Source organism: Lagopus leucura, unplaced genomic scaffold (assembly GCF_019238085.1).
Source record: "Lagopus leucura isolate 7727_CA_CO unplaced genomic scaffold, USGS_WTPT01 Super-Scaffold_100157, whole genome shotgun sequence".
NCBI classification, from domain to species: domain Eukaryota; kingdom Metazoa; phylum Chordata; class Aves; order Galliformes; family Phasianidae; genus Lagopus; species Lagopus leucura.
The window spans coordinates 7,574,807-7,646,689 of NW_024962334.1; the positions used below are offsets into that span (position 1 = coordinate 7,574,807).

A 71,883-nucleotide genomic window follows, 5' to 3' on the forward strand; every position below is an offset into this window, starting at 1 on the left:
CGGTGTCAGCAACTCAGCCTGGCTGGCTCAGAGCTGAGTGCTGTGATTAACCCCAAGCAGGGGAAAACTGCATCCTTGAGTCTCCAGGGAGCATCTCACCACTTTTTTTGTTTGCTTTTAATCTTGTTCTATGCCTAGCACTCAGGGAATGGACAGCAGGATCCAGCAGCTTCTGCTCTACCGGATCTTCAAGCTGTAGCTGCTGGAGGTTGTGCCAATGACTCGGACAAGCTTTTGCCATGAGCAGTGCCTAGGCATATGGTTATTTCTGTGCCGTGGCTGAAAACTCCCAGATGAGGCTGCACAGCCGAGAAATCTGACTGAGGATCATTGCCTCACTTGTGATGCTGAACTCGGTGGTGTTGCTCAAGTAGTTGGTTCTGCCAGAGTTTGTTTGCCCCTGGAGAGAGAGCTGAGGGGATGAAGGGTTGTTTGCCTTTTGGGTTGAAACTATGGGGTGTAGATCACATGATGACCACGCCAGCTTTTCAGACGTGCTAACACAAGGGGCTTCTGGGGGCAGGCAAAACTCCGTGCATCACTTCCACCTGGCAGGGGTGATCACGATGAGCTGCTCAGCTGCAAAACCCGAGTCCTGAGCATTTCCGATAGCCCGGTAGATGGGGCTGTTAGTCCTGGTTTGTCCGACTGCCAACTGCCCCCAGGCCGGGCAGGGCTTGTCCAGCCAGTATTCTCCTGCCTCCCCTGGCTTTTTCGTTCCCTGCAGCAGGATGGTGCACTTTCCCTCATACTACACTTTTCACAACTGTGTGTAACTACTGGTTTTGTATATAAACCGAGTGTTAAACTTGCTGCCTCCCTGCTCAGCTGCAAACTGTGATTGTACTTTATAATTCTCTCTGAGGGAGCAGCTGTGGGATGCTGTTGGCTTCCAGCAGAGGAATGCAGTGCTCCTAATTTAAGATGCCTCAGAAACTTTCTAGCTCATCCATCTTTCTTGGCACATCACCTCCAGCACTTCTGAAGGGACTTGTCTCCTCCTCAAAGCAAAGTAGCAAAGTCAGGTTGTACAACTTTGTACCTATTGGCTTTGCTTAAATGAGGAGAGATGAGCAGCACATGTGGAGAGGAAAGCAGAGTGAGTACCACTTCCCTTTACTTGTGTCTCGCTCCAATTTATAGGAGGGAGATGAGGTTCTTTTAATATCTGTATACCCGGTGTGAGATTAAGAAACAGTATGGTGGTCTGACCAGTTTATTACAAAACCTAATCAGGGAGACGGGGAAGGGAAGGAGAGGGCGATAGAAAAGATGGGAAAGAAGCAAGAATTGTGTAAAGCGGGGATGGTCACCAGCAGGATCCAGCAGCGGTCCGTCGCACGGCGTTTGAAGGTCCGAGGCAGCGGGGGGCGGGGAGCAGCAGCGTGGCGGCCTTGGGCAGCGAGCAGGCAGCGGAGGCGGTTGCAGAGCCAAGCCTTGAGGAAGCAGCAGCGCTCAGGCAGCAGGCCAGGAGAGTTCGTCGGCATGGAAGGTGTCACCTCACGAGGAATCCGATCGTCAGGAATCCTTGATCTTCTTCATGAGGAATCTGTTGCCAGAAACCTCTCCTCATGGTTTTCCGTTCCTCTTTTTATCCTCGTTCTCCTGCCTACGTGACAAGGACGGGCCTCGAGCAACAGTCATTGAGTACCGCCGGAGATGGCCATCATCCTCAGATAAGGCCACACAAAGGAGCACTTCACAGCCATTTAGCTGCAGCTCAGCTCTCTTGTTGCCCCGGCCTTGTCCATCTTGTCCCCCACACAAAGGATCTCACAACCTTTGCCCAGGACTTGCCTGGCCTTGTTCATCTGTGTCCTTCAGACAAAGCATTTCACAGTCCTTGCTCGGGATTTGTCTGCACGTGAACAAGTCCATTTGTGTCCCCAGCAAGCTTTGAGACACAGACGTTCACAGAATAATCTCTTAGAACTTGTTATTTTGCTATTAGAGGCTCTAATAAACAAGATTACTGATAAACAAGACAAAAAAACACACATATAACCCTAATGCTCCCCTCTCAGTGCATGTTTTCTGCAGGTGTTAAGCCTGGTTTCTTCACCCAGCTGGGTATGGCTCCATAAGCCCCAGGTGCTAGAGCACTTCCTCTCCTCTCCCACAAGGATTGCTGTGAGGGGAACAGGTGAGTGCTTCTGATCTCCTCTTTCTTTTGTACAATGAGCGTGTTTTATTTGACTGGTGCAAACAGCCAGTGCCTGTCCATCACATAGCTGAGAAATGCAGTAACTGGTTTTGCTGACTTCAAGGGTTCAGCCCTTTGAAAAGTTGTGAGCTTAGCTTTAAATGTGCTTTTGTTTGCCTGAACATGGCTTGGATTTCTCCTGCTGGAGTTTGACTTCAAGGCTCTTCCTACACGTTGTTTTAAACTAAGAATTAAGATTTCTTGAACCACGCCTCAAATATGAAGCAAGGAACTCAGTGAAAATGTCAAACGTGAGACTTCTGATATAAAATGCTGCAAGTTTCCAGCACTGCCTGGTGCACAGGTGAGACCTGCTCTGGAGAACCATCCTCTTGTGGCTGCAAGTTGGTCTGCACTGGCTGAAAAGTAGAAATGCAGGAATCTCTGCTCCATTGGGAACCAGGAGGTGGAGGTTTGGGTAAGTAACAAAGTCTTTATGTTTGTTTGATTTGATTTTAAATCCTGACTGTCTGTCCTTCTAGAACTATACAAAGAGTGGATAGATTTGTTCTTGCGTCTAATGTTTGCTTTGTAGGTACCTGTGTTAGAACTGAGAGTCTCCTGGCTGGATGCAGTGTGGGAAAGGCTTGGTGTGTGTGTGTGCGTGTGTGTGCGTGCATGCAACACAGCATCTGCTCTGGTATGAGAAGGCTGCTGTTGCACTCTGCTGTGTGCTGAGACAGTGCTTTTGTGATTAGTGACTTCTGAGGCTCTTCTGCTAACAATAAATTGTAACACAAAATACAAAGCAGGGCAACAAACGTCTCCCATGGGAGTAATGCAAAGCAGAGGTGATGAGGATAGGGTTTTGGACCTTATTGGATTAGATGAGGTATGATGGAGACCACCATGGATGAGTCTCATGATATGGAGCCTCCTATGGTCATCTCTCATGGGTTAGGGTCAGAGTAAGTGGTTACTGCAGTATGTGAAGAGCTTGCTACTGAACTTGTGCTGATTCCTTGGAGCCACTTTGGAGACACTGTTTCTGGGAAGCCTCAGTCTTCTGCCTGGTGCCTTGATGGACCCCAAACCTCCTGGGGCTCCCTTCTCACCCACTGCCAGGTAGAACAATAGCAGGAAATGGAATGGGGAAAGGCAGCATTTCCCATTCCTGGCAGGACAAGGAGGATTAGAATATGGCTGTGAGGTCTTGCTGTACTTCTGGTTTGAGTTACAGTGAGGAGGTGTGAGCTTTGTCCAAGTCAAAAAGCTGTCCTTGCTATGTGCACCTCCCTGTATCTTTGGATGGATATTTGATTTTGTTCCTGAATTTCTTCCGTGTTACTGGCATTTATGAGGATGGAAGTGGCCTCAAAGAAACATCCCTGATATTTGGCTTTCCTATAGATGTTTTACATCAGAATTCCACTGCCTTTGTACAAGGTAACCAGCTTTGTCAGTGGCTCAATGCTGAGGGCAGTGCAAAGGTTTCCCCACTGCCAGCTTTCTGCTGCTGTGGAACAGCCTTATCCCAATGTGGGGGTGATGCACTTCCAACATGGCTGGAGCAACCCTGTGCAGCAAATTATTTTGGGATGCCTTTGCAGGGTTATCTCAGCAGATTAAGGGAACATCTGTTGGCAGCACTGTAGTGCATGATAGGGTTTTATCGATGAGGAAATAGATATCCAATACTAGTATTTTGCACCTCTGGGAATGACTGAAGTTCATGTCTTGCGGTGCTCACTTGGTGCCACATGTGCTGTTGTGGCAGTGAGCTGAAACATAGTGACCTGAAACACAGCAACATCTTTGCCAAGGGAGGGACAGTGGGGCAAGAGGTAGCATCTCTTGGGAATCTGATGCTGCTGGGTGTGATTCTGGTATCTGTCAAAGCAGTGTGTTAGTGACCATCCCAGATATGTGGTCCCCTCTTCCCCTCCCTACAGTGGTGGTTGTGCTGTAGCTGAGCATGAATCACTCAAAGTAGGAGAAAAGTTGATGGCAATGGGCCAGGATAGGGTGAAGGGACAGTTTCTCACCCATACACTTGCCATCAGCATAAAATACTTGGTGTGTGTATGTTCCCAACTGTTTATCTTATGCTCCCTGAATATTTATCATCTGTCCTTAAACTCTTCTATATTTGACATATTTGCTCAGATTCCTTCATTTCCTCTAAAATGAACTTGACTTTCGCTATCTTGCCTTTGCCTTTAGTGAATGGAACTGTTCATGCTCTATTTATCCCGTGACCAAAGGAGGGGCTCATGATGGCAACTGATGCACAGCACCTGCATAGCCTCAGCCAAGCCCAGAAAGATAATATATAAGCATGCACATACCCCCTCTGCATGGTTCCTCCTTGCCACCTCTTAGTCTTTTTCAGAAGTCTGCTATCAGCAGAGGGCAATGGTGCCCTGCTGAGCTGCGGCTGCTTGCGGTCTCCATTAGTTATTTATTTTTACATGTGCAGGGTGGAAATGCTTCTGCAGCTTTCCCCAGCAAAATGCTGGGCTTCCTAAAGTGCAGCAGCTCTCTTTGCTGGGGCACAAACTTGGTGCTGGGGTGCAAAGCAAGCCCCCTGGGCTGCCCACTTCAGCTGCTGCCCATGGAGCAGGGGGCAGCTGTGATGCACAAGCTGCTGTGCCCAAGTGCTCTATTTACTGAAGAAACAATGTGTTTTTGGGTGTTTTTTTTTTCCCTCTCTACCTGATTTTCGATGGTCTTCCTGACACCTAGTTTTAATTAACCTGATAGTAAACTTCGTATTTGGGAGATCATAAACAACTTAGGGCTTAGACACTGGATTATTCACTGTGTCTGCTATCTAGAAAAATCTAAATGATAATAATAAAGTGTTCCATATGTGTAAAATGCTTCCCATTGAGAGCAAGGTTTGGTTCTGCAGCCTTTTTGCAGAAGCCTTGGTTCCCCTAAACAACTTTGCGCGGTTGGTTGGAATGGAAGGAGAGAGGCTGGGATGACTGCAGCTGCTGTTCCCCAGTGATATGCTATGGGTTACTTACTTGGCTTTATTACTATTTCATCTATTACTCACCTTATCCATGCACTCAATCACTGTGATGGTTTGCCCAAATCCACACTGTCCAGGTAATGGTTCTATGTCACTATGGTGGATTTTATTTTATACGAAAGTTGCTACAGGAAAACAGGAGTGGAACCGGGAGTGGGGGAATCACTCAGATGGACTTTTCTGTGGAAGAAATGTTATGTGGATCTGTGTTTTCCCTTTTTCTTTACTACAAATATGGTTTCCAAATTCTAGTGATTGTTGCTGATTTCTTAGGGAAGTCATAGGTTCCTTCTGGAAGTGTGGTCACCCATGGAAGGACCCAATTATGAAGATAATTGCAATTGTGCCAAAGGCTCTGGGGGATAAAGCTGATTTTCAGATCCCACGGTGAAGACCTTGGTCTACATCTGAGCACATGGAGGAGATAAGTGTCCTTAAGTAATGCCATGTGATACATAGAAGATTTAGAGACAATATTCACCATCTTTTCAGCATGACTATAGATGGTTGAATTGAAGGGGAGCAGGGGAATTGGATTCTGTGATTGGAAATGAGTAATTGCAGCAAAGCCAGAGCTTCCAGCATTAGCTTGCTGCAGCATCACATTGGTGTGGTTCATTTCAACACACTGCTGAATTCAGATTCAGCAATTATGACTTTATTGTGCGAGGCATGGGCTGGGACCTAGAAATCCTCAGTTTGTGGAGCTGCCTTTTCCCTAGGAAAAAATAATGTTTGAGCATTTGTGAGTGATAAAGTCTTGGCCAAGGATGAAACCAGGCTGCCACCTGCACAGGCTGCTGCCTTGGGGCTTAGACAAATGGTAAGGAAAGTGCAGTGGAGAGGAAAAAAGTCCCTGCAGCTGTCAGGCTGAAGAGCTGATAACGATGCATGCAGCATGAATCAAAGCTGAATAATTGCTCTCTAAAGCCTGGCATCAGCCTTTTGGTGAGCTTCCTTCCCTTTCTTTCCCTGTGTGGGACATGGCCAATCTGAAGAGATGTGGTTTGGAGGTTTGGCGAGGCCAGACTTCACTAGTCCTTGTCTGCCCTGCCTTGGAGGCAGCGGAAGTGCTTGATTTATGGTTGCTTCTGTGGCAGAAACTGCGTCAGCATCACTAGCATCTTGTCTGTGGAGGTGTAAGCTCTTGTCCTTCTCTGTCAGGCGTATTCATTTCCTTATTCCACATCTCTCGATGATCCCTTTAGTAGTGTTTACTTTTTTTGGTTCACTGTAAATATAAGAACCATTTTGTCTTGCATCACTGTTGAGCACTTTATGACAAACAGCTTTTGACCCTAAGTATGAATGCTGATGTCCCTTCCAAGGTTCAAGCTTAGCCACGTGTTTTGCAAAACTGCTATTTAAAAAAATAATTTATTTCAATTCTTTTTATTTTTTTTTAATTATTTTTTAATGGATTCCCATTCCTCATTGAGATCGAACAGATGATCGATCTTTACCTGCTCTGTCTGCTCGCACAAACTAAGTGCTGATATCCCTGGGAGACACCCGATTGAAAATAAGGCTTCATCAAGAAGAATAAGAAAATAATTAAGTTTAGGTATCTCCTTATTTTCTACCGAAACCTTTTGGATACAGCATTAGAGCTAGAAGTAGCAAGACATATGTAAAATTTGCAATGCAGAGCACAGTTCTAGCAGTGTATGAAAGCAAGCTCTGTACTGTGCAAGATGTAGTGGGAACTTTCTAGTAACACACCACTGAGTTGTTTTTCTGCAGTTTCCCTTGAAGTGAGCCTGGAACACATGGGAGTTTTGGGATGAATGCCAGGGGAGGAGGTGAGAAAAATCAATGCTGAATTCTCAGAAAAATGCTTATTGCTGTTCCTTCCTACCAGTAGAAAAATAGGGATGAAACCTAATGCTACTGAGTGCTCCAATGAGTTTGTGAAGACTAACCTTATTATATGTGAGTAATTAGTAAATAGGCTCAAAACTTGGAGTCAAATAGTCGTGTCAGTCAATGGGGTGTCCAAGGGGTGGCATTTTCACACCCTTTTGAACTGCTGTAATTTAAAAGAGGTCCCTATTTTGTACTGGAGCCAAGGAGAAAGTTGTCACCAGCCTGCAGATATTGTTGTCTATCTGTTATTATTGCACTTGTCTCCTGAGGACGCTGAGCTTACACACAACATTGATCAATGGGTGAACCTAATGTATCATAATTAGAGACAAACTTTTAGCTAATGAGCATGCATGATCCAGAGACAATGAAGTGCTTTGTAATGCTCAGTGTTATTGCAAGACTCGGGGGCCTGATTTGGAGAACATCCAGATCCTAGAATAGTTACTCAATCTTGATCTAAGTCTACCTCAGTTTTCCAGGTTTTCAAAACCTGTCCGTAGTTCTCTTCTGCTCTGGCTTCTTCATAAATCTTCAGCATGGCTGAGCAAGGGCCTCCTGGTCAGACTGAGGGGAGGGGAAAGTGGTAAGGCAGTGGAAGCAGGGATGAATGACCTGGGAAGAATATAGGGATGCTGTTCAGATGTGCAGGAATGGCATCAGGAAAGCCAAAGCGTAGATGGAATTGGACTTGGTGAGGGATGTGAAAAACACCAATAAGGGATTCTTTAAATACATTGAGATGAAAGACAGGCAAAAGAGCACGTATCCCTCTAAAAATGAAAAAGATGGGCTGGTCTACTCAGACATGGAGAATGCTAGGTTCTCCATGTAATAATTTCTCCATGTAATAATTTCTTTGCCTTGGTCTTTATTGCCAGTCAGGCTTCACATGCCTCTTGTGTCCCTGGACTCCTGAGGGGTGTTGGGGGAGCAAAACTCTCCCAGCGTAAGAGCAGAGCAAGTTCTGAGACAACCTCATGAGGGTGAATGCATGCATGTATAAGGAGTGGGATGGTGTGTATCCCAGGATTCTGAAAGTGCTGGCTGATGCAGTCACCAAATCTCTCTTCATCGTATTTGAAAAATTGTGGCTGTCAGGCAAAGTCCCCTGTGAAAAGTTTCCCTGGAAAAAGGGAAACTTCACTCCAGTTTTCAAGGGAGGGAAAAAGGAAAAGCCAGGAAACTACAGGCTGATGAGCCTCCCATGTGTGCCTGGGAAGATCACGGAGTGGATCCTCCTGGAAGAGATACCAAGGCACGTGTGAGATGTCAAGGTCTGAGACTTTGTTTGTGAGACCCAGCTTAGAGAAACATCCCTCTAAAGCCAGGAATAAATCTGATGAGTGACATCCCATGATGAGGTTCTCTAGGGGACCAGGTAATGCTGACCATCATAAACCCTGGTAACAACCAAGCTGACTCTGAACCACAATGTGGTGGCAGCTATTCATATATATATATATATATATAATATATATATTTTATATATATACATACTGATTTGCCTTTTTGTATTTGGAAGAAAAATGCAATGATTCATTTTTTGAAGAAATTCTGAATCCTCCATCTATTTGATTCTCATTTGAATCTCCTGGAAGTACTTCCTTAGGGCTCTGTTCTCTTTCATAAGCCCAGGCATCAAGAAATGAGCTAGATCTCTCTCTACAAATGTGCACTGCACAATGTTTAAGTTGTTAATTTCTATGAAGAGTCAGATACCTAAATACCTTTGCTGATTTGGACCTGAAAAAGGGAACAATTTTCGCAATCTGCTTTCTGTCCAAATGAATTCCATCTCTTTACTCAGTTCCTTCAATGCAGACATTCCTGCACTGAATGTCAATTGCTTTCTCCTCTGTCAGACATAGAGGAGAAGTAAGTTGCTGAGTTTCCTGTACTCAACTCATCACACAAGAAGACTTATTGCATTTAGTGAGGATAAATTAAGGTGGGCACCTTTAACTCAAAATATGTTTGCTGTAGTGAAAATCTTCCTAGAAGTATGTATGGATTTCTTTTTACTGAAGAAAATGAGTTTATTTTTATAAATTTTGTGAAGAATACCAAGTACACGAACATCTTCCTCCAGACCCAGGCTGGCTGGGATGGGACTGTGGCAACTGGAACAAACTGAAGATGTAAAACAGGACAATTGGGCAAAGTCTTGCTGTTTTGCTCTAGAAAGTCTTAGTTTTTCTGGTTACAGTCAGAAACCAATTCAGAGTACTTCTTGTCTCTCGACTGTGCTGGCTGATCTTACTAAATCAGAACTCGTGGTGAGGGATTGAAATAATGGTTCAAGCTATTGTAAGCTGACTGAAAAGAGGAGCAGAGAGAGAAGGCAGAGAAACTGGAGGAAAGATGCACAGCAGGGCTCAAACGGATGAAAGAGGATCAAGAGGATGCAGACAGGAGGAAAGCTGTCAAGAAGGACGAAATATTGCTGACAATGTCCTTCTGTGCTGGCCTACTAAGTGTCCTCTATTCCCAATACTGGCTGCTGTGCAGCTGGAAAGGGTTGTTTTTTTGTTTTTTTTTTTCTAAGAATACTTAATTCCTCAGATGGGAACAGCAAAAGATCTTTGTTGGAATGTAAAATCGTTCTATTTTTATTAACTGAAAGAGACTTTAAGGGGTCTGATAGATGCTCACTCCACCAAGTGTACTTGCCACACAGCTATTGGTGGCCACAGGGCTGTTGTCTATGTAGTAGGCTAGCAATGCCATGACTGACTGTCAGCCCAACACCTCCCATCTCCTTTATGATCAAAATCAGGGCAGCCACAAGGGGCTGCAGTAATTCTAAACCTCTAAACAAAGCTTTTTAGATAGAATCAGCATTGGGTAGATACAGATAATCACGAGTGATTGACCAACAAACAACAGTCATTTCCTATGAAAACTACTATAGCTTATGTAACACCTCCAGGAGAAACGTTGCTGAGTTTATCAGACAGGGCGCACGTATCGTGGCTGTCCTCTCCCTCTTCCAGGGAATGGCCCCATTGGGTGTCCTCCTGGCCAGGGCTGTCTTGGCTGAGGGTACGGTGCCCAAGTGCCTGGTGTCAGCGGCCGTGTCACCAGTACGTGTGGTGGTGGGATGAACGCTGGTCTTCTCACAGCGGTTATGGGGCTGCTGTTCAGGGCTTCTGCTTTTTCTTGTTTCCCAACAGGGCTGGCTTGACTGGGAGAATCTGTTTTCTTGTCTAGAGTAAAGATTATTAATATTATTTTCCTGAAAGCAAACGCTGCCTTTCTTCCTCTCCCCCACTGGATGCTGTTTCTTCTAGACGCAACAACAGTCTCTGCTGTCCAAGTACTTCTTGCATGTTCTTACCAATACATTTAAAATACATAGCAGTCCTACAAACTACATTAGCTCACTTGCACCTTATCGTGGTTATGGATAATTACTGATCTCAGTCTTTATTTTCAGCGCACCCCCAATGTTGCAAACTATTTCCATTTAAGTGAACGCTCTATGTCTGCTCCCTGCTTGAACCTGTAACAGGTTGGCCAAAGTTTTCAGCTTGTTTTGGCCTCTCTGGAAAACAGCCACCCATCTAAGTGCAAGAGGGCTATGGTGGAACTAATTCGATTTTCTAATCTGCTTTGAGATAAAATCTTCTCCATTTGTTGCACTGCTTTTTACAAATGAGAGCAGAAGGTTTTGGCGTTCAAGAAAGGTATGGTTCAAACAGTCTGGAGGATCTGTCTGATGCCAATGCCATGCCCTGCACATGTCTACCTAGACAGGGATCCCCTACCAGAACCTAGAGCATGCACTTGTGTAGGTTACTCTCAAAGTAATGCCTCCTACTTGACATTATGGAGATTGCCTCAGATACAAAGAGCACAATAACACTATTTGATTGATCAAATTCCCATCTACAAAGCACTATTTCTCAACATAGACTCCACCACTGGCTGTGTATTTCCACCATCAAAGAACAAGAGCCTGCATGGTACACTTGTCAAAATCTGCACCAGCAGAGGTGACCCACTGTCACCGTTGCCACTGCTGAAATGCACCACCACTGCCTTACTGTGCTTACGTCCACTGTTTGAATTCCACAAATGCTTATCCAATGAATGTCAATGAGTTTCACTTTTTCCCATGGAGGAATTCAATGACACACCTTTGTTTCAGATGCACTTCTATATCAGATGCCATTTTGTCAGCTTCCCCTTTAATGCCATCTGTTGCACAGCAGCAAAATCTAATGGAATGTTGGTGGGAAGACTCAGCCTCTGCTACCATACCACCAGCACCCACCTCTAAGATCGTGGGCCAATGTAATAAAGTAGGAGGCATTACTTTTGGAGCAGCCATTTTCTATGCCCTAAGACCAAGGCAGTTTTGAAAAATGCCTCCGCCTCACTCATAACAAGTTTTCCAGTGAACATCTCAATTAAAAAAAAACATTTCTGGCTCAATTCATCAGTCTAGAAACAATGCCGTATCTTCAGCATTGTTTCTGAATTAATTGTTGGTTTCATGACTGGTATGACTGATAGCTGGGAATTGAATCATAATTTTGGATTCCAATTCCCATGCCTTGATAAGCACACGTTTGACATAACGTAGTCTAAAAGCCTTCCTGAGTGTCCAATGGATTTCCATAAGGGGACAAAATCTTCTACTCATCTGGTCCCACACAAATTTGTATTGTCTCAATATCTTAGTCCTTCCCAGTCATCACTGTAAGACAAAAGAGATTTTTTCCAGGGGAGCTGGGGGGGGCGTTGTTTAGTTTTTACCTTCTGCTTGTTTGGGAGAGCTTTCATTCTTTGTACTCGGTGCAAGTAAATCCTCCAGATCTTGCATCATGGAATTAGTGCTGGCTTTGTTGTTCCTCTTGTTTTTCTCTTCTTCACGTTGCTGCATTGATGAAAATCATGAGTTTAGTTTGAAACTGAGGATTTAATCTGTGAAATGGCGGCCTGGTGTCATGCTAAGTGTTTTGTGGTGATGAATGCAATCTTTTTGCCAAGATCAAAGTACTGCTGAACCTTGGTCTAGTGATCAAGATTTCAAACAATGTTATGGAGTGAAAGTACACCGTGGGCAGGATGGGGAGCCTTAGAAGAGATGGTTCTGCCTCTGTTAGGGCAAAGAATGTGCTGATAACATGATTTAGATCTGCCTGACTGTGTGTTTCTTCTGCTGCCTAGCTGCCCCCACCAGGGTTTTGGTTTGTTTTAAATTTATATCTTGGAGGGTCTATTGAAGGACTGGTGATGAATGCCAGAAGAAGGGGAGGAAGGGACAACGGCATGGCTGGGGAGCACTGTCAGGCTGCCTTCAGTTTTACTTGCGCGTATTTAGGTCTTGAAAAATTTCCATTTCTATGGCAGAGGGAAAGGAACATCAGGGAGATGTTTCAGATCAGGACAAGCATGCTGTGTGGGGAAGGGAGAGCTTCCTCTCTTACACAAAGAGAAAGCCCAGACACATGCCACTCTGGCTTCTTCCCTCCTCCAAAAAGGGCAGTTCCTCGAGAGAGGAGCCTGAATGCTGGAGCTGGGTAGGCAAAGGGCACTTGTGGTCTTGCTAGAGCTGAGAGATTCCAACCTGCAGAGAGGCTTCTGTTCTGCTGGGCAAACCTTGCAGGCTTTTGTGCAATGGCAGCAGATCACAGTGAGCTCAGTGGGTTGTCACACTGAGCCTCTTTCAGTCTCCCACAGCTGAGAGAGAAACCAATACTATCAGGTCAGCACAGCCATGGCAGTGGGACAGCTTTGTTGTTTCTCTGACACTCTCTGAGCAGAGCTGCACTTCTGTGGGTGTTATGCTTCTAAACTTAATCCACATTACTTTTGGGGTCTCTGCACTGTGGTCCTCTGCATGGTGCAACCTCCCTCAGTTCTAGATGCCACAAGGTCCAATCCGACCCTATAAATTCAGGTCATTACCTCTGTCTGTATCTTGCTCTTCTCATCTGTATAGCAGAGACAGAAACATCAGTCTCCTTTCTAAAGGGCTTTGAGAATTACTGTATGTTACTGCCACATTGTTATTTATGGATCTCTGTTCTTCAGCCTCTACAAAATCAGGCTGCTGTGTTGCTAGGCTTATCGTTGTTCCCGGGAAAACTCAGGCTCCAAAACATTACTTGAACTCTGAGGTATTTTATTTTTGTAGGTGGAAAGTGCAGTTTATGGGAAAACTTATTGTAGTTCTGATGTCTGAAATAGAAGCCTATTATGGGATGGGACCGCTCTGCAGTTAGTCATTAAATGCCATCAGAGAGGAATGAGCTAGCTTTAAATGCATCTTCCTCTTGTGTCACTAACATGGTCTGGAATGAACAGCAATTTAAAAGCATATGTTGCACATCAAATTTGAAGTGCATGGTATTTCAAAGATGGCTTTGCTGGACAAATACTTACCAGTTGCATTTTCTTCTTCAACTCTGCATTGGCGCGCTGGTATGCTTCAGACACAGCATTTAGATAATAGATAGCGAGGCTACAAAAATAAACGTATTGCTGCAGTATTCCCAAAGTAATTCCCAAAGCTGCTGCCTTACTGAGAGCACAAAGGCCTAAAAATCCCACTTGGTTTCCTGTAGGACCTGTTGCCCCCCATACAGTGAGCCTGTGCACAAGCATCCTGTGTAGGATTACATATAGGGCTTAATTAAACTTGATTGCTGAGCCTGGACTACACGGTTACTTAAAGACTCATAGAATAGTTTGGCTTGGAAGAGAACTTGAAGATCATCCTGTTCCACCCCCAAGAACACAGTCATCTTTCTGAGCTGCAAGTGCACACTGTTGGCTCACATGAAGCTTTTCATCTACCAACACCCCCAAGACCTTCTCCTCAGGGTTGCTTTCAATCCACTCTCCTCCCAACCTGTATTTGTGCTTAGGATTGCCCTGACCAAGGTGCAGGACCTTGCACTTGGTCTTGTTGAAATTCATGAGGTTTACACAGGCCTGCCTTTCAAGCCCATGAGGGTCCCTGTGGATGACATTTCTTCCCTCCTGTGTTTTGACCATACTGCACGGTTTGGTGTAACCCCCAAACTTCCTGAGATTGTACTCAGTCTCACTGTCTGTATCACCAACAAAGATGTTCCAGTTCCAATACAACCTTTGAGAGACATCACTTGTCACTGTTCTCCACCTGCACATCAAGCCACTGACCATAATCCTTTGATGTGACTGCCCAGCCAATTCCTTATCCACAGAGTTGTCCATCTGTGAAATACGTTTCTCTCCAATTTGGAAACAAGGATGTTGTGTGGTACAGTGTCAAATGCACTGAGTGGGAAGAAGAAGGGCTTGAGTCTACTGTTAAAGTTTTAACAACCTCCCCTTATGCAGCTTTCCTGACAGCTGTCTGCAGACTGCCTTTAGATGCTCAAGGCTTAGGAAAAACTCAAGCTGCCTCAGGGCGCAGACAGATTAAGTGCCCTGAGCCAGTCCAACAGCTCAGCTCTGCTCAAATAAAAGAAAAACAATCCTTCTGCCTCTGCCTTGTCTGGCTTGCTCTAGCTTAGCCTTGGTTTTTGGAACATTAACTGATGGTGAGACCATTCAGTGCCATTCATTCTCTGGGTGAAAAGCAATGAAGCAGATAAAACACACAGGTCTTTGCTGTGGCTTGCAGGAAACCGAACACGAGACAGAACAGGTTACTCAGGGAGGTTAGAAAAACATAAGAAACTAGGAAAAACAAGGCAGAGGAAGGCCTTGAACCCACTCCTATAAAGCAAGCTGTTCAAGGCACGGTCCGCCTGCTGTAAGTGAGCAGAGATTAGAACTAAAGGCAAGCAGAAGCCAGGCTGGCACAGAGACACTGGCTTTTGTTTAGATTCCTTCTGCAAAAAAGGCATGCCAAAGCAGGGAAAGGAACCAGCTATGCTGGAAGAAACTGAAAAGTGACTAGGATCAGAGAGGGCATGCTGGCTGCCAGTCTTTGGCACTTGATGAGGTGCGTGCTTCCAAATGTGCCCAAATGTCTGAGGCTGTCTCACCCAGTAATATTGTGGTTGTCAAAACTGTCTCCTCCAGCTTTTGTAGAGAGCTTTTGTTCTTCTTAATTATAAACATCATTTGCTCAGTGACTTCGAGCCATTCCTGGGAAAACCACCACCCATTCAGTTCACTGCTATTGTGTGTGTATGTGTATGTGTGGCTTTTTTTAATAAGCAGAAAATTCAGGTTAGACAAAAAAAGTAAGTGGATTTTTTAAAATAAGGGTTTCCTTTTCCAGTTTTCCAGTCAGTTTCCTGAATGCACGGCTATGATGCAGGTTCAGCATCCTCAGACTGGGCTGGAGGGTTTTAGTAGTGTAAGTTCAGCCATTTTGGTTTCCAGGAAGAAGATTGGAAGGGAATACTTTGGGTGGCCTTTCTGGAACCTTTCAGCTTGGTTCTGTCTGAAGGAAACACATTTACTTATTTTTACCTAGAATTAAATCTACAGTCAGTCTTGGTGAGGTAGGTGCTCTGTCTCTGAAAAAACATTTTGGATTCTTATTTTTGTTCTTCTGAAGGATTTCTTTTACGTATTATCAGACTGATTGCTTGGGAAATATAAAAAGAATTTGTAATCCACGGTTTTGAGGCTGCCTGCACCACGGCAGAAAGAACAGCAGAAGGAAGCAAAGCCAGGGATTACTTATATGACTTATAGTTACCTACTTTCTGAATAAAATGGTGAAAGACACAGAAACCTAAGCTTCTGACCAGTGGTAGCAATCAGTTACAGGACTGCAAGCAAAAAGGAACATTATCTTGCTCTTCTGGCAAGATCTAAATTGAGATAATTTTATCTCTCTGTATATTTAGGTCATTTCCAGGTATATCGTGAGAGGCTGCTGTGGATTGTTAAATAGGGCCATGCTTCTAGATAGAGGCATGTGACTTTTGTATGTGAAGATTGTGTATTAAATGGGATTTCTTCAACTGAAAAGTTTCCAGGATGAGAGAGATGAAAAAAAGCCTTAGAAAAAGTCCTTCTATGGTAACTACCCTCTTCCAGGATAACTGGAAGTCCAGTATCTGATACCTTTCAAAGCCGCACAGGCCATGTATCTGGGTGGGAAGCAAGGATGTTTTAGGCAGTATCTCTGTTGGAGCTGGAATCAGGACAGAGACCAAATAATGTATGTAGGAGAGATGGGCCCATGGGAAGGCTGCAATATGTAGATGAGGAATAGCCCAGATGGGGAAGGGCTGATGAAAGGAGCATCTTCAGCAGGTAGATAAGAGTTCTGCCATGTCCTGACCCAGCTGTCTGTGGAGCAAAGGGTTGGAGATTGTCGCTGACCAAAATATTACTTTCAAAGATCTGTCACATTTATTTATTTATTTATTTATTGTTTTTGGAGGGATTGCGTTGAAGGCCCAAAAACCTGACATATAGCCCTTTTGCAAAGGTTATCCATTTGGGTTGGGTTAGTTCTGCAGTCTTCATACAAGCTGTAGCATCTGATAGTGCTACTGTGAGGCCTGTGGAGCTAGAGCTCATAGCTCAGTAATGTGTTTGGCCATATTGGAGTTGTGACATTAGACTTCTTGTCTTCTGTGTGATTCATATCAGATTCTTCCAAGTTTGGGATGTTTTGCATGTATTACAGTATCTAATAATCCTTACTTAGGTTAAAATGAGCATGGAGTTTGAGACAGGGTGAGTGACAATTAGTGATTTTCAGTTTAATTTGGATTTTTATCAGGCTGTTCCTGTTAGAAACTCTGTAACACGTGAACTTACATTTGATTTAATTTAATGGCATTAACTTCTGTGTAACCTACTCACAGTGAATGACCACAGTGCCCAAGAGAGATCAGACCTGAAGCCAACATGATCACGTGCCAAAGGAAGCGTAAGAGAGGCAAGCCTGTAAAATATGCTTTCCAACCCTTCACTATCTTCAGCTGTTTAGTCTGGTGTGTTCGAAGCTGCCAGTAAAATTTGGCCGCAGCACTCCCACTCATTTTGATAGCTCTGGAAACCTCAAGAGTAATGCCAAAAGTCTCTTAATGTATATGTGTAAATAAATAAAATGAGAACTGCCCTGGTTCTGATGCTGCTGGAGGCATCAAGGATCAAGTACGGCTTCTGACGTAGCTTCAAAGCTGAAATGATCTGACAGCAATGAAACAAATTTCAGATATATTATTCGTAAGAATAGAAGAAAAGATACTCTTCATATTTTTGGAACGTGTAATTTTTGAATGCCCTGGCTTGGCAGTGCTGTGAATGCCACCAGCTGTGACAGAAATTGCTTCTCCACAAGGCACCAGGCTGACACTGCCCATTTAGTTCCTACTGGCTACTGAAAGTTTTTCAAATGGAAGCTGTGACAACCATGAGGCCTTTGTCAGCAATATGTTTAACCTACAAGGTTGTGTTTAATTGGGTTGGGAAATTAAATGTTGGGAAACTGGGTCAGGCAAGGATTTGGGGAGCAGGACGTGTGTCTGTCTTCATCTAGGCTGTTATCTCAGCAGATGTATGTAGACGTTGCTAAAATCCCAGCCATTTTTAGAACTTCTTCCTCACCTCCCACCATATTGTGATTGTAATATTGCAAGGAAAACTTACACCATGAGCAGAATTGCAGGAATGATTAGTCCTGGATTTGCCACATAGCCGAAGATCTTGGCAACAAAAAGTGGAAAATCAAGCTCAATGGTCTCTTGAATGACATCATACATCCTTTTCTTTCCACTGGAAAGACAAATGGTCAGTTAAGAAGTGTGGAGAAAACACAGAGGGACACAGTAATTCCCAATTTAATGATGCTAAGTAGCATGTTTCCTCTCTGTCAGTGAACGTCATCTTGCTGTTGATCACTAAGGATTTGGAAGTAAAAATTCTACTGAAATGACTTCATTCCAAATTATCTTTTTGTCCATTTCCCCTTGACCAGCCCCACCACTGATTATAGGAATGATCTCTGCTAAGCCACCTTGATCCCAAAGGTTGTACATTTATTTCAGTAGGCAGGTCCTTTAAGAATTCTATCCATTTACCATTCTGGAATGTATAAAAATCTGCAGATTGCAATAATTGTACATTTCTGATCAATATCTTGTTAGATGTGGCCTTCTCACATTAGAGATGACTTTCCTTATGCAAATTCTGCCTTTCTGAAATGATGAACCAACTTGAAGAGCTGTTAAGCAATGACAGAAATAGCAAGCTGTGATTATCACTTAATAGGAAACTCAGCAAAAGAGTAATTTCAAATTGGATTGATAAAGCAGATGAGGGTATTCTATGGGAAAGTAGAACAAAACTGTAAAAGCTGAGAATTTGGCTGGATTGTGTAATTGACCTTCTCCCCCAGCACCTGTGAATTCAGCCCATAAGTGCTATTCCTCATTTTTAGGCCTTCTTCCTCCTTGCAGTCCCTTTGGATTCTGCTTGAAAAGCATTGGACTCTGTCCTTATGATGAGAGACAAGATTAGCTAGATGGGGTTCCAGCTTCCTCGGCTGCCTTAAGCCTAGGAGAGTTAAGCTTTCAGTCAAGTTATGGGTGGAAAGTTGTGCTGAGGGGGTGAAATAGGCTGAGTGGATTTTGAAGAAGAGACAGAGAATTAAAATAGCTTTCTCTCTTTTCAGGTTAGTCATCTCCAAATGATAGCATGCAGGCAACTAGCTTCCTGTCAAATCTTCTGACATTGCTGCTAGACACCTGTCCTTGTTACAGAACAGAGGAAATTTTGGTTTCTTGCCTTTCTCCCTGAATCTTTTGTTATCATTCTCTATCAGTGGATAGATAACCCACAGGAACAATTTGTTCCAATCTGGCTCCGTACTGAGTCAGACTCAGTAGGACCAGGAAATGGTGTTACTCGATCAAATTAGACTTTATTGGCATGTTAATCCAGTCCACTGAATGCTCTGAGCAGTGCTAATCTAGGAGAGGAAAAAAAAAATAGGCTTTTCTTTTTAAAAGCAGCAACTCTTCAGACTCAGACCTATTCATTTCCTTCAATTTCCCATCAGAATTAAGCACAGCTCATAGCGTGGGATTTCTTGGTTATGTGGAAGATCTTGGAGAGTTTAGAATCCCATTCTGCTACCACGATGTTGCTGGGAGACTTAAGGCAGAAGTGAGCAAGGCTTATGGCCTTACGATGGAAATTGGAGGTATTAAACCATCTCTGCTGGAGACCAGGCCTTCAAACTTTGTGGAAATAATCCTTTGCACCAGAGCAACAAACAGGTATATTTGATATTTTGCTACTACCTGAATGGTCCGCAGTCAAAGGAAGGAGGCAGGGACATGATGGTGTAGGCCACGGGCAGGAGGCTGAGGAACAGGATCAACAGCAGCAGTCCCATGTAAAAGTTGTTAGACTTGGATGCTTTGAATACTCGTGCATGAGGAACATTGCTACTCATGACAGCCCAGCACTGAAAATACATGGAGGTTAATAAGCGCAGCACGTTTATACCCACGAGCCCTGGTGCATAAAAGGATCCCATCCTGAAAAGGAAACAAGAGGAAAAGGTACCAATTTTTGGCAGACTGGAAGGTTTTTTATTTTCAAAGGAAGAAAAAATGTTGTTAGTGTGGTGGAAGTTTGCCCACAGCTAAAGCCTGAGGGGGCTGGTTTGTGACATCCTTGTACTGTTTGAGAAGTGTCTGTGCTCATTTTATAGTGACCACCAGACGGGCCTCCAAACTCAGTGGCTGCAAAGGATTTGCAGTTTGTGGCAAAATTGCGTGGGGATAGCTTGGAAAATGTTAAGTGGATGTACTCAGCAGGGAGGCATCCTTCAGTCTGCAGAGACGTTGAAGTAGAGGAACGTTAAACTCTGGCAAATGAAATCTTGTTCCCAGAGGAAGTGAAGGTCTTTGTGTGGTTGCCTTGTACTGTCACAAGAGCAGCTCTAGTTTGCCCTCCTTTGGGGCAGTTTTGGGCTGTGCCTCTTTTGCCTGACGTGCTCAGCTGGCTCCATGGCCACCCTTGTGCTGACAAGGTGAGCTTGCAGCTTTCCCAGAACCCTTCCTAATCTCTTCCTCCAGCTCTTAAGTCATTTTGAAAGGATAAGGAAATTACATTTTTACCAAAAAATGACCTTAGAAAGTGAGACTAGGGCAGAGTTTCCAAAACTGTTCCCTGTTTCAACAGACAGCTGTTCTTTGGCAACTAAACCGACAGTTTTAAATTTCTGCTTTTGTAGCCAAGCAAAACAATGAGAAACATTGAAACCCAAACATTCTAACTCCACGGGATAGCTTTTTTTCAGTAATTCAAAAACCAAACGTGAAATTATCTTACCAAATCATTCCTTGGTTGAAGACCAAACCCAAAACATTGCCACTGATGTCAAACTCTGCATAGGAAGGCTGTGTGGGAAGAGAAGAGAATGCAAAAAGAAGTGAATGTGTTGTTGCCAGAGGTACCTGCTTATTGCTTGCTATTGCTCTGGGTGTAAGGACACTTATTCAGACACGCAGGAAGGGATTTCAGGGAAGGCTCCCACTGTGTGCATGTTGCTTGAGAACAAGAGCTGTGAAAGCAGAATTGGAGCTATTGTGTTGCGGGCTGCTTCTCTTCTTCTGGTGTGCTTAAAATCACATGGATGTGTGGAAGTACTTAAGTTGCTCCATGGTTGTATCTCCTCCCTACTATTCTATTCCAAGCAAAGGCTATTCCAAGCAAAGGAATCATGGCACGGGACTGGATTTTATACCAGCTGTTGTATCTGGCTGCAGACCTATAGTTTCACCACAGTAAGATACTGAATATTTAACCAGCCATAATGATGAGCTGGCAAGTAAATGATACACCAGATATGTATATGCGTGTCCTTAGATCCTGGGGTAGCAGGCTGCTGTAGAGGAGAAACACAGAGCATGAGAAGGGAAAACTGGAGGAATAGTTAACCTGGTCAGTATCAGGCGTTGCACTATGTCAGTCAGTAGTTAAAATACTACCTTCTGTGAAGCAACCTGTTTGATATGAGTGCTAAACTCAGAACAGGCAGCTCTAATCTATTGATAGTACTTGTCATTTTGTAAGTTATTATTGTGCCAGGTTTGCTGTCATATAGCTGCTGTTCTTCATGGATATGCTTTAATACATACAAAACCTAGGTCAATTCTGGCAGTTTATAGGTAAAGTTCTGTTTTCATGAGTGACATTTATTTTTCTATTACAAAACAGAACATAATTCTAAAAAAATGATGGGTAATGACCTCATGTGTTTGAAAAGTCCAGTGTAGCATGTCTGCTTTTGACCCACTTTGCATGTACTTCATACTGTTATGTTTTATAAAGTTGAGTTTTAACAAGTGTGACTTTTATGTTGAAAACTCAAAAGAAGCTTAGTCAGAGCCGTGCTGGGTTGAATGCTCACAGCTTTGGGAAGAAATGGGTACAAAAATAACATTTTTTTCTCTCTTTTGATTCTGGCCCACTTCGACTTGAAACCTTAAGTTAGATATTGATAATTGCTTGTTTTTTTGACATGAAAGTAACAGAAGTTTTCAATGTCTCTTGTCTTCTGCTTTGAGGGAAGCAAAGTCTCTATAGGAAGGCCAGATTAAGCAAAAGCCTCATTCACTTCATGCATTAGAAAACACAAGTATGATTGTGCAGTATCCCATAGGTTGGTTTAGATGGCTGCTGCCAAAAAACATCCAGTGTCATTCCTGAGCTGGGGGGTGAAAAGCATAACCCTACTTGAGCTCTGTTGGAGTTACACATGTAGCACCAGGAGTAATCCTCCAAAGATGTAGGAGAAAAAGAACAGTAAAATCACAGTAAGATTACAGTAATTCCGTATTTCTGTAACTACAATGGGAGCTGCATGGCATGAAAGGAGAGTTTGTCTTTCGCCAGATTGTACTGCAAACCCTCTAGCAGTGCTCCATGTTAAGGGCTGCAACATTATTCTGCTGCTCAGTCCTAGTAAGTAAGGGCCTTGCCCTGCTCCTTCTGAGCTTGAGTGGATTAGATGGCTCATTTGCAAAAGGCAATCTGATGGAGCATGTTAGTTGGCTCATCTCCTGGTAGATGCTGGATGGGTCTCGTATCTGAGTGCAGCATCACCTCACAGCTTGCTTGGGCTGAAAGCCAGGGAGAAGGAGAGGGGGAAGTTCTGAAACAGATCTTTTCCATTTCACTGAGAGGTAGAAAATGGATAGCTATGTTTGTTATTGTTATTTTATTTTCTATATAAATCAAGGAATGCCTGCAGTACAGAAGAGGCTTCCAGCTATTTGTAAAATGGAAATCTTCTTAAGAATGAAGAAAAAAACCCTAAAACCCTTTGTGGTATTTCCAAAGGTTGTTTTGAGGAAAGCATCAAAATAAAATTTTTTTTTTTTTTAAAAAAAAAGGTGTTTAACAAAGAGAGGCAAAGGGATAGCCTGGAGGAGGAAAACAGAAGCTTACATGAGAACATGATCTGTGAGCACGTGCAGAGGGAGCTGTCAGGAGGCTCAGAATTCCATTGTCCACCAGGGAAAATGTTTTCTGCCTCCTCCAGAATAAATTCAAAGAGCCCCACGGGCAGCAAAGCGCCCACTCCCAGCTCTCCTTGTCTTACCAAGGCCCAGTAGGCACTTGCAAATCTCACCTCATTGCTCTTCTCTAGACCTCTCCAGGAAACCCTTCCAGTAAGATGGGTAGCCAGCTGGTGCTCTTATATAATTGCATTATTTCCAGGTGTTTGCTTCTCTATCTTAATCCATCTGTTGTTTGTTTGTTTGTTTGTTTGTTAATAATGTGAAACAATGGACCTCCCCTCCTTCTCCCCTCCTTCTCCCCTCCTTCTCCTCCTTGTCTCTTTATTTTTCATTGTTTTTCTTTGTATCTGTGCAGCTCTAGTGCTGGCAGTTTTGGTAATAGAGCCTTTATGAGTATCAAAGGGTTCAGCACTCTTGTGTGTTATGCATGGGGAGAACAGAAGGAAGAGTTCCTTATTCTGCTGCAGCAGAAATAAGGCCAACCTCCAGCACAGATTAGAAAACTGTGTTGTGAATAAAGCATCCTACTTCTTACAGAGTACAGGAAGATATGAGGCATTGAGAATTGGAACTTAATATAGATGGACTCAAAGTTTTGGGGTTATAATGACGGTATGAATATTATGTTAATATTTTTTCAATTCATCTTCATGTTTTCAAGTCCTGCTATGGGAGAAAGAACCCTATTTTTGTAGGGTATTTTCTGGGATCAAACCGATTGATCCAGAGAAGTGATGCAAAGACTTCATTCACTACATCAATTAAATTAACAAGTAAGACCAGATAAAGGCTGGAATCATTCAAAATCAACCTATTTGCCATATTTGAACATATGGCCCTAAATTACTTCTGGCTCCTCAACTATAAGACCCAACAGGACATTGACTTACAAATCCGGCCTCTAGGTCCCAGCACCAACAGTAATTCATGAATCTCACGAAGCAAGCTCGGACGAAATCTCCCACCAGGATAGTTACAAAGGTCACCAGGATATCAGACACGGTGAGCCTTACAATCTCCTGCAATTTAAAGCAAGGAAAAAAACCATTTAGCTCTTCTAATTTCAGCAGCGCATTCAGGACTTCATCTTTTATTAAGACATTTCAGTTTTTATGACAATAACCTTCAGAAAGGCATGCTTTGTGCAGATGCCCTACTTGTTTTCAGGCACTCAGCTGTGCCTAAACTTCACCTCTGTGGTTGGGAACAATGAGCTGTGTTATGGCTGTTCGCCCCAGTAGTTGATGTTAATGTTATTGACTGCACTCTGTGTTGTGGCAGCACGTAAAATGAAAGCACAAAGCCAGTGCTGCAGTAATGCTGGTGTAAAACATACATACGTGGAGAATAATTTTAATTGTGCTGTCAAAAAAATCTCTGTATTACTATGGTTTGATGTCTGTGATTGATGTCTATTCTTGCTGGAGTTTCTATTCTGAAGAACTGCAGAACTTCTTGGTGCCCAAAGCAGGAGAGTTGAAGGGTGATTTCTTTGTGGAAAGTGCTACAGATCTGTGTGTGTTGGAGGTTTCATGGCCATAGCTTGAGAACTGTGGCCAAGGATTTTTGTTAGCTTGGTGCTACTATGTGAGAGTTGGGAAGGACAATGCCATTTGGAAGGAAAACATTGCTCCTGGAAACATCAAAAACATCAACCAAAAAAACACGTCCTGAAAAATCCCAGAGATTTTCTACTTAACAAATTGCTTACAATGCCGACGGTCGTCTCCCAGCAGGGTCCCCTGGGAACATCTGCAGGGTCGAGGGGAGGAGGAGTAGCTGTGCTGTTCTCCATGGATGAATTATAGTGGCCAAACAGTGTCCAGCGTGTGATGTTCTTCACAACGTCCTCTTCAGCCAGCTGCAATGGAGGCACACCTCAGCCAAAAACATAAGTACATGGGGTCTCCAAAGGATGCTAACGGGTTCCCCTCTCTTCTCTACTAGTTACTACCCCTAATACAAGAAACTACTTACAATAGAGTTGCACCAGAATATAAACTAACAGCCCTTCAGACCAAAAGCAGCAAGTTTTGGGGAGCCAGCAACTTGTTCCTTGCACATGGAAGAGCCATGAGCCATGGTGTGGGGCCACAGCAAAAAAGAGACCAGGACTGTCAATAGGTATGTGGAGGGACCTCTGTGCAGTCCTCCTTCCTTGCTTTGTTCATTGTTCTTCAGGGCTGAGCAAACCTCCTCAATTCCTCTTATTCTTCTCCGCTTAAAATGGAGTCATTTTTTTTCTGTGGATCAGTTAGACATTTATCCTTTCCACCAGTTATCTGCCTGCAACACTCTACCAGGATCATGCTAAGGAGGGGAGGGCAGGGGAAGAGGATTATAAATCATATCCTTAGGGTCTGCATTAACAGAAACTGCAAATGGTGTCAGAGAAAAAAGTCAAATTACCTTATTAGTCTGTGATTACAGAAGACTATAGCACCTGTTTTTTTCGTGTCCATAAAAAGAAGTTGGAGGCTGGTTGGAGACAGGCCTACGAATGTGTCCTTGAGTCCCCGACCTTAACCTGGTATTCCCAAAACAACTCAGCCCCTCTCTGGGACAACTTAATGCTTGAGAACAATAGGGAAGAGAGAAGGAGTTGCTGCAAAGGATGAAGAGATGGGCTGCGATCACCCTTGGCTCCAGAAAATGCTAGGAAACTTGGCTGCTCATCTCAGCCCTTACTTTTTCGTTGACATCATCCATCAAGGCCAGAAGGAATGTGTAGAGGTTTCCCAGGAAAAGGGCAAAGATGCGCCCCAGCTGCCACTTCAAACCGATGCGTGGATGGTAGTTTTCAAGTGTGGCAATAGTTTCAAACAGGGGAGGGCAAAACATACCCAGCAAGGACATCACAATTTCAACCTGTCAGATGAGAAGGTTACTGCTAACAGCAACAAGAACGACTACGTTAGTGTAAGCTGTTATCAAAATTAGGTGTGCTAGCTCTTCCTACAGCAAGGCCACTGCTTCCACCAGGGAGAAAGCTGACAAACATCTCTACCATCAGCAAATGACTTTCTATTAGAGCAGTGCAGCAAAAGTGGCATTGGCGTGTAATGGGGAGAAAGTTGCGTTATGTGATAGCGTGCCGCCAAATGAGTTTCTGCTCTTTCCTATTAACAGCAACCAATTACAGTAATAAGGTTTAGACCGAGGAACACATGGAGCTGCCAGCAAATTGTCAGCAACTGTCTGGGGCTTCTTGAAGGTTTTATGAAGGAGAGGGAGTCAGAATGAGCTCAACTCCCAGCTTGGCTTAGTGTGTCAGCTGCACAGCTCCTGCGGGAGCACTTTTGCCCTTATCTCAAAGGGATGAGCTCTGAGGAGTTTGTTCCTGGTCGGTCCAAGCTCATGCATATTTAGTTTCCTCGCATCCTTCATGCTATTGCCTGCATCAGCTCCTAGTTGCTTATTTTAGTTTCAGAGGAAGCATGAGGCTTGGCTTGTATTTGTGCATAGAAATAATTAGTTGATGCTAATGCTTATTTGCTGCATTCAGCACCTGCGCTTTTTTGATAGGCAGTTATGAATGTGAATGCAAGTGCATCAAGGACTCAGTGCTGCAGTCCAAGAAAATATGTCCTAGTCTCATTTTTGTTTGTCTGTGAGTTGCAAAGCATTGGGTCACTGTGGTCAGTGAAGTCACTGACACGTCAGCGTTAGCTCAGGCGTGACTTGCAGGCTCTGTCTTTTTTAAGCCATCCAGTGCCCATTGGCCCACAGAGGACCACAATAGCAGGTTCTATCTCAGTCACTTGTTTTTTTTTAATTTTTCTTCCCTGGGTGGGGGACAGTACCCAGCATTGTGTATGTGCAGATTTTAAGTCATCAACAGAAAAGTTGCAGTTCCTAGTAATTTTCTTTTTCTTTTGAAAATGTTGACTCAAATAAATCAAAGCATTTTGTGAGCTGTCTCGGAGTTTTCTGAGGGAATTAGGAGAAAACATTATTTTGAATTTGATTTGACTTTGATATATAGATACATGGTAAGAAATTGTGCATTGAAAGTAAGCCTTTCAGTAGGTAGAAACAACTTTTGTATTTCATTCCAAAATCAGACACAGAAAGATTTTTGACAACTGATTTTTTTTTCTGCAGGTTGTAAAACCTTATTCTTGTTATTCAATAGAAATGAAGATTTGAATTTAACTTATGTCTGATTATGGATGTTTTCAACACCCAGAGAGCCTTCTAGTACAATGGGGTTTGTGAGTAGTAATATGCAACTGGAGGTTGAAGCATTTGTATTCGTAATGTGATTGCTGAAGTTGCACTGACTTTTATTGCTATTTATTGTGAGAGCAGTTTCCCTGCCTGCAGGAGTTGTAGATTTGTCCCAGAAACTCTCAACGAGAGCAGTCTTCTTCCTGGCTAACACAAGTATGAAGCTACAGAGGGACTTCAGGGCTGTGGCAGGGAATCTCTCTGCTTTGGATGCCATCTTCAGGCTGGTGCAACAATTATGCTAGTGTTCAAGGAATGCCTTCATAGCAGTAAACTGGCATTACATTTTCCATACCTCATTTCTTTCATACCATCCAGCATTCTGCATTTTTGAAAACGTCTGGGAGCGTTTCACCACAAAATAAATGAGGTAGCCACTGCCACACAAGCAGCATATGATGAGGACATTGGCCAGGACCCGCAGGAACCTCCTCAGATGGATGTTTTCGTCCTTGTTGCTTTCTTGCTCATCCACAATAGATTCCTGGAAAACCAGAGATGCTCACAGAAATGGAGTGTGTGTGTCATAACACTGAGCCTAAAACAACATCAGGTGGTTTCCTACCCTACAAAGTGTAAATTAGAATTATGATGGCTATATTGAAGATGGTACTTTAAGAGCAATTTCCGTAGCTAATGTCTACTCAGGATCCTAAGCCTTAGCTGTGTTACACTCCCAAAATTTGTTCATGCATGTTAGCAAAAATCCTTCTGGTTTTATCTGTGTGCAAGGGTGCCATCAAGTCCTTGTTCTCTGGGGCTTTACATGGAGCATTAGCTCTGAATGAGGTTAAACTGGATGAAGTTACTTTCCAGATCAAGTAGCTGGATGCTGACTGACGGCTCTTTTATTTATTGCTTTCTCCTTACGTGAGCTGGTATGAATGTGTAAAGGAAAGCATGGAGCTCGTGGTTGTTGGACCAGCTATTCATGCTTTCAAGAGATGCTGGGAGCATTTCCAGAAGTGAGCTGAGAAATGCTGGTTAGGGATTACCTTGAAGCTGGTGGTGATGGATGCAAACTTGTTGTCTGCTGTCTCTGGGTTGCCAATGAGGTAGTCCCAGCTCGTGAACATTTTCCAGCTGAAAACAAAGTTGTCATCGTCCCCATCTGCTGTGCTTTCATTGGCATTGCGTGCCATCCTGTGAACATTTAGGACAAACTGAACTGTCTGTTGGGGTTGTTGGAGGTATACAGGCCTTATATTAAAATCTGTATTGTGTACAAAAGCTACAATGGATGATGAAAGCACGCTAGGGATTGCTTCCACCACCTAGTGTATGAAGAAAGTCTATTACAGCACCTCTGGGCCCTGGGGTGGGGTTAATGATAATGACTTTAGCTAGTTAAATTTAGTCAAAAACCACTGCTGTTGTCTAGTGTGCTGACTGCAACACAGCATTTTAGTGAGATTTTGGTAGCTGCATGCTGTTGAGTCAAGATTGCTTGCAGCAAATCATGCAAGGAGAGGCAAAGGATTATTCTTACTAATCAGCATAGGAACTGATTATGGCTTCTGTTGTTTCCTCTCTGTTGTTTGATCTTTGAAATCCTTGTGTAACTCCTGCTAGAGCTCCTAGCACCAACCCCTCAAGAAAGATGAGACAACAGATGCTGCCATTTCGTGGCAAATATACAGCAAATCCCCATGCCCTGCTCCAGCCAAAGGCTCATGTGGCTCTTTCTGCAGTATAGCAATAGGGCTTGTTTTGTTAGCAATACAAATCTATTGGCTTCTCCTTTCTTGCAAGGGAAGAATAACCTTTCCACAGTGCAGCCTCCATACAGACAGAGGGGTTTATTTTTGGCAGAGGCAGGCTCAGCAGCAGTTTCAGCTGCATCCCTGCTGCCCTGGCACCTTCATGTACAACTTCTGTTGGCAAGGCAGCCCCGCAGTAATGTTAGAGGAAGGGATGAAGCAGACTAAAGAGGAACCCAGCAGGCATGAAGCTGCTTTCTGTGCTCTACCTGTAGAAGCTGGACCTGGCTGAGTGCTGTACTGTTGCAGGAGCCCCGCCAGGAAATACTGCCAGTGGGCTGTGCAGGGGGGCAACTCTGCCATACTTACGATCTGATAACAACCATCAGGCTGTAGCCAAACACGCTGATCCCAACCATGAAATATGCCATTGGCAGCCTGTATTTTAACCAGCCAATTGTCCGCTGGTTGTTGTAGTAGCCATAAAAGAGCGCTGAGTATTTGATGTACCCCTAGAGGAAAAGCAAACACAAACCTTTGTGAAAGCCATGTGGCTGTTGCTCTGTAGGAAAGAGGTTTCTGATGAAAATGGAAAACTTAAAACAAGGCAGCTTGGCAGGTTTTTTTTTTTTTTTTTTTTGGTGTATCATTCAAAGTTGTTTGCTGCCCATCATCTCTGAGAACCATTGATGTGCCCTGCTTACCTTCCTCCAAGAGAGGAAAAGAGAGAGGTTGCGTCAGAAGATACTGGATCAAAACTAGCATCCATTTTTTGTCTATTGCTGTTTCATCCTTACCAGAAAAACCTCCTTATTGCTCTTTGTGTCTTAGCCCACCTGCTTCTCTAAGTCGGTATCAAACACTCAAATCTTGTAGAAATGCTGTAGTAAAGGGGCTCCCCACCATGAGATGGAACTTTTCTTGTCAGCTGGGAGGCAGCAGATGCTTGGTACCCTGCAGATTTAATTCCTTTTACTGGCCACCACCTGCTGGGCAAATTCAACTAAAGACTAAAATCAAAGTATTTCTTTTCTGCGCAAAGCAGAGCTCAGACACGATAACAACCACCTTGTCCCAACTAGACCTATTTTTTTCTGCACAAACTGTGGGACATTCAAAGAGTATGCAGTTCTCCTAACCTGATCTCTCCCCGTTTTTCTGTCGTGTCTCGTCCAAGTTGGTATGTATCACTGCACATTGTGCCTTCCAGCTTGTAAGTTAAGTGTACATGATTAATCTGCCCATGATAGTTGAGCAGGCTCTCTTCCAATCAACGTTTTGGAAAACGCAAAATTGAGCCATCGCTTGAAAAGTGTATTGGAGGCTGTGCACTGGATCTAGTTTAGAGGTGTCTCCGGTATCCCTGGGTGCAACATGAGCTGCACATTTGTCCTGCACCAAGTGCAATGTCACAGGAACAGGATAAGTTTGCATGTTTTTCTTCTGGTGCTGCTGCTGACTGCAGCTGCAGGAAATAGAGCATGCCTGTGACTGACAGACCCTCAGTACGTCTCCTTGGGATTTGGAGCATGTTATGTATAGTGTATGCTAGGGAGCTGTAGTGAAAAAATCTCCATGAAACACAAAGATGATCTTTCTGGAAGGCACTGATGAAGGTTTTTCTCAGCTTGGAAATCCTAACCTTTATCTTCTTGGTTCATCAAATTGTGGGGACTAAAAAATGAATCTACACGTCATCCACCATGTTCTTTAAGCTCCATTTGTGAAGCATGGTATCAAGGGAGATTTATTCCTTTTCCCTCTGGAAACCCGTGATATGATCTCTTCCAGCCAAAGCATGCTTTTTCCTGGCTCCTCTCAAAATGTGTATTTCAGTTTCACTGTATTGGCTCATCATTTTACACCTGCTCTGAAATATGTTTCCCCATTGCACCTCTTCTATGGAGCACGCTGGACTAAGCATCCATTTATTTTTAAAGGGCAAGCATCTGTTCTGTTCAAGGGCATAATTTGACATCTTCAGACTGCAGAGGGTTCAGCTGTGCACTGATGATCCGTAGTTGAAGGCTGCCTCTCAAGCTTGCCAGGTGTGGCTGTACAGCAGATGTTGGCAGGACCAAGACCTCAGTGTCAGCATGGCCATGCAGGTGGGTGTACCCAGCCGCAGGCATGAGGTGGGCAGGTCTTGGTAGCTACTCCTTAATGTGATGGTACAGCCTCATCCAAGATAACTTTTTTTTACTGATTGTATATTTCATGGACTCTCAGTTAAAATCAGCAACATCCCTTCACCCTGGCACATAGGAATGGCAATGAAGAGGGGATATTCCTCTTCTAAAGGCTGTGAGCAAGCTCTCACGTAGAAGGAAGAATTCAAACCTATACGTATGTGTCTGCATTCTGGAGATCTGTACTGCCTGTCATTCATAGCAGCTGGCATCTCTTCATCTTCTAAAAGAAACAGTTGTATTAGTGATTTAACTTGGGACAAATTCATTTCTGTAGCTCCTCTTGCTTCAGAAGGGTTTTACTATGTACTCAACTGGTCTCTTATGATTAACACTCTTGTACTTACCTCAAAGTCCCAAAGAACAGAAAAATCCATAGCTGTTGCTTGTTCAGCCCGAGGTACAGTTTTTCTTGGCATGCTCCCGTACGGCATTCCCATCAGGACCTGGTAAGCATTAATAACAGCGATGCATGTTCAGTAAGACGCTGTACAGATATTTTTTTTTCAGTATTTTTTTCATTAACAAATCCCCATTGATTTTATTTTGATTGGTTTTAGTATGTATTTTATTTCTTAGTACCTGAAGAGCAGTTTAAAATATTCATAATTAATTACTAGAGGTATTCCCTTTCCTTGGTCACATCCATTGCGCAGGAAATATTTTGCCAATGAATTACATCCCTCCATGAACACTTCCAGCTTAAATGTCCTTAGTTTAGCACAAGGCTTCTTTGCTTGAATTTCATGGGTCTAATGCAATAAAGGGATTACTTTTATCTATTTATGCAGGACTCTTCCTTAGAGAGAAGTCGAGAGCATTGGGTCAAGCTTGCGGTAGATTCTCTATTATACAGTCTGGAATTGAAAACATGGTCTTGAGGTGAAGTGAAGGGCAGTTAGGTTTGGGGAAGGAGTGTATGACAGAATGACACAAAGAACAGTTTTCATGACACAGCTCTCCTGATGGCACCATGCACATCAGGCCTTGCAGCAACTTCAGCAGCTAAGTCCACAAAGAGAGTATCAAGGGCTGTGGAGAGTTAGTAATGTATTTACTAGCGGACTCTGACTGGTGCCCATGCCAAAGTATCTCAGCATTCTTAGCCCAGAAAGATCCTAGCATATCGTCTATCACTTAGTTTTTAAGGCTATCTAGTTAATTTAAATCATTTATGATTAAATGTTTATTGCCCAGCTTCTCTCTGTATTGTAACAGCTCTGTAGGCAGTGAGTAACAGTATGCATTCTTTAAAGACAAATTACAAAAAGCTACTTAGTGTTCAACCATATGCATATTTCTCCAGAAAATACGTTTGTATTTTTCAGTGCTAATAGCTATGTCTCTCCATTCTGTGAGGAAACAGAGCTTTAGCTTTTGTTAGTGGTGAACAACCACATCAAGGAGAACAAAAGCATGGTACTCAGGAAGGACTCTGTGCTGAATTTTACTCCCTAAAATTCTGCATTGAATGGAACAGATGCCACTGTTTGTGAATTGCACAGCCTTTGAGGACTGTACCAAATAATTTAACCAGCACTATAATAGCTGTATTAAAAATTTCATCAAGAAATGATCATATACATTTGGCTACGAAATCCTTTTCCTTCTCCAAGTACAGGGAGACATGCAAGAATCTAAAAATGAAACATCCTTGTGAATCATCAGAGTTAGAAATATAGAAAAGAGATAGTTCCCAAACAAAGTACTTGGCAAACTACTTGGGACATCAGTTGTTCCTCCTTTTTCAGTGGCTCCTTTTTCAGGACATTGTTGTGGTCATCGTCTTGGGGTTGTGCCCCTCAGAGAGCCGAAAGGGGCTCCTGCAAGGACTTTGCCATTGGCTCTTTCCATCAGAGACCTGGGCAGTTTTCCACAATAATCCTATGCTAGAGCCTGTGAACGCTTGTGCCAAGGCACATTTGTCAAAACTGGATTCAACACATCTAGTGCGGACTGCATTGCATGCATGTGATGGCTCTGATCTTTCATAATTGCATAGGAATAACTGATCTTACGTTGTTATTCTACCACAGTTTGTACAATGCAAAGAGGTGGAGGAAATATTTGGAAGATTCCATGCTGTCACTGGGATTTTCTTAATCTGTTGAAGACCACAGTTGATTTCTTCGGGCGCTTGCAGATCTGAGCTTGCGCCTAGGAGGATTCCTTGGTCGTGCTTCTCACTTTAGTCAAAATGCAGAAGTAGCCTCATGCTAGGTCTGTGAGTTCCTGTGTTAGCTGCTGGATGGGCCAAATCTTGAGTAGCATTTTAGAGCTACTGATTTCAGTGCAACTTTTGTTCTGTCTCCGTAGCCTCCTTGGAAGTTTTTCTTTGCAAATAATCATCCTCATTTTGTTGTTCTAAAGCTTTGTCTGTTACAAACCCTTATTTAAGCCATCAATCTAATGTTCATATTAAGCAATGGGCAAGATATTAGAGACAGAATTAAGCACTTACCTCTGGAATTATAACCAGTCCAAATATTAATCCAAAAAGGACAAGATTTACACCGTACATCCATCGCAGAAATATGAAATAGGAAGCAACAGAGGAACCAAAGTGACCTTAAACAGAAGATACTTTATGGTTAGGAGTTTAGGAGGGTTAAACTGTCTTCAGCAAGACTTAGAGCTATCTACCCACAGCTCTTCCTCCATGAATTGCAAAAACCCTCCAAATGGTGAAGAGAAGAAATGAAGGAGGAGGCTGGCGCTGGTCGTGTGCTCTTTTTGTGGCACCAGTGCCCATGGTGAGTGGGGACCTATGGACCAGAGTGCGGTCTGAGTGAAAGAAAAGCTGCCTTACAAAATGCCTCATTGCCATCTCGCTGCATGAAGTGACTTCTACTTACTCTCCACTTCTTTTATCTTCATCTCCCAGGGTATGCACTGGGTTTTAAAGTTGTCAAAGTCTCTCTTAAATTTCACCCATTTCTGAAAGAAGACGAGATGGCTGTGAGCAGAGAGGTACGAAGAGGGAGGCTGCTTGGTCTGGAGGGTGTTTATAATGCCAGAACTTGCAAGCACTGCTAGAAGTGTGTATTTAAAGTCGTGAAGTTGAAAGCAAAATCTGTTCTGAGTCTGATCTTTTGGATTACTTCAGAAACTGCTTTTAAGCCCAATGTCCCCTAAATTTTCATGTTCATTATCTGGATTTTTCCCCTTCCCAGCCTTTTAGAAAATTATGGTTGCCCTGTGATTTTGCCATAGGAGTGGAAAATTTAGATCAAGCTCTGGGCAGAAAGTATTAATGCAGAACCAACCCGGTTTAAAACAAATTTTGGTTTGATAAAAGATTGAGCTTGGATCCTTCCTTATCAAACCAACAACAAAACTCCCATCAGCTCAAGCCTGGCTTCCTTTTGCCCTTCTCAATATAATCTCCATGACAACATGCAACTTGGTTACCAATACAGTCTTAAAATACTGTCTGCATTAACCAGGGGGATGACATTTTACAGGAGTCCATGGGGTAGTGCCGGGCTTTTGCATGGCCCCTCTTGTCTTTAGGGGTCTCTCAGTTTAACATTTTTGGAGAAGGCAAGCAGAGGGCTGTGCTTTTTGCTTCTCCTCCAATCCCTCCCTCACTTCAGGGAAGGTGGCAATGAGATTAAGGCAGGGGAGATTTCCCCCTGTTCTTTCTATAATCACCACAGATTTGAAGCTGGCTAGTATTTTTCTGAATGTGGACAGGAAGATTTATCCATACATCTTTGTGTTTCTTTTGCATCATTTCAGTGCTTACCTTTGCCATCATCATCTTATATGCATACAACTTCTTGCCTTTCCCTTTTCCCAGGGCTCCCTCAAACTTTTCAACGAAAGCTTGTGCCTCCCTAGTTGGAAAATAAAAAAATGCAGATTATTGAAAGAGCAAAGGAGGTCTTCAGCTTTTCACCTCTACCTCTCCAATCCCAGCATCTCTGTGACAGTTCTCTAGCCTAGTGCTTTTGTCAAGAAGAAATTAATTTCTAGTGAAACAACCCAAAGAGAACACAGAATTTCCCTCTGTTAACACCTCCACAGACATCTGGAAATGGCCCAACAGTGCCAGAGAAATGAGTGCATGCTGGTCTGGAGTAAAATCAGACTGGAAATTTATATCAGTTTTAGAAGAGGTTTCCAAGGAAAACAGAGAGAAACAAACAGCGTAGATGGTATTGGGGTATGATGAGTTTGTGAATAAAATTATGCTGTATATTGGTGCATTGAAAACAACAACAACAACAAGAAATTAAATTCAAGGACTTGGGAGATCCTTTTCAATCCTAGGCTTGTGAAAAAGACAGGCTTCTACCTGGTAGAAACTATCAGCAAATTCAGTTCACAACCTTTGAAAAACCACTTGTGACTTTAATTGCAAACCTAACGTCAGATTTGGAAGTGTTGAACACGTTGTTTCACTCTCTCTATGCACTGCATTCCTTATCAGCACAATGAGGTTAATCCTTTTTTGTCTGTGGATGAGTTTATGCAACCAAAATGACTATGGATATGCAGCCCTCAGAGAGCTCCCTGTACGGGCAGTGCAACAATTTTGGTTAGGTTCGTTGGAGGGAGGCAATGATTACCAATATCCAGGGATAAGATGGAGGTACAGTGCCAAACATGATCCTTGGCAGAATTTTAGATAGGGTCTTACCCCAAAGGTAGAATATGCCAGAATTAATACTCCTGTTTTTATTTGTTTGCTTTCTTTTCTTGCAAAACTTTAGACTCTGAGGTGTACAGAGCTTTACACAGATTTTTAGAAATAATTGCTGGTGTTCACAGCTCGTGATGCTAAGGGAAGATGGAACAGCTCTTGGCCTTGGGCGTGTTAAAGAGAAGCAGAGGCACATGGGGATTGCCCTCCTTTGCAGCCCATCACAGCAGCTCTGGGCAGCCTCTTGTCAAGCCCCAGTCCCTGTGGGGCTGCATGTACCTTACATCGTCATTTTGGAAGCTGAAATTATCTGCTGGAGGAAAGGTGATTTCAGATCAGAAGATCTGGGATTTGCCTTTACTGAAGCTGAAATTATCTGCTGGAGGAAAGGGGATTTCAGATCAGAAGATCTGGGATTTGCCTTTACGCAAGAACCATTCACGATGAGCCCTTTCCTGTTGAACTGTGGGCAGCAGTTATCTTTGTTTTACAAACATCTGCAAATAATACATTATTATTATTTTTTTTTCCAAGCAGCACCATCTCAAACTCTGAAGTAACATGTCACCCTGCCGCTTTGATTTCTGTCTAACAATGGGCATGAATAAGCAAAGCAGGGCACAGTTTGCTTTAACAAGCAGACTGACAGCAGTGAGTCATTTGGTTTTAAATACAAGGGTAGAATGACCTGGCAGTGGATATCAGTTGAACAGATTTGCACCTCGTCCATTCTCTGGTTACAGGGACTGAAAATCAAATTCCACATTTTAACTCTGATCCTTTAATCCCAGATAAGGTGACCAGGTTCAGCTGGTCACTTTTCCAAGTCTGGAGTGTTATGGTAACATCGGCAAAAATGCCATGTCTGGAAGAGGCAAAGTGCAGCTGACAGCAGCTGAGGATGGGTTCCCAGTACCTGAGCACAGAGAGCTTCTTCATCATTCGCCAGGGCTTGTTTCTCATGGTGGAGATGAGTTTTTTCTTTTGCTCCACCTCCTCCATCAGCATTGCAAGCTCTTCCTCTGACAGCGATTCCTCATCGGAAGAGTTGGAAGAGTTGGAAGAGGCACTGGGAGAGACATAAAATTAAGGACACAAATGGAAAAACTCACAGGAGTTAGAATCTCGCAGATCCCAGTACAATGTGCAGGGCCAGTGGCTGATGTGCAAGAGTGAGATTTTGCCCCCTTGGGGACTGCTCTCCCTACCCAACAACCATAACTCACCTGACACTGAGCTTTGGACCTCACCGCAGTTGTGGAAGCATTGCCTAATGCTAGAGCTGGCTCTGGAGAAATGTTTTTCATGCTTTGGATAAGCCAGATGTGGTTTGGAATAGCATTGAAAATGTGAGAGATGCCTTTTAACCTTACTGTTTCCATAGAGAAACAAAAAATGTACCTGATGTGAGACATTTAAGCTGTCTTGTTTAAGAGTGCTTTACTTGTAGTGTGAGTCTGACCCTGGCTGAGAAAGAATAATAAGAGAAGAACTTGGAAAGGGTTTTGCCACATGGCATTTCACACTGATGTTTTCCCCCCTTTTGAGATGCAGTAACATGTTTGCAGCTTATTGGTTTTGCTGTTACGACCCATATGCCTTGGGCTCATGGTGTGCCCGTAGAACTGCACATCTGTCACCCAGCACTACTCAGGGATTGATGAATTACCTGTTTTTCCTGCCTTTCTTCTGTTTGTTCTCCTCCTCCTTTCCTTTCGTGTTTATTTTCTTTTCCTTATTTTCTGACTCCTTTTCATCTTTGGAAGAAGCCTTTTTGTCTCTCTCTCTTCCCTCGCCTTCCTTTTTCCCATCACTTCTTTTCATTCGGTGATTTTTCCTCCTAGAAGCTCTGCTTTGTGGAGGACAGTCATCTTCCTCTTCGCTCTCATTTTCTTCTTCATTTTTCTGTGACTTTTTCCTTTCAAGTCTGTTTGCTCTGACTATTTCCCTGCGGGTCTGTTTCTTGGATCTCTTGTCCTTTACTTCATCTTCTGCAAGGGATAAAAAGAAAAAGAAACCCAAACCTATGAAACAACAAGCACTTTGGGAAACAGCTTTCTGTGCTGACGCCAAGAGGATTCACCAGAGAAGTGCCATCAGGATGCCTGGTGCAAACCCCAGAGAAGTCAGTGTGCAGGTTCCCATTTACTTCGGTGAACTTTGCGTTATGCCCTGCCCAAGGCCACATCCAGCTGCCTTTTAAGACAGTAAGGCTCATTTTTAGCATGTGTGACCATTAGAAAATTGGAAATTAGTTACAAAAGCAAAAGGCAATCCATCAGAGAGCATGAGCACAAATATATCTTCTTGTCTGTAAGCAAACCTGGGCAGTGGAAACAGAAACTGCAGTCAAACAACGTGCTGCTGCTTGGTGAGAGCTCCTTCAGAGATGTTTATTTTAAATTAGAGAAAAGGTACAGCTTAGGCAGAATCACCTTTTGGTTCTGAGTTTTTCCTTCTGTAGGAAGTCTGTATCCAGAGAAGAAAAAAAAGAAGATACATTTTTTGTTCTCTCTGGCATTGCAAGCTAAGAATCTAATTTGTACAAAGTCTGAAGCGCTTCCATTTTGAAGGGTTGAAGTGGAATGTGATTCAATTGCAGAATATAATGGAAAGGGGAAAAATAACTATCAAAAAACTCCATCCCTTTTGCCACCAAGGACATTAAGATCAGTAGTAAGGTTTTCAGATTCTTTTGGTTTCTAGTTTTCCAAAACTTAACTAACAAAAATAGAATGTTCACATCAAAAATAGAAGTTATAGTTTCAGCGTGGATTTTTTTCTTCACAGTTGGAGAAATGGACAGAAGAGGAAGATTGGGTTAGGGTGGGATTCGGAGTAAAAGATGAGCAGCCTGAAAGGAGAAGAAAATGGAAGGAGAGGATTTACATTTTTTCTTTTGATGATTTTACAATAAATTTTAATTTATTTATAATTTTAATTTATTTATAAAATTTAATTTACAATAGCTTGCATTTTTCTTTTAGTTAACAGAAATTAATAACAAGCAAATTATTTTTGCTTGATAGTCGTAAAAAGATAGTAGGAAATGGTGGTCATACTTGTCATTGGGCATGAGAAGGATCTTTCAACTCATTTCTTAAGATCCAGTAGATTTCACGTACTATGTGGTAGTAAGTCTTAGCTAATCTAGATCAAAAGACCAACTGCCCTCTTTGAAAAACTGTTCATTTTGTGCAGTCAGCTATCACTGTTTTCATTTGCAGCCTATCAAATACTTGGGTAAATGTGGAACATTCATTTGTTGCTTCTATCTTATTTTCCGGTTTGACTGTATGGCAAAGGTGAATATGATTTATTAAAAAAAAAAACACAACACTGTCATTTTTCTAATTAATTCCTCATGCTTAGTGGATAGTGCAGACTGCACAGACATGACTGTGGACCATTTTTGCAGTTGTCCATCCATTCATATCATCTGTGTTACGATCTTACCTCTCAGCTGTCTCTCTTTATCTAGTGTTATAATCCTACCCCTTAGCTATTTCTCTTTGTTAGCCTCTCCCCGATACATTCTCATTTTTATCTTCTTGTGGTCAGGACTAATCAAGACACCCATGTATTACAGTGGTGTGCATTGCAGGCAGGATCTCGGTGTGGTGCAATGCAGTTGCAGGGCAATGCGACAACTGTTCTGTTAGGGTAATGACCAAGAGACATGGGCTATAAGAACAAGGATGAGGGGGGTAGGCTGTTTAAGAGTATTGCTTTATATATCACTATTGTAAGTCAAACCTCAAGAGAAAAGTCTGGGTGCTTACAAACAGCTCACAAAATGGTTACTGCTGTAGATTGTGCCACAACACAGAGAGAAAAATGAAAGATATCACCTCTTGTATTTCAAGCAAGGCAACGTTTTTAAATCTGTAGGTTACCTTCACTCTCTGAGTCACTCTCGACTTGTCCGTCGATCTCCATTCCAACTGCAAGACACAGAACAAAGAATAATTTCACTTGTTGCTGGGATTTGCACATGCATTGCTTTATGCAGGGTTCCTAAGCACGAGAGAAGCTTGGCAGAGCATTCCTTATTGATTACACGTTGTATTTTTTTCTAAAGCAATGTTCGTAATATCTCCTTTCATTTGGAAAATTGACAACATTTCCCTTCGTGAGCAAACTGAAATTGCACTATCTTTGAGAGGTGCAAAATGACACCGTTGGAAAGTCCCAAGCTGAAATCATTTCTCCATGATACCAACCATGTTCCATGATGTCCCGCAGTTTGCATTTCTTCCTCTTCCCCATGATGGCCTCTGCCTTCTGCACAGACGCAGCAGCCGCTATGCACCCCAATCATAGGCGGGTCACTCCCTGTTCCAGTTCCATGTGCTCCCCTCCTGGGCATGGCAAGTAGATGGGCACGTCTCGCCAAAGCTGAGCTGCAGCATGACAGCTGTGCAGGCACACAGAGCAGAGTGCAGCTCTGCCTCAGCCCACCCAAACACTTTCCCTTCTTCTCCCCTCTCCCTCTGAAAGGCAGCTGTCAGCATTACATTGCATTCCATGATTTAAACATGAAGGAAAGCCCCGGGGTGGATGCTTGGCAGTATCGTATGAAACACAGACACAAGTCACGTCTAGTTCTGGCATAAGCCCGGGGCTGAGGGCTTTGAAGGTATCAGCTATCTTCATGCCATATTCTTTACTGCCCTGCCTCAATCTGTGTAGCCCTGTTGGTTTTTCTTCTGCACCTCGTTAAACACTTCAGTGCAGTGCCTCTCTTTGGTCCTACCGTCCTCCGCCTGTGGCCTCTGTAGGGGTCTCAGGAGTGAACAGGCAGAGAAGAGCTGGCAGCCAATTCACGGGCTCTCTCTTTCCTTCCGTCCTTCTGCTCCGTGTGACCTTTGCAGACTCATTGTTCTTGCTGGTAAAATGGGATAGCTTTTCCTTCTAGGTGCTCCGATGCTTAATTAATTAATGCGAGACCCTCATTCGGAAGGTCTTTTTGTGCCACAAAGTATTGTGTTGCACCCTGCAGCTTGAGTCTTTTGATGGGCTCCATCGGTGATAGGTTTGTCTGAGTTACCTCTGCATTAAAACTCAGTGTCTGCCCCAGCAACAGCCTCAGGAGGGGAATTCAGCAGCGGGTTTAGCTTTCACTTGAGTCAATGTTTCCTCAGCAGTTTCTGGGAGAAGACCTTTTGTTGCTGAATTTTGGTCCACAAACACCATTAAGTATTTTAAGCCTGATCTGATCTCATGGATAGTTTGATTTACCTCTGACTTCAGCGTAGCTCGCCTGAGCTAAATACATAATGTATGGTATGTGCCCATATATTATTAACTGGTCTGGCCCTACAGGTTCATTACACAGGGCATTTCCAGCATGCATCCCCACACATTGTGTGGATCTGACTGGACTTGACATCTTTGAAGGTCTTCCCCATGGAGAAGTTTCACCCATGATTCTACCTGTTAATGCAGTGGGCTAGAAAATTATTGAAGATATGATTACTAGGCCATTGAGTTAATACAACTCTGGGCAAGATGGAGCAACCTGCTGATAGCTGGAGGCTACTGGAGCAAGTTTTCTGCAGGCCACTTCAGGTGCCTCAAACCTCAGTCCGAAATGTCCTCTGCCCAAAGGGAATGTCATTTCCCTTGTCAGCTGTAAAACAGGTTTCTGGAGAACCAGCACTGCTCCCATTGTTGGCACAGCTTTTGCCAAGTGGCACCCTCCTCCTTCAGCATGGAATATCTAGCACCGTTTGCATGCTCAGGGCATGCTCAAGTAAGCATCTCATTGCTGGAGGTATTCAAAAGGCTTTAGGAAGGAGCAAGCTGCGTTATCTGGTTTTCTGCCCCACTGTGTGAGCAATCATTTATCCATCGTCTTGGAAGAAAGCCACAAGCTCTAGGACAGCTTGTGTGACTTGGCATCCCCACAGATCCTTGTTATGTGATTTTGGAAGGTGATAGGGAATGAAGATTCATTTTGTTGTGGATTCCTGTGTGTTGAAGGTCTGTGAACTCCATTCCTGAGAAGCAGTGCTCAGCGTCCAGTGCCACCTGCTCACGGGGTGCCAATGCAACTGAATGCGTGGCCAAAGTAATTCTGTGCTCAGTTGAAACGCCTGCCCTCCGATGTTACAATCTGCACTCCTGTTTGCAGAGGTGGTGGCAAAGTTATGATGTTTTTATGGCAGCCATAGGTCTTCTGGGCACTTGGAGGAAATCTGCAGCACTCGTGTCACACCTCTTGCTGCACAGGACTGAGATCCCATCATACTGTAGGAGAGGATGTTAATGGGGAGTCCCAGCATACAGGAAAGAGCATGAATGTTATCTGTATTTCATGTAAGGTAATGCATGGACATGGCTGTTTAGTTGCTCAGCATACTTGCAACAAGCTTTGTTCAGATGCTGCTTTCCCTCCGCTGCACCAACACTGCCAAATGTAGCAAAGCTGACCATGACCAAACAAGCACCCTTTCAGGCTGGGGAGCAGCATTTTCCCTTTTTACAGGTGAGAATCATTGTCTTTCACACTGCCAGCTTCACTGGAGTCACTCACATGAAGAGTGGGAGGTGCCTAATCGCTAGCAACTTGAAGAGGAGAGAGTTATTAAAATAGCTGACCAACACCTGAACCATAAGGTGAAATCCCAACATTGTTTTTCAGATGTGACATATTATACATCAGTCCCTTTGCACAAGAACTACTTCTCTTTTTTCTTCTCCCTTTGCCTGAGAACCTCAACCTAAACAAAAAAATTGCACCCCAACTGATGCTGCCTTCATTCTCCAGAAGCAGCAGTCCACCTAAGGCAGTTTTGCAGTCACATGAGAAAGACAAAAACAACTCATGGTCTTTGCCTTTTCTGACACACTTTCTTGCAGGGAGAGGCTGAGGGGGAGCAGGCAGTGCCAGGTAATAGGATTCAAGAGACAGGCTGAGACGGTGAGCCTGGGAAACCTCCAAGGAGCAAGGTTTAATGCAGTGATGTGGTGACATACAATATGACACCCAAGAAAAGTCTAGTATGGTTAGGCTAACCAACAGATACACCTGCCTTGTTTTCCCCATTTTCATTATATTTGTATGTGCTTGAAGATCTGTAATTACGCTCCAGAATTAGGCTGGTGGAAATATCCCTTTACCTCTGTGCTATTTTTGCCCATGTGATATGGTATCTGTAGTGCATTTCAGAGAGGCTGGAAGCCAATGAGCATTGGTTAAAAAAAAAAAAAAGAGTGAAGAGAAGAAAATTTTACTGCTTACATGCAAAGCTGGATTATTCACAAAGAAAAAAACAACTAAGCTGCAATATTCTACAGAACACTGTATTTGAAGTAGAAAAAATGTGCTTCATTTCACGTCCTTTTGACACACATCTTTCTGTGATGCTAGAAGAAACTTCACTGAAGGAAATGTACACAAAAACACTGCAACAAACACCAGCATGGCAGGCCTGAGGGATCACCGAGAGAGACATCCCGTGTGCTCTGAGAGAGGATGCGCAGGAGGACCTTCCACACTGGTATGCATGCATCAAACTGGTGGCAGATCCCAAAACAGCTCTGTGTAGGACTGACGTTAGCTTACATGTCTCTACAGCAGGGAAACGCTGCTGGTCTCAAGCACCAAATATGCTATCGTCCTCAGCTTATGAGTTTGACTTTCCTAAGAGGATAAAGTGTCTTGCATGGTTTATGATTTCTTAGGATTACAGACTGGGAGGGATTAATGCATTAGTCTGTTACCTCAGAGTTACTCCACGCAAGGTATGAATAAGTAATGCACAATCATGAATCCAGCTATTACTTATGTAAATGTCAGGCTTTTATGCAGAATGTGATCAATTTATGGAGTTCTGGAGCTAACTTTTTGGTCCTACACCATTTAGTTTGTTTCTCCTCACGGTGATGACTAGTGCTACACAATTTGACAGTCTCCAGCTTTAACATATAAGGACATTAGTCTTCTCACACACCTCCAAGTGTTAAATAAAAAGCAGTTGTGTTATGGAGAGAGGGTAACTGAATCCTGGAGGCACATACAACATGCTCCTAAATGCTTAATGAGATAGTGTTTCTTTCTTGCTTGCTTTCTGATTAACATAGGGCTTTAGCTAATTAATCCATGGATTACATTTGTTCAATATTCATCTCATCTATAAGTAATCTTTACTTGAGAAAATCTTTCAGTAATAACAATAATACCGGTGCTGCATGTGGATATTTTGATGAGAGCCAAAAAATTGCCAAGTATAGATGCCGATTCTAATGACATATCTGAGGCAGACATTTAAAGTCAGAGATCTCTTCCCAGCACTGACAGTTCTGCTGGACTGTCTGTTAAAGACAGCTACATGTTTTGAGTAAGGACATAATCATGTTTTCAAGGGTCTTTCAGACATGCTTGATAAAATTGCTTCCAGCTCAGCTGTGATTCAATCTGTCTGTTGACCAAAGTCTGCATTTTATTTTACAAAACAAATACTGACTAAGCAATGGATCTGCAGTCTGGGATACACATTAAACCTGAGCATATATGCATGCAAAGGCCATCCTCACCCCCATGAAATCCCTGCCATGCTGCAGTGCTGCTCTGTACCTTGGTACTTGGAGTGATCTCAGGTAAAGCAGCAGGAAAATGCTCAGGACGCAAGGATTCATCAGCAGTGCTCACTGTAAATACATGGGTAGGCAGTCTTGTTAGTTTAACATCATCTGGCAAGAAAATTTCTCAGCTTTTTGAAGTCTCTGAAGATAATCTCATGCAGAACAGTGGGCCTAGACTATGTCAAACATAGATCCTGTGCTGTTGGTGCACTATGGGCATTTGTTACTTTCAGGGACCACTGAAAGAATGTGTGTGAGACTAATCCCAAAGTGTTTGAGATGCTCAGCTTAATGCCTTGCCATCTTGTGCTCTGCCAATGGAAATAACCCACATCTGAATAATTGCAAGCCAGGGTAGTGAGCACAAGGTTCTCAGAGGCAAGCCATTACTTTTCTTTCATTTCTTTCTTGCTGTTATTTTAGTGTTCTCCTTTTGGCTTTCACTTACCTGATGCCTGAAGGCACAGCTGGAAGTTTCCTGGGAAGGAGTGCAACAAGCTCTGGACATGCTGTTAGTCTGTATTTCTGCTGAAGAACACTTACTGCTGGAGGGCTGCTAATTCAGGTGGCCTGTCAGGAGGAATTAAAGGAATTAAAGAAGAGGGAGGAAGTACACTGGCAGGTCCTGGAGCTGTGCCAGGAAGGAGAGATATCATTGAGCATCAGATCAATCACAGAGCACAGCCCTCAGACTTCCACTTCTTACGGTGTAGAAGCTAGTAATAAATGTTTCTTTTGTTTTTTGTTTTAAATGTTTGTTTGTAATGATACTCCCAGTTGTGTGAAGAGACCACTCCTTTAGCAGCAGCCTCATGGGGGAAGCTGCAATTATTGAGACCCTAACCTAGGACACAGGATGGTGTCTGCCTGCTTGCAGCTGTCTTCGCTGACCCCATGTCTCACATTAAGAATGTATTTAGAATTATCTTTTTCTTGGGCTTTCCAGTTCAGTTTTTAGAGGGAATAAAATGCAGCATAAAAGCAGCATCAAGATTGTGCACAAACCTCACACAGCATGAGACAAGCTAAGACAGAAGAAAATCAATTTGTTCGGGGAAGAGAAATACAATCTTTAGGCATCTTAAATTACTCCCAAATGCATTTATATCATTACATAGTCTCAGTTACTCTCTGAGTAATGCACAGGTACCACTGATAAGACTGCTCCTAAGAAAGAATTGCTTGCATGCAGTGTGCTCCTAGTATAGTCTTAGCTAGGTCAGATCTGGCCCAAGTCTATGCTGATATACATCACAGTGTCTTCTAGCTGTAGTCTAGTGGCTGGTCCCCAGGAGTGATTCACTCATCTCATTCTGGTTTATGATGGAAGGACAAAGAGTGCTGGATGATCTTCAGGGCCAAAACCAGCAGAGATGACCTCTATTGGCCTTCCCTGTTGATCTTGAAGCACAAAGGTGGCCCAAGGTTTTCCTGGCCCTTGAACAGCTCCTCTTCAAGGAAGAGATGTGATGAGGTGACATGGGACAGGACAGTGCCTCATGGGGTAGGTGTGCTTCCCGTGCAAGATGAGCCCCAGCAAAAGGAAGATAATAGTATAGCTATCAGGCTTTCATGGCAGAGGAGTAAGATGGCTTGGTGATCTGCAATCCCAAGCTGTGCCAGGGAAGGCTTCAACTGGATATGAGGAAGAGTTTCTTCATGGAGAAGGATGGTCAGGCATTGGAATGGTCTGCCTCACCAGAGGTGGTGAATTCCCCATCCTAGGTGTTGAAGAAATGTGTGGACGTGTGCTTAGGGGCATGGTTTAGTGGTGGGACTCAGTAGGTCAGGTTGGACTGTATGATTTTGAACACCTTTCTCAGCCTCAGTGATCCCACCTTTCCACGCTCAGTGTAGCTGAGGTGGGTGAGCCCAGTTCAGTGCAATGGTGCCTCCCTCTCGTGGCAGCTACTTTGCATTGCAAATTGCTCCATTTTAGCAGATTTGCCCTCTCTTCTGGCTGAGGTGGCACGCTTGTGTATTTATTTTTTTCCTTCACGCTGTGTCTGCTTTCTGTCTCATTACTGAGTCAGCAGAGGTTTCATTAGCATCTGATTCAGAAAGAAATCTGGTGCGGTAGACCAGGCGTGGTACTGAGTTGAAATATCACAATTAAAAAAAGTCCTTTTTATGCTTGCCATAATCTCCATGGGTGTTTCTAGAGAGAAATATCTGTGTTTGTAAAGCATCGTCGCATTTCGCACCCCCGTGCCTCCAGTGGTGTTGTATGTGTTTTATTAAGAGAATATGCTCCAAGTGAGCACTTCTGGGCTGATGCATCCTGTGGGACTGGAGCTACAACCAGGACTGTGATGTATGGCTCTTTAACGTGGCTGCCAAGCTGAGAAACTGAGTGGAAAAAAGCTGCTTTGCTTAAACACAATCTGCATTTCAAAACCGAGGGTTTTCTCAGTTTATTGAAACATCAAAATAAAGGAATTTAAAAAAAAAAACAAACAACGCTCCAGAACTTTAGGGCAAGGTTTTCCTTACTTTTTGTATGAAACAGCACTCCATTAAAATGATGCTGTGTTGGGTGCTTGCAGTAGAATGACCAAGACTGCAGAAGTGTAGGTGGAAAGGAGGTACGTCTCTGCCCTCCTCTCCAGACAGTTCCCTGGGCCAGCTGCTTGTTTCCTTTATGAGAGCCAAATACAGACATCATTTTGTATTCTGCCTGCATGTTTTTGAGACTTTAATTCTCATATTCAACACCACATGTCTCTGTGCAGGGGTGCCCATGTCAGTAACTTCTCTTCAAATACTTTGACTTCTGTCTGAAGTGAAAGTGCTGAACAGCATACTGAGTAGCTGTTGGGAAACGTGGGGAAAATTTTGGGTGAGGACTGCAGTGAATGTATATTTTAAAAGTACAGTTTTTATTAAAGCCCTCAAAGTCTTCATCTTCTTATCTCTCAGGCAGAACTGTAATTGTGATTCTGGCCATTCTGTGATTCTGTAATTCCCAATTAAGTCTCAGCCTTGAAAAACAGAAGACAAGCAAAGAAAGCACAATGGGCTTGAACATTCATCACAGCCTAAATTACACGAGTACATAAAAATGAGATCTTTTATAACATACTGTATTAGGTCCTAACTAGAATACTTTTCATACTTTTCTATTTTCCTCTCATTCATATATTTTAAAGGAATAATTGCTAAACTTCTTACTATTCAAGGATATGGTTTTTTTTTTTCCTTTCAATTAATCTGTGATTAACAGAATGCAGGTGGGCTTGGGATTCTTGCTCAGTAAGAAAACCAAGCTGGAAAATATCCTATGATAAGGAATAACTTACAGTCACTTAGTATAAATATCTTGAGGGAAAGCCCCGAATAATAGGGGTGGGACTAGAAGGAAATATAGAGGTTGTGTTCTAGCAGGTTAAGGTAGTGATGAAGTATGACCCACAGCTGAACAGGGTAAACCAGGCAATCTGTGGAGGGAGGCTGAGCTCATGGCCTGAGGTGAGTAATATAGCACAGAAACATATATAGATGTGGAATTAGATATAATGTGGATATTGGAGATAAGAGTAGGGGTTTGTTTTCAAATAGTGGAATAATCCAGCTCACTTTAGCCATGTTATTTGAGGTGTAATTTTACAAACTGTGAGACTGAGGCACTTATGGAACCCAGGGCAAGAAGTGTTGCTCTGGTGCTTTCTGGTGTATACCTAGTGATGCTAGAAAAACTTGTTTAGTGGTATCTGTACATCTTGCTGGGGTAAGGAAAAACTTCTGGGCTGTCTGCCTCAATTTTTTGAGGTTTGTTTTTGTGATACTTTTTTTCTCTCTTTCACTGTACTACTATTGTAGTACATTATCAAAAGTCCAGGCTAGTTACACGTCCTGAACAAATCCTATTAGACGCTCATTCACAGCAAAACATTTCCCAAATTAGATGGAAGACTTTGTTGTTGCTTTGTCTTATGTGTAAATCAAATACCTACCCAGCTGTAAAGGAAGAAAATCTCTGACAGGTCACACGTTTTTGAACTTCTAGATATTTTCATGCATATCATTATAAAGTTTGTGTATTATTAAATACCCGCTGTGAAAACATGCTAGACAAGGGCTAGCCTTTACCAGCCCAGGCTGTGTTGCTGCTATCACTGGCTTATGAAAAGTTGCTGCTCTTGTTTGCACTTATTTAAAGTCATGGTATGTCTTCATTCCTTCTGTTGAACGACTTGTGAGGAAGATCCTTCTCTTTAGAGATGCAAGAAGAGTTAAATCTGTACTTATTATAGATGCTTTTGCATATAAATATGCCTGTATGTGACTGCCTGTGCAGGTATGTGTATCTGCTTTTGTTCAGACTACTGTAGTGGTGGTGTCAATAAGCTTTGCTGTGCTTCTGGGATGACAGTTAACCTTAAGCTATAGCTCTCAGAATATGTGAAGATATTATACTCCAGTTACCAAAAAGCACCTGGAGAGTCTGATTTCCACTGATTAAAAAGACAATCAGTACTTAAAGTTCCATGTTTTAATGTGCTAGCACAGGAGAGCAGTTAAATGTGTAGGAAATTGTGCCTAATACATTGTGGACCTCCATGGAAATAACCTACTTGGAGCTCATATACCGTTTCAGAGCAAAAGACAGACTTTCCCTGAATAGCACACAAAGCAGAGTCAGTTCTTTTCGCACAGTCACCATCTTGTACAGTTTTTCATCCTTGCATTTGTGTGTGTAGAAAAACAACTGGGATGCTGTTGCTGTCAATTAGGTAAAAATCACAGGAATCTCAGGGCATTCATCGCTGAAGATTTTAGCAGTCCCAACCTGGTTGTGTTACACAGTAAGTTCTGTCTTAGGACCAGATGCTCGAAACTTCACGTCCAGCATTAAGTGTACAGTGTAAAACATACCTGCGTGCCTGTTCTACTGTATGGCTGGGAAAATAGCATGTCAACATTCTTCCTGTTTTACAAATGTTCACGTTGACTTCCACTTCCAGAGGATCTGTGTGTTGGGGAAATCTGGTGTTGAATGATCTGGCATGGATGAGGTTTTTTGTATTGCAGTGACACTTGTTTCCAAGTTCCACAAAAGGCAATTTATTAGGAAATGCACACTTGCAGTGACACTGTGTGGTCATACTTTTAGCCTAATAACAGGCTTGTCAAAATCAATGCTTTGGCCATCGGAGAAAGAGAGCGATCTGTACTTACTAAGACCAAAACGGACAAAATCCTAAGCTCTCTGGTCTGAATTCAATTGGAACCCCACATTGAACAGAGGGTTGGACTACAGATCTTCTGGGGTGCCTTCATTCTTTGATATCTTATAATTGGAAAGCACTGTGGACTTCTGAGCTAATGGGGTCTCTTCTGCAGGGAAGGAAGAAGAGGCAGATCAGACTTAGTCTAGTCCATGTATCTTAAAGGTTTAGTTTGGGGTCTGAAATCCCTCCTTCTCTTTACAAAAAGGATGTTGGTGCTCTTTCTGTCAGAGAGAAATTCAGACTGCACATTTTTTTTTTTTTTTTTCTTTTTTTCTTTTACACGGTGAATGCTTTCCCCACATCCCCAAGCACTAGGCTGTTTGTTTACCTTGGCTTTATGGAATACTTAAAGAGATTTTGTTGAAGCTTGCACATATGAAAGGGATTTGAAAGGCCTTTTTTCTGACCTGCTAAACTCTGTGTCCCTCTGGGGCTTACCTAAGATTTGAACTTTTATCTTATTAAGCTATGCTAAAAGAGCATGGTGTGGCATTTTAAGTTACAAAAACGCTACTGTCCTTCTATTTCATATTTCTGAAGGGAAGTAAATATGAATTGTTCCTTAGGAGAAACTTAAATTTACTCGTTTGCTACAGGGAAAAAAATCAGCATTACAAAGATTTTTTGCCTGTGGAATGGCTGGGGTGAGAATGCAAACTGGTTAGAGCCAAGCGTTATTTTGGGATCAACAGTATTAGCAGTCTCTGACTGTGGGCAGCAGGATACACGGACGAGCAAATGGAAGCAGTGTCCTGTGTCAGAGCCAGGAGCAGGACAGGCTGTCCCCACCACTCCTCCCTATCGTTTGTAAGTTAGTTGCTAGGACACTTGTCTGGGGTTTGGGAAATCCAGGCTGAGGGACCTACCCTGTCTGAACCATGTACATTGAGTGCTTGTAGGTGTTTCTGCTGCTCCTCACTTCTCTGAAGGTTTTGATCTCTTTCTCGTAAAAGATATTTCAATAGGAGTACCATCAATGCGATGTTACATATTCACTCCCTGTGCTAAAAAGTGATGTGTTCCACAAAAGCCTGTGTATCATACCATCATAGTGGTGTAAAAGCAAGAGCTCTGGTTACCTTCGCTGTGAGCAGGAAGAGCTTGGGAAGTCAGCGCATGAAGTGTGAGTGGATGCATGGATGCAGGGATGTCTTGTGAGCTGGTCAAGAAGATTTTGGCATTTTTAATTTTGCTTCCTTGTAGTGGTGGGATATGTTATTGCATTGTATGCATTTACTTCTTCCTAAGCAGCTTATCATGAATTCTGGCATGCATACAGCCAGGTAAGCGTGATGCAGGCATGCTTGGAAACTTTTTTCAAAGCTTGCATAAATGCATGAGAGAAGTTATTCTTGAAAGTTACTTGCTGTAATCACACATATCATGCTTGTGAAAACAGGCTTATGATTTGTATGCAAACATGAGAACCTACATGAGGCCAGAAGGTCCAAAGAGTGTAAGTGAAATAGCTGGTCTGGGCAGCTGAAGTCCATTGTTGTTTCTGTCCACTGCTGGAAACCTGTCTGAAACTGTACTTACAGAGATCCGTGCTCCCTTGCGTTGTCTGTGCATTCTCTTCAGAAAATGTGTTTTAGAGATTCTGTCCAGAGCATCTCTGCTAATGCTTGTTTGAATTCAGAGTGAAGTCAGTGAGTTCAGAAGTATTATTAATGATTTGTTATAAAATATTCAAATCCATGGTTTGTCTAGGCCCTTTTTTTTTTTTTTTTTCAATACTGGGGGAAACTGCAACACAGCTTTCCAGCCTGCATTTAAATACAGGGACAACACACAGAGAACCAGTTTGGTATGTGGAAAGTTAGGGATGTTAGTTCTCTCTCTAGGCACTGTAATACTTGTACACTTGCAGCCATCAGTAATTTTCCCTCCCAGCACCATATGAAACAGAGGACTCCATTCTCCAAAACAAAGACAAGTTGAAGATTGCTTTGTTGTCTTGTGATGCTTAGGTAAAGGGCACATGGCAGGCTTGGCAGCGAGGTCGTGGATCTCTGTGGGCTGACCAGGCAGCACAACCCTGATAATTGCTGCCACCTGGGGCACGGCCTGTGCCTGGCCTCTACCATCTTTGAGGCTGTCAGCACAAATTCGGAGCCTTTCTATCTGGCTGTGCTTCCTTTGGCTAAAGTGCTGAATTTTAAACAAGCAGCCTGGCTCTTCTTGCTTATCAGGGAGGGAGTATTTGTGATGTTGCTGCTTTGGTTGTCTGATGTTTTATTTCTAAAATGAAACAAAAATAACACTGATGCATCGCATGTTTAAAAATATGTCCTATGATGGGCTTTCTTATCTTCAATAGTGAAAGACTGATCATCTGGTTGCAGTTTGGAGCACTTAATGCAGATGCGTCTCTTGGGAGAAGTTTCTGTTTGGCTTTTGCAGGTGGGAGAGAAAGAAAAAAGGAAATTACTGGAAAGGCTCCTGCAACAGCCTGCCTTTCTTTCTCTCCTCAGTTGTTTGAAAATAATTTGTGGGGCGGGCAAATTGTTTTTTCTTTTGTATGGTTGCTGCCATGGTAGACCACAGAAAGACTACATACTCCTGGTGTGAACCCACATTTGTACCTCTGCATGCTGCTTAAAATTGGAGAGGGGGAAAAAAAGCAAAAATGGCATGGCAATGCATGAACATTAACACATAGGCTTTTTATGCTTTCAAATGATACTACTGCTTTTTTTTCTGCTGTTGTACTTAGAAGCTGACCTGGTTGGAAGTGCATTATGCCAGGAACAGAACAAAAAGTCTTTGCCTCAAAACATTTGGGTCTAAAGGCAAGTGAGGGCAAACCAGTCATGCTGCAGGAATATCTGTAGTGCTAATTAAAAAGGGCAGCCCTAGAACTTGACCCTGATCAGCTGCCATTATGGGAGGGTGGAGTCAGTCTGGTGGCTGCTTTTGACACCCAACATCATCTCTACTTCCACAGTGTTGAAGATGACGGGATGGAAGGTGGTCAGGGACAGACTGCTTGGAAATGCAGGAGGGATAGTTGTATTGTGGGTAGCTTTCCCCAGTAGCCAATGCATGTAGAAAAGTAGCATTGTGGTCAGGTATGCTGAGCTGAAGCTGATAGTCACAATGAGAGGACGTGCATCTGCAGGATTGTACGAGGAAGGCTGCGGGCTGCTCTTCTGTGTATGAAGCCTTTCCCAGAGCACTGACTGCAGTGTGGATTTTTGGATGCTGAGCTCAGGATTTCACCATGGTCTACACTAGTTCAAGGTCACACAGTGAAGCCAGCATTTTGAATTTTGAAACTCAGCACTGAAATTGTTGAAGAAAATAGAGTAAATTGGGCATTTGCTGCTAATTTTGGAGAGTGATGGGCTCAGGGCTGCATGCAGATGCTGCTAATCTGAAAAGGGAAGTTTTTCCCCTGTGGAAGGCTGGAAGCACATTTGAGAAGCAGCATATGCTGGCCACGTCAGCACTGTGTGTATAGTATTTGTGATAGTCAGCTTTCATGCTTTCTTTCACAGTCTTATAAAAGGTATAGGCTTCTTGTAAGCTAACAAAACATGCTGTGTAGCTTAATTAATTTCCTAGGGGAGGGAAAATCCCTGTGGATTTAAATTATGTGACGACTCATGCATTTAAACAAACACTGTAAGCACCAAGCGGGCTCTGGAAGATCTCTTGTCTCCGAGTTACACAGGATTGCCTCCATCCATCTCCTCAGCACTCCAGCACACATCACCTGCACTGCCTCCTGGTGCTTCATATTGTGAAGGAGATAATGCTTTGTACCCCAGAAGCTGCTGTTCCTCCCCCACAAACATGTCTTCATGACAACTCTGCTGCCTTCCTGAGCAGCTGGCAGCTGACTAGCATTCACTGCGTTATTAGCAGTTAAATCCAAAGCTGCCTGCCCCAGGAGGCTCAGAAAAGGTGGAGAGAGCATTTGTTAATTTGCCTTGGGCTGCATGGCTGCATATTTACCTCTAGCCATGTTAAATATAGTTTGAAGTCATTAGTGCCATGCAGCTGCTGCCACATGAGGGGCAGAATGCATGGAGCCTAGAGGGGCCTGCCTGCCCCACTATTCTCTTCTGGTGGTTCATGTCCAAAGCTGCTATTCATTCTGGGGTTCTGCATGCTGCTCCTTGTAATCTCACTTCTGCTTCCCAATTAAGTGATGGATTTCTCTGAGCAGTGGTTAAAAGTTAAGTTCTTGGGGTATTCATTCATGGAGACACCTGAATCCAGTTTTGCATCTTATTTCACTCCAGTTAATAATTAAACATGTAGTTATGTACTCCAAAAAAAAAAGACACATCTATGGCCCACTAGAAAAAGCTGAATATTTTTGCAGAAACCTGCATAAATGTGGCATATGATAGATTTTAAAAATAGTCTCTGTGGGATTGACATAAATTCTGGATCTGTGCAGCTCCCAGCTTGTTAAGAAGCAAGAGATTTCCAGATCTGGGATGCTGCAAATCAAAACGAATGAGCAGGGAGATGCTAAACAAGTAAAAATCCTCTTGGATCTCTTCATGGAGGCTTTCAAGTGCAGGAGGAGGCTAAGGGCCACCAACACCTGAAGAACCTCTTGGCAGAGGGTCTGATTCCAACTTGCAGCAACACAGGGACCAGTAGGTTAAAAGTTGAAAGAATCACTATAATCCTTGAATCTGACTTTCCCTGTCAAGTAGGTAACAGAATTTCATTTTTGTTATTAGCTCATGCCTGAAATCTTTGACCCAACTCAAGTTTGAAATGCCCTGGACTTTGACTAAGTAAGAGCCATCACATTGGAAGTTACCTTGTTCTCTTGATCAACATAAAAAGAAATTTGTTCCTTCCATTTAATTTGTGTTTGGTCAGATAGATCTTGCTGTCAGTTTTGTTTGTTTGTTGTTCCCCCCACATTATGGTAGAACAAACAGTTCAAGTCTAGGTATAATTCTGGATAAATTCTGTAGTTTAACTGCCTCTGTCTTAAGCTATAAGGTCAATTTTTTATTACTCTTTTTTTTTTTTTTTTTTTTTTTTTCCATCTTACAAAGCTATTGTTTTTGCCAACTTTGGTCAATTAATAATTGTTTGGAATGTGGGTGGAAGAGGTAAACTTCCTCTTGCACTGTCTCCTTTGGTGGTGAATTTGCATTTATTTCTACTTGTGGTGTTCCTTCTCACCCACCCAGATCTGTGTTTGCTATCCTTATTAGTGCTATGGTGTATGTGGTTCTCCATCTTTCAGCTTTGCAGAGCTGGGAGCTCTGTGATGGCAAATTGTGGCTGAATGACTGTGCAGGTAGTCCTGTGTTAATCTCCATATAGTCCTGATATAATCTCTGTGTTTTTGCTAATGATGACAAGGATTGGTGGGTGGTGCTGAGTGACTAAACTACCTGCTTTATGAGCTGCATAGCATCCCAGTCATATCCATGACTGCAGTGCTTTGTGTTGAATTCTGCTCTTGCAAGATGAACTGAACTTGAAGCAACTTTGGAGGTGATCATAATTTTAGAACTTAAACTCCATGTCATCCTTGCATTCTCTCATTCTTTTTTTTTCTTTTCTTTATTCTTTATCTTAATATGGGTACAACTGGGCCTTTTTTGAGCCTGTGCCCTATAGAAGGGGCAACTAAGTTTTCTCTTCCTGTGACACATGGAAAGGAATGGATGGATGCTGCTTTTGCACTCCTCTGCGATCGCACCCTCAGAAGTGCCACCTCATCAAGACAAATCCAGCCCTCTCATTTGGGACTAAGTGGTAAATTGATGCAGAGGGCCATGAAACAAGCTCATAAATTAGTCTACTTAAAAGGCTGCACTTTACATATTTAAGGATAATTGGGTCATCTAATTGATGACTAATACACTGAATGACAAAATCTCAACAGGAAAGTAGCCATCTATGTTCACCTCCTATCCTTAGATTAAATAGCAGGAAATCCTAATTTTCTCCCATCCTTTATATCCTATTGGATGAGATCATGGAACCTGTATTGTTTTCTTAATGTAAAATGGTCTTTCTTAACTACACTGTAATGGTGTTAAGGAAACAGATGTAAACAAGAGACTTACTATTTATGTGGCCTTGTACATGACATGCCAAGGGCATCATTCCTATTGCATCCCAGCCTTGTTCAGCAGTGAACTATAAAAAAAAAATGCAACAGCTTCTTCTGCGAACAGTGCAGCAATCTTATTTGCAGGGAGAGAGCTTTTGTCGTTAGTACATTGGCTGAATCAAGCTCATAACAGTCTTGAAAACAGATACCTATTTCACACAGTCCTGTTTCTATGACAGTAGCCAACAGTTCTGTGATGGGGATAGGAAGGCAGCCTTCCCTTGTGGAGCACCTGGTTACCTACAGTTATCCCCACAGAATATTTCAGATTCCTAATTGTTTGCCCTTCCATGCAGATCCAGAAATGGACTCTGAAAAATTCTATTATAATCAGCGTGCTTTGATAAGAATAAGAAGGAGCTACAAAATAATTTTATCTTACCACTTTCATACCTCTCTATAGACTGATCCGGAGATATGATTGATATACAGCCTTCAATTAGATGAGAATTGGCAGAAAATTAGAAAGTGGGAAGGAAGCAGAATAGTAAGAACCTGAAGTTTCTATGCCTTGAGGGCAAATGAGCAATCTTGCTGGTAGTCTTCAATATTAGCTAAGTAGTGTATGATATAAAATATCAATGACTTTCTTTGCTGTCTTGTTTTTAATCACTGTGGTGTCCTGGAGGACTGTGTGTTCAGCTACATAAGCAGATGTAAATGGAAGTTAACAATGGGAAGCTACTTCTGTCTCCTTGTACTGATGCAGTGGGCTGACTGATGCTGTGTACGTCCTACCCTCTGTCACCCTTTGGGGTGCTTCATCCTTCCTCGTGCTCAGTTGTCTCAGTGAAACAGATGTTCTCTTCCATGAGTTGGGAATTCACAGATCTGGACAATAGCATGGGGAAAACCAAACAAGCCAGAAAATTCCTGTAGGTTGGTTTATTTTATTTGTTTATTTTATGTTTCAAGTTGTCTTTTATTTTGATTTTTCTCCTTTCTTATTTTTGAAAGTAGTCAAGATCAACCATAGACAATAAACTGAAAAAGGATATTTCAGGAACCAGATTCATCCAAGCAGATGGTGGAGACAGGATGGTATACCCAAGTATTGTTTTTCCAGCCTGGAAGCTAAGAATGAGCAGAATAACAGGTGTTGAAGAAAAATCTTATTTGAGAGCATCTGACAGGTTCAGTTGTATTTATTTGTCTTCAGAAAAAAATAACCAATAAGAACTCTCCCCTCCCAACTTGTTCTGGATCTATTAAGTATGTCAAGCAAGCAGGATGATGCTTGTCTTCCCATTTTTCCTTATATATTTTGTCTCTCACCTCTATGTATGTACAAATAAACTTGATGTCCATCCAGCTTCCAAATGAAACTAACTCAAATCTGTGCAATGATCTCTAGACAAGCTGATGGGGTCCAGTTTGCTGCAGGGTGTTCTAGTGCCTAAAGCTCCACCTCTAAGGCTAGACTTCAGCTGTCTCCCAACCTCTCCTCTTGCTACAGCATCTGGCAGCATGAGCTCAGGCATGAGACAGCATACTATGCATACTACCATTATTTTAGAGCTTCTCATGCAATGGCTTCCTCCCTCTGTGAGCTTTGTATTACATTATCTGACCCCAGTGCACCCCTGGCTACTTTCCCTTGTCTCCCAGTTCTATAGCCAGATTTGAGTCCTCACACCTTCCTTTCTAATAAATGGCATCTCACTCTGACTTGCACTGTTTGTTTTTTTTTTTTTCTAATGTCCATTATTATCTTCCTGGTCTTTGTTGCATGTCTCCAAGTGGCATGCTGTAAAGTCACTATCCTCCTTGTCTTTTCACATCAAGTTATTCCAACTGATTTATTTCCTCCTGTTTTGCTTTTTAATACTTATTCTTCTCAGCCCACCATTCTTCAGCTTTAACACCTTACTTCTCCCAAGCTGAGTCTTGCATGTTCTCCCTTGCTTTCTCTCCTTGCATATTCTCTACCCCTAGATCTTGCTTTTGTCTTCCAAATTGAATTGGCATGGCTGGCCTTTTTCATGCTTCCTCACCAGGTCCCAGTACCTTTTCCTCTCCCCTCCTGGTGTGGGAGAGGAGCTGCAACATGAGCCAGCTGCCACCTTTGGTAAGAGTAGCAGTGTGTCTCCAGCTTCCACAGCATAGCCTTGCTGGTCACCCCTCCATCTCCCATTTTTGAGTGACATTTTTTCCTGAGATATGAAACCTGCTCATCAGCTTGTGCAACTTGATTGCTGTTAAGGTAACGAGGAACCATGCTGACTTGCAACTCCTGAGGAGTCAGCCCCTGCTGCTAGTGTATTATTTAAGTGATGCAAATGTTCAAAGTGGTTGACTTTATGCTTTTCTCCTCATAGCTGTCGTACTTTCTCTGTAGTGATATGATATCACTTAGATATATTTAAATTATATAATCCTTGAGAGTTATTTATTCTTCCTTAATTAATATTAGACAGACGTGTGTGGAAATCTTGTGAATGATGGTGAATTTGCTTCTCACAGGTGTCAAGTTTAGCATGGCATAAATAAGAAAAACTGGGGGGCACCTCTGCCATTACTTGGCATTGATATTGAGAGAACAGGGCTTCACTGCAAACCAAACCACCTGCAAAATGAGAGCTCCCAATGTGCCCTCATGTATCTTTTCTGGAAGTGCTTCAGAGCATCCATTTTCTTCCAAAGTGATGCAAGGTCTTTTGGGACATGGGGCAGAGCATCAGCCCCAACAACCCCGTGATAGCTGCTCACTGGGCTGTGACAGCAGATCCCTGCAGGAGCTGGGGAAGCCTTTGCTGTATTTTCAAGCAGTCAGACACAAGGCAGGCTCCTCTTTTTGTGAAGTGAAAGGAAATTGCTCTCTGAGGCACAGCCTTGGGAGCATATATATTTTTTTAAATGAAAAGCTCATGTTATGAGAACAAGTGATGCCATAGGTAGAAAGTGATGGGCTTGTTGTCATGGAAACCACTCTTTCTACTTGAATAGCAAAACCAATAATTGCTGAAAACCTACACTGTGTGTTTGGAGTTTGGACCTTCTTGCCATGTAGGTTTTGTGAGAGAAGATATAATGGATTCTGAAAGAAAACAAAATCCCTGCGGCTGCTCTGTGTTGTTCCTGGCCTGCCTCAAGTGCTGTGAAGTGATATATTAATGTCATGCCTTAAATTAAATAGAAGCTTTGTCCTGCCGTGCCAAAGACTGATCCTGTGACTCCTGCCTTTGTTTTAGGGGCCCAACACCCATTCTTTTAGGAGTGGTAATCTAAACAAGGGCTACTGGCACCGGTTGCAGTTGTTGGCATTGTTAGATTATGTTGTCTGACTAAGATGTGAGAAGTGTAGGGGCTACCCAGTTGTGATGTGTTTGACTCATTTCTCAGGGTAACTATATGTAGCTTTGAATCCCTCCCTATGGGGCAATTTTGGAGTGAACTCCTGATCCAGGCTCTTCCTTGCTGTAGCTCTCCTCTTAGGGGCAGCATGAGAATTGGCACTGATCTGTAGTCATGATACCAAAATAAATAGTATTTTGTATTTATACCAGAAACATGAAAGGGTACGTTGATTTATATGTAAACATTTTTGTGTTTAGCAATGTGATGTATTCAGCAAAATGATTTAATTATAACAGAATATATCAACATCTTGATAATACATCAACAGCTTGAAAATAAAAAAAAAAAAAAAAAAACAAAAGAAGTTTGGAAGACAACTTGGATATTCTCCCTTCCCATCACCAACAACATGTTGGTAAGCTTTTTGTTTTCTTCCAGAATGCAATGTGTCTTAAGGGGGCCATTTCATTCTTGAAGTGCCTTTGGTGTTTTTTCTTGTTTGTTTGCTTGTTTTTTCCCCCTCTTTAAGACAGAGCAGATTTTCTTCTTATTTTAACCATGAGGAGTCTGAGAAACACAGATGTCAAGGTCTGGGATGCCATTAGAGCCACTAGACATTCTGATAATGCAGAAGTAGGTGTTGTGATGAACGGACCACTAAAAAATTGCATCAGTAGACTTCTTCCAATTGCTAGTTTTCCTGAAGCATCTTCTGGGCATGCCAAACACTTGATGTGAGTCATCACTCAGTATCTTAGCACATACTAGTCCCACTTTTGCCATACAGATTTAATGTAGTTTGTAGATGGTCATCGATTTGACATCAGTAGGATACTGCTAGTGAATCTATGAAGAATTTGTTTCTGGTCTCTTAAATTCATGTCAAGTAGCTTTGTGAGTTTGAGGTTTATTATCTTCAAAGCACTGAGACAAGAAAAACGGCTTCATACTGAGCAGGCGACTGAATATGGCGCAAAAATAATCTCTGCATTTTAGAGCATTGTAGGTAATCCATTTATTTCATGAACTGGCAAAGTTTGTAAATTGGAATTTACCTTCCAGAAGGCGACTCAGTCACAGTTTTAAGTTGTTTAGGGCATTGTTGTACCCATGTTTCGGGGAAAGTTGAGTTCTGATTTCTTGTACAACTTATTGATGGCTGATCAAACTTCAGATGAGACAAGTCCTTATCTGCAGGGAGCCAGCAAAGATTTCAGCTAGGATAAACCCATGTCAGAACCATCTTTGTAAGCCCTATGAAGTCAGTAATGACTTAAGATGCTCTTATTCTGGGTGGGCAAAATACATCCGGAAATCAGCTTTCTTCAATGAATAGGAGCAGAAGGATTATTTGTTTCTTAGCTCATTTCCTCCTCCTCCTTAATTAGAAAGACAAAAGGACTGCTCCATGTTTTGTGACTTTTTTTCTCCACTTTCACATTAAGACTGCCCATTCCTTTTTGGTTATTTACAGACACGTGCTTGTTTCTAACTTTCTGGGAGCCTGTCTGGGGATAAGCTGACCTAAACTGGTGCCGGGTCCTTGATGGCAAGTCCCCTGTCCACCTTCTTTCAGAATATCAAATTTTTTTGCCAACAAAGTGTTATGGAAGGTTTGCCAGGAAGACAAACAAAACTCCCTGACACAAAACCATAAAGCTGATGTGAAGCAAGTGATGGTCTGTTCTTTAAACTGTGCCCACATCCCTCCACCCTGATAACTGGGAGTAACTGGGGTTTTGATAGATGAAGTATGTTACTCTACTTGCTCATTTCAGAGCCTTTTTTTTTTTTTGCCTACTTGAAATTCACAGAAATTCTTGTTCTTAAGCCTGTTTACTCTGCAGATGATGGATATGTACCTGCCTTGCTGTAAAATGCTTCTGCAGTTTCGTTTCTACTTTATTTATTGATCTTTTTATTTATCTTCCATTTCCTTTGTCTTGTTAGCAAAGAGTTGGTGGCTGGAGCAGGCTTCATTTCTGGGAGTGATTAACTTTGATTTTCCTCTTATATGCTGTAATCACTGCCTGCACAATGGAAAGCCATCTTTTAGCCTCCAAATCAGGATGGTTACGATCCTTATTGCTGAGTTGTTTCCAAGCTTTCAGTACATTGTGGTAAATTAGAGAGATTCTCATACAAGTTCATGCAGGGGATGAAGCTAGAATCAGGCAGGCCTATTTTTTCACACCTGCATGGGATCCTAACGCATCGACTGTTATTTAGGACTATCTGTACCCTGACGTGCCTTTCTGTATATAGCAAAATCAGGGTGCAGACAAAGCTGTGGTAACCTATCAAGAAGGCCAACCAGTGTTCACTTGTTAATACCTTTGCTTATGGGAATAACAGAGAAACTTGAGTGACTATTTATCATGCAGTAGCACAGTTTCACAGGGATTTCCTTAATTTCTGCAACCAACATCCCTGATATTTGGGGACAGGATTAATTAATCACATGGGAATTCACGGTGTAGCATCCTGTGACTCCAAATCCAATACACATTATTGCTCCTTTGTAACACACAGTCCACACTCAGTGGCCTTTTTCAGTTTACTTGGTAGATGAGGCAGTGACTCCCGTGAGGGTACAATATGATCACCTTTCATAAAGTGATGATTCTTCCTCTCTTGTCACCTTTACAGAATGCTTCAGCTCCTGCTCCCCAGTGTGAAAGGAGGCCTTGCTAAGGACTTGTCCTGTTCTTGCACTGTCTTGGACACTTGCTATTGAATAAACCATTTGGGGATAGTGGCTCTTTGGTCCTGCACAGTGTAGCCACCCCTGTATCTTATTTTCCCTCTCCTGACCTACAACTGCATACAGTCAGCACACAAAACAAAACTTTATAGAACCACAGGTCTGAGCCTCTGCTTTTACAAGTGACTACATCGAGCAATCCCCACCATCAATAACTCTGTGTATTTAAATGCACAATCTGGTGCTCTTTATCATTATATTTCCATTAGTCCTGTCTTTGATGCTGCCTAATTTTTTTAGTTAATTTTATTTTTTCCTTCCATGCTAGTAGTGAGTTTCTACTTTAACATCTTGGTAGGAAATGTGCTGATGACGCAATGTAATTAATTAAAACACTGATGAATGTGAATAGAAAAAATGAAAAGATTGATATATAATGAATTCTGCTTCTAATTTTCCTCTGGCCTGATGAAACCTTTCTTCAGCCCAGCTGGTTGCAGTCACTTTAACCACTTGAAATTTCCTGCATTAATTCTTATAATTCATTTAGTAAACCTCTGTGGTAGCATCACAAAGAAGTGCAAGGAAAATGCAACGTACCAGATCTCCTTTCTCTAGAAAATAAGTTTTTCATCAAAGAACGACAACAGGCTATTCTGATGTAACTGGGATTGGAAAACTACATGCTAAATATTGTCTCTTTTTATGTCTTAAGTTACTCTTTTTTTTTTCTTTTTTTTTTTTCTTTTTTCCCCCATCACAACTTTTTCTGAACCTCTGTGTGCTGTGAGGCTAGATTATCACACCTTGAGGTTGTCCTCAAATCCCTCCTTCTCCCTTTTTTAATAAACAGTGTTTTCTGTGCTTCCATGCAGGACAGCCTTCCTGCCAACTGTGCTGCCTTTGCCTCTCTAATGTGTTTGTCCTGGACAGAAATTGGCAAAACCATTTTGTCTTAAAATGTTTGATGGAACCTCTATTTTTCCTTCATCCTTGTGGCCTCTTACTTCTAGCAAGTCAAATACTCTGCTCTTCTTCCCACTGAGAATCATTTCCCACAGCTTTCTACTACAGCATAGACTGAAAACTCCAGGCAGGACTTCTTTCTTTACCCTGGATGCGTGGAAATGTCAAGGCTCTTGCAATTCAAAGGCTGAGGTTTTTCTCTTCAGCTTGTATTTCCAACAGTTCCCTTTATTTCTCTGTTGTGCCCACAAACTAACACTGATTTATCTCTTTAATCCTCTTAAGAATTAACCCAGCACTTCTCCATCTCAGACTATTTCCTAGAAGCAGCTCTTTTATATTGCCTTCATTAGGTGTCAAAAAAGGAAGTTTAAATTCAGTATCGTCTCTTGTTGGCTGTAATGACAGTGCAGTCTGTTGTCTGTCAGCTCACATTCAGACCCCCATCTCCAACACAAAGAGCATATGGAGAAAACTCTTCACCACTGTGCTCAGCTCAACAGCCAAGCTTGAAAATTGCAGATGTTCAGGTCCTCAACGGGACAATGACACAGCAATTATGTCATTAGAAGTTGTTATAAAGCAGTGTGTGTAGCTGATCATTTTCCATGCTGAGTATTGGAGGGTATTGTCCAGAGCAAAGCATCTCAGGTTAAGGGCAGGAAACAAGGCAATTCAGTGATGACATCCAGCAATGGGTAAACAAAATGTCACAGCTCCTTGGCAAGGCTGCTGGAGCTAAGTAACACCAGTGGTTAAACTATCTTGAGACTGCCAAAGTTGTGAAATATCATTATGGTAATTTGGTAGAGGCGATAACATTAACTGAAGTCTAGGATGACTTGTAGAATTTGTCAGATTATGGCAATTTGTGGATGTAATTATATTTTGATTCATTATGACTTTGGCTTGGAGCACTTAATTTTATCTGTTTATTTAATTCTGCTTTGCAATTGAACGTCTCACGTTGCATATACCTTGCTTAGGTTCATAAGCAGTTGCAAGAAAGAAGATGTAATTTTTACACTTGCCTTGGGAATTTTGGTACACTACCTGGATTTTTCCAAAGCTCTTCTGTGATTAAGAACAAAAAACACTATTCACTTCTGGGGTACTTGGTGTTGGCTGAGCGCTCCTGAAAAGTCCTCTGCATTACCCAGCGATGTATGAATACTTATTGCATTTTAAGTACCTTGTGGCATACACAGAGATGGATCCACTCCAGCACAAGAAAAGCATTCTCATCTCCAGGCGGCTCTGGCTGCTTTTCAGGAAGCAGATGCCTTGTGATTCCAAAGGCACAGAAAGCCTGGCACATGTACTGCAGCTTTCTGGATGATGAAGTCATGGCATGTTGTGCAGAGCACTGGGCATGCTGTCAGCAGTAAAACTGGTCCTTTGTGAAGAGGTTCTGTGTCAAGGGAGAAGTGCAATTGTCTTTTTGCTTTTCTTCCCTTTCCTCCTGGAGCCTCTTGAAATAAGAGATTTCAGGGTGCTCTAAAGCTAAAGCATCCTGTTGCTCTGAAATAGAAGTATGTGCAAAGGCAGCTTGCACTGTATCCCTATGTGGGTACTTTCTAGAAGAACTCCTCCTGTTCAGAAAATTCTTGTCGATGCTTTCAGTCTGCTTTGTTCCCACTCCAGATCAAAGCTGCATGAGATATTCAGTTTAAAAAAAAAAAAAAAAAAAAAATCAATTATTTTTGCTCACATTGTTCCCTAAGTTGAGAGTTTGGCTCATTGAATTAAGGAAATCCTCTATGCTATGAGGGAAGAATTTCTCATCAGAAGAGTCATGGAAAACACACCCACGTATCTGCTGGATCCTGCATGTAGCCACGGTTGCAGCCCTGGCTCTAGTCCATTTTTCTGCAGAGTAGCTCTTCTGCCATTTCTGTAACTGAGTATCTGAGAATGAACCAAGAATTTACGTTTGCTCTGGGACTTGCTTTGACTGAAGCTGCAGTTCCAGGGAGTTGCTAACTTGAGGTCCTTTGACCATTCTTCAGAGAGATGGATCAAGTGTAGGAGTTCTATTTTAAAGTATTTGAATTGGTATTTAGATTCTTAATTTCAAAATCTGCAAAGGAACCTGGTTCCCAGAAAAGATACACTCAAAATCATTTTTCAAAATCATTCCACTACCTTGAAAGGTAGGTCAGAATTTGGTACCTGAAAGGTGGAGGCATCTGAAGTCAAGAAACTTTGTTCTGTGTGCTTTTTGCTTTTTTTCATAGTGCAAAATTTTCTGCACAGAAATCATTTAGTAGAGGGGGAAGAAAGAAGGCAGAATTCTATAATGTTCTCATAGAGGTATCATCCAACCTCATGTGAAAATCTCACAGAACAGTTTAGTTCTACATTGATGCCCCTAGGTAATAATTTCTCTTAGGAGCATTTTTATGGTCATACAAAAAATGTTTCTACTGGAAAAGAAGATCAAATAACTCTAAATCCTAGTTTCAGAGTATTTCAAGCCTGGGTCTGAAATTTGCTGGATGTTTCCCTTTGTTGCAATCCGCAGTGGTTTTGATGCATGGGGACGGATTGATGCCCTCGTGTGCCCTCCCTGCCACTGCCACCTCTTCAGCAAGGCATGCAAGCTCTGCCTGTTCATCTTCCAGCAAAGAGAAAGGCACTTGGCTGCAATGTCACTTCCTCCTGTCCTCCTCCTTGTTTGCTACGAGTTCAGTAAAACACTGATGGTAGGAAAGGATGTTGTTATATCTCCTGGAGCAGTTCTCACCTGGCATGTGGTGAGGCAGTGGTTTCAGTTCAGCATGGTGGACCTCTCTGATGTGAATGTTACCTTGAACAGTTGTGTGGGTTTGCAGCATATGGCTTCAGTGCCTGCATTGCTCCTGCATCCCCTGGTCTACTTTTCTGGGAACAGGAGGAGAACCTGGGTGTGTTTGACTTTAGACCATGGGCTACTCTCCTGACAGATCTGTTGCTGCTAACATTTGCATTTGACTCACATAGCTGCTTTTCTATGTCCATTAGAGAGATAAAACCTACTTTGAAGCATGCAGTCACTCCCAGTCTGTGGCTGTGCCTATGGACGACCTTCCCCTAAAAGCAGTTTTTCATATGGAGGACTTTTGTAGAGACTTTTCCACATCTTCCCCAGACTTTTATGTCCTTTGAAAACATGGATGGTGAGCTCTTCTGAGGTTGCATGGGGCACCCTTATCTTCTCTGGGCAGCTGTGCCAGGGCCTCACTGCCTTCTGTGTAAAGAATTTCTTCCTAACATCTAACCTAAGTCTCCCCCCTCATAGTTTAAAGCTCTTTCCCTTTCTCACTATTCGATTACCAGTTTCTTCTTCACATTTTCCTTAAGATACTTCCCATATTTAAAGATGTAACTTTGCTCCTTTTGTTTCTCCTGATATCATGCCCCATGAGAGTAAACAAGCACGTAATCTGGGGTTGTTCACCACCAGTTTTGCTACATCTCCAAGTTGATCTGGTCTCTGAGAGTCTGCATCATCATTGCTGTTTCTGGTCATACTATTCATCATGGAGTCATTACCTTCAAATTATCTTCCTCCCTGCCTTCCAGGATCTCTTACTATTTAGGACAGAGTTCTCTTGTAGTTTTTTGTAGACACAGTGCTTCATTGAATCTGTCAGCTGTAACTTCTCAGTTTTTCTCCCATTTGTCAAATTTATAATCTGAAGTTTCAGCTACTGACACCACTTTACTTGGCAGGATCTGATGTTGCATTCTGAAGGCTTCTGTATCTGTGGATTTTGTATAGTTATATAACCTTTACCAAGAAACAGATTATAAAAAGTAACTATATTATTGATGACAAAACTTTCTAGTTAATGATGAATATATAGTTTTTATATAAAGTCTTAAATATTTACTGGTCAAAAAGAACCTCTAAGTACTAAGAATTAGTGAATCCAACTCTCCAGTTAAATAATCAGAAGTTGGTGACAGAAGTGGATGATGTGTGTTGCAAGATATTTGTAGAACTGTATGGACAGAGTTCATCCCCTCTGAGCTGTTGGTGCCTGAGGTATTGGTGTTTACACCTGAACTAGTCATTTTTGGCTTCGTTTCTAGTTAACAAAGAGCAGCTGATACTTCAGAAGTAGAATTCAAGCTTGCCATCACGCTGACATCTCAGGTGTGCCAGGGGTTCTGGCACCAGTGTCTTGCTTTCTCTACAGATCATGAGGTGCATCCTCAGGTGCTTGCTCAAATGTAGGCATCTATGGAATGAAAGTGTAAACAACTGAGACAAATCCTATTCTAAACAGGTCTTTAAAACAACACAGCACTGCTCCTCCAGATTGTCTCAGAACTCCTCATACCCAGAATCCTGCCATTGTCTGGTTGGTGGGTCAGTGCAGGGTACTGTGGTTATTGACTTGGCAAGAAGGAACGTGATTGCATCTCTTCAGACACAAATAACGAAACAGATAGGTTTGCTTCAAATGCAGTAGGATAGTTTTTTTTTTAATCAGAAGTTAATAGTATCAAAGCCTCTCTTCTTGGTGTAAGTTTCCAGGTTGTACATTTGTATATGTACAGGTTCTGTTCTGTATGTAAATCCAGATGGTCACAGATAGCTTAGTGAGCCTCTGGCTTTTATTGCATTTGATTTCTTTCAGTATTGATATAACTAATCCAGTTGTAATATAGTACATACTATTACATTTATTGATGATAATATATTTTGAGTAAGTTGTGTTAGCTCTTTGTCCTTCTTCTATGTAAGGTTGTGAAGAAGGCCTATTTCTCCAGTACAGAGGTGTATTTCTTGAGATATCTTCATTCTGTGTGAAGGATGGTAGAAGGAACTGACTCTCTTTTTCCATAACATGGTCAAGAAATGAGCTTTTCATTGATTGTTGCAAGCAGTGAACCTGGGGATATTAACCTTCTTAATCTTTGTGGATATCCCCAAGCAGATACTAGCTTATTTGCTAATGGTTTAGCTAAGAGGCATACAGCTAGGCAGTGGGCTGCCTGGATGTGTGTGCTGTGGTGAGGGAGGACAGTCCCAAGAGAGGCCCTGCTCCTTGGGACTGAGCAATGCCTGCTTTTCGCATGTGGTGTAGAGTGGTTTCTCCAGTGGCTGGGCTTCTGCTGTTGTTTTAGTTGTGTGACATCTCACCTCAACCACTTACCGTTCTCATGTATCTGTCAGCACACAAGTCAGGGCAGGGCACCAAGGAGAGGAATTTTTTTTTTCCAGTGGAAATAGCACAAAGATGTACACTCTGTCCTGATTTATCCAGTATTCAAGGAGTCTTGATTTTATTCATGATTTCAAAACACATTTTCAACAGCATACGTTCGTTTTCCTCTCGCAGAATAACAAGGTTTTTCAAGAGCATAGCAATTACTTGATCTTGGCTAATCAGTGTGAGCCTTCCATCTGCCCTGTTCAAAATGTAGAAGGAAAGCAAACAAATAAAACTATGACGGCTGTTCCAAAAGAAATATCTCTTATTTCATTCTATTAGGCCACGATGTCAGAGGCAGATGTTGGCAATACATCAGTAGAAGCTGCACCTTCCCACCGATATCCCATTATGTTTTGTTTTCTACAACAGATGGCAGCAGAGGGGCAGCCTGACAAAATGGCATCTGACATGGAAGTGCATATGAAGCAATGGTGTGTCACTGAATTTCTCCACGAGGAAGAAATGTTACCCAGTGGTGTTCATTGATGCTTGCTGAATGTTTATGGTGACCCATCAGTGAATGGCAGTGCATTTTGGTGTGGGTAGTGCGTTTCAGCAGTGGCGACAGCAACTGTGGGTCACCTCTGCTGATGCAGTTTTTGATGAGTGGGACGTGCAGGCTTTTGCTCATTGCAGGCAAAAAGGCATAGGTAATTGGAGGTGACTGTTGAAAAACAGCATTCTGTAGGTGAGGATTTGCTCTATCAAATAGTGTTACTGTGCTCTTTGTATCTAGTGAAGTTTCCATGGGAATAAATAGGAGGCATTATTTTGGACGGGTCTATGTAGTTTGTAGGCACTAAATGTCCTTTCATGTCTCAGTATTCGGAGGATCTCGTCTAATTTTACTAATAACAATTTGTTCTGGTGCTACATGTAATCCAAATAGCTGATTTTTATTGCCTGCTTTCAAGTGCATCCACCAGCTCTGTGTTGTTCACTGCTTAGCTCCACAGATGTGACGCATACGCTCCAAATCTTCAGTAACAATAATGTTTACTGCAAGCAAGTCAAAAAATTCACCAGCAACATGTAAATAAGAGCAGTAGCAGCAGATGTCCATACAAAATCAATATCATGCTATCCAAGTTTCATTTTTGGCGACCATCTTAGACAAGCTATTCACATGGAAGGATGATTGCATCTACAAATCCATGTTAAAACAGTGAAGTAAACCTGTTCAGCTCAAATTTTGCCACCTTGGATGTTGCTGCTTAACCACAATAGTCCTTCTGAAATTTATCACTTTTAGAAATATCTTTCTGGTACATCAGTTCAAACTGCATCGTTTTTCAGTTTTTAACACAACTTTTCTCATTTTCCAGTTCATGACATTGCTTAGCTGTTTTCTCACAGACCTTATCAGGTTCTTCCTCTACATCTTATTGAAGCGGACTCCACCTGGACGCCATGTGGATGGGTGTGCAATGAACAAAGATTTGAAAAAACATCATGTCAAGAGACGTAATATGCAACTTATTCTGACAAAGTGTTTAACACATATGCACAATGCATGTCTCGTCAAAATCTAATTTCAGCATCTGAACTTGCAATAGATATGGTTAAGTAACAGCACAGAGGAAAAATAGTCATGCGTATTTTCTGGTCTTTAAATCTGTATGAAAAGTCATCATCAGTTATCGTTTATAATGACCTCTTATAGGCAGGTGGGGTGACCCAATCCACTCTTTGTTACACCTACTTACAAACAAGGAGCAAGCAAGGACTCGTAGATAAAGCGCAGAAGGAAAGAGTAAATCCTAAAGTAAAACATCTGAGATAGCTAAGACGAAGAAATAAGCTTCACTGAGATGTATGATAGAGCACTGCTGCAGAATGACTGGAGGTGTTCTGGAGTTTCCCTCCTGGGAGATGTCCGAAAGCCACCTGGACACAATCTTGGACACCCTGTTCTGGGTGGCCTGGCTCTGCTGAAGCAGAGATTGGAGCAGGTGGACCCAAGGTCCCTGTCAACTTCAGCCATGCTGTGATTCTTTGACTATATATTAGAGTGAGTGATTAGTAGCATCGAGGTTGACTCTCTATTGTATTTGTGCATCAAAAATAGGCTTGGCTGCATGACGTTCAATATTGTTACATCAATTTATATGGAGAACAGGACTTAATACAGTACAGAAACCTCTAAATTAAGTGCTGTATAGTAACTCATTTTATTTGTAATGCACTGTTCATACAAATGGGGTTTTTTTTCTCTTTTTTTTTTTTCCCAGGGTTTTAGCTCCACACAGTCATTTGTTCACTCCTCTCCTTCCCAGTGGGATGGTGAATAAGCACAAAAAAGCAAAGTAGTACCTGCAGGCTGAGTTAAAAACTACTTATTAAGATAGAGAAAAGGAAGAGGGGAACAAAAGGATGATAGTTATAACAAATATATTCATGTATGTATTGCCCAGGGAGGTGGTGGAGTCACCAACACTGGAGGTGTTCAAGGAACATTTAGACATTGCGTTGAAAAACATAGTTTAGTGAGAACTGTTGGTGATAGGTGGATGGTTGGACTGGATCGTCTTGTAGGTCTTTTCCAGCCTTGGTAATTCTGTGATTCTGTGTAAGAAGTGGTGCACAAGTAATTGTTCACCGCCCGCCAACTGATGCCCCCATGCAGCAGAAGGGTGCCCAGAAAGCTCCTCCCCACTTTTTCCAACTTTCCTTCTGCATGATGCCGTGTGGTATGGAACATTTCTTTGGCCAGTTGACATAAGTCAACTGTCTTGGTTTTTCCCCCTTTCAGCTCCTTATGCCTTCCCAGCCCTTGCTGGGAACAGCAAGACAGCCTGAGAAACAGAAAGTGAAATGTCCTTGGCTTTGTACAGCACTGCTCAGCAACAAGTGGAAACATCAGTGAGTTATCAACATTATTTTCCTCCTAAAACCAAAACATAGCATTATACTGGGCACTATGATGCAAAGCAACTCTGTCCCAGCTGATGCTAAGACACTATTTCAACAAATTCTGTCCACAGCTGCTCTTAAAGAGATGAGCTGATCTTGATATCCCTTCTGCTGTGATTGCCTTCATGATATTTATCTGAAGCCCTTAGCAAAGTTGTCAGTTTGCAGTGGGATTTTTTAAAAACAGAACCAAATACCACCAAAACCAACAGGAATTTTGAATGTGTGAGATAATAAGGAACAGAGCCTGATTCCAGCTGTGTTTGTTTAACATGGGTTCGACTCCCTGACAGTAGCTGTGCTGCTCTTGATTTTAATAGATGTCACATCAGGTTATAGAGATGACATAAGCTTAAAATCACATTCAAAATTTTAGTTCTCTTGCATATTCTTACAGCTATTTCCATAGTACAGTTCTTGTACGCATTCAGATTTATTGTTTATGGATTGACTTTTTTGAGCTTCAAATTTTTTCCTTAGGAAAACATAAAACATACTTGTGCTCGAAAAGGTGAAGTAAAGTTTTTAGGCTCTGTTTCACTGGAAACACTCTGTGTGAGGGTTGGTGAAAACAGCCAAACTACTACTTTGACTTGTTGGCACAGAAACTGTCTAAAAAGATGCTGAGAAGGAATATAGTCTAAAGCCTATTGCTTTAACGTGACCATAACTGGCACTTATTCGATATATGCTTGATTCCAGAAGCACTGCTGTGGGTGCTGAGCTGTTGGTAGAGGCAGGACTTGTGGAAAATGCAGTTCCTTCCTTTAGCATGAAATAAACCATAGCACCAACTCAGACCCATTTGCAGCCCATGGAGAAAAATACTGTCCTCCTCAATGCATCTAATCTTAGCACTTCTCCAGCATCAGAAAAGGGTCTTGCTGTGAATTCCTGTTTGCTGTGGTGCAATCATTTGATAGGGACTCACTGTTTCAGCACAGAGCTCTACTCCTGTCTCTCCCCCACTGGTTTATGTTGAAAACATAAGAAAAAATATGACGGATGCATGCTGTGCAGAATACAGAACATAGCAATGAGCCCACTCTTGTGGAGCACCTTGGGAAGGTTTCTCCTGCAATTGTTTTGTATGCGTGTGTTCATGTACCTCCTTCCTCTCCATCTCTGTTTTCTTTTTTTTTTTTTCTTTCCTTTTTTTTTTTTTCTCCTTCTCTTAAACGATTGCAGCTGCTGCTTCCATTGTCTCTGATTTTATTGTTTAAAGCTCGAACAGATGGTGATATGTCTATTAAATACTAAACTGTGCCGTACAGGAATCATTATCACAGCTGAATTGGTTCCTTGTAAGAGTGATTTCAGCCTTTGGAATAGATTAAAGGACTCAGAAGAAATTCACTGCACTGCTGGGTGCCAGTGTTGGGCTGAATGGATGGCACTCCTCTCTTGGCCAAAAATACAGCAAAGGGGATTGCTAGCGTTGTTTGCCACAGGTTTCTGCACTCTCCAAGGCAATGCAGTGTCAGCACAGAGGGGCAGCTGAAAAAAACAGCCCCTCTAGGTTAAAAGCCCTGCCAGCTGCTGAGCTGCTTCCTTGCTGCCTTTACAAGGACCAGTGGGTCAGAGTTGAATGAGGATCCTGCT

The 71,883-nt window shown here is 42.5% G+C and overlaps 1 protein-coding gene across 1 annotated transcript; it reads right to left on the reverse strand.

Moving 5' to 3' along the window:
• Nucleotides 1–10,001: 10,001 nt before the first annotated feature.
• TMC2 (transmembrane channel like 2) lies at nucleotides 10,002–39,540 on the reverse strand. Its single transcript, XM_042888505.1, has 20 exons — nucleotides 39,495–39,540; nucleotides 39,168–39,215; nucleotides 36,941–37,262; nucleotides 36,188–36,340; nucleotides 34,372–34,462; nucleotides 33,479–33,560; nucleotides 33,085–33,191; nucleotides 30,971–31,069; nucleotides 28,804–28,946; nucleotides 27,730–27,877; nucleotides 27,030–27,218; nucleotides 25,193–25,372; nucleotides 24,216–24,365; nucleotides 23,395–23,523; nucleotides 20,310–20,377; nucleotides 19,271–19,510; nucleotides 17,616–17,741; nucleotides 13,446–13,524; nucleotides 11,814–11,934; nucleotides 10,002–10,258 (listed from the first exon to the last, which is right to left on the reverse strand). The coding sequence occupies exons 1-20, from the start codon at nucleotides 39,538–39,540 to the stop codon at nucleotides 10,002–10,004; spliced, it is 2,778 nt and encodes a 925-aa protein (XP_042744439.1).
• Nucleotides 39,541–71,883: the final 32,343 nt, after the last annotated feature.

Bases quoted from the DNA above. Each gene is read 5' to 3' on its own strand.
- TMC2 (XM_042888505.1), bottom strand. From the start codon at position 39,540: ATGGGGAAGAGGAAGAAATGCAAACTGCGGGACATCATGGAACATG. The intron at 31,070-33,084 runs GTAAGTGCTTAA...AATGCTTACCAG, and splicing joins GACTGGTTATAATTCCAGAG to GTCCTGATGGGAATGCCGTA. The intron at 10,259-11,813 runs GTAAAAACTAAA...TCTTTACTCTAG, and splicing joins CTCTCCCAAACAAGCAGAAG to ACAAGAAAACAGATTCTCCC.